The sequence below is a fragment of the Chelon labrosus genome, assembly GCF_963514085.1.
Source record: "Chelon labrosus genome assembly, chromosome: 7".
In the NCBI taxonomy this organism is placed as follows: domain Eukaryota; kingdom Metazoa; phylum Chordata; class Actinopteri; order Mugiliformes; family Mugilidae; genus Chelon; species Chelon labrosus.
In genome coordinates, this window is record NC_140343.1 from 5360737 (window position 1) to 5432825 (window position 72089).

At 38.3% G+C, this 72089-nt stretch overlaps 2 protein-coding genes across 2 annotated transcripts; both read left to right on the top strand.

Annotated features, from left to right (window-relative positions):
* Positions 1–19707: 19707 nt before the first annotated feature.
* LOC311491119 (complement factor H-related protein 1-like) lies at positions 19708–28294 on the top strand (the record flags this gene model as incomplete). The annotated part of the gene is made up of 9 exons (XM_084548982.1): positions 19708–19737; positions 20418–20631; positions 20924–21085; positions 21335–21529; positions 21620–21805; positions 24562–24741; positions 25018–25248; positions 26408–26587; positions 28079–28294. 9 exons carry the CDS (start codon positions 19708–19710, stop codon positions 28267–28269), a joined length of 1569 nt encoding a protein of 522 aa, XP_084405108.1. The 3' UTR covers positions 28270–28294.
* A 6470-nt stretch (positions 28295–34764) lies between these two features.
* Positions 34765–57380, top strand: LOC311491120 (complement factor H-like; the record flags this gene model as incomplete). Its single annotated transcript, XM_084548983.1, has 18 exons — positions 34765–34834; positions 34967–35149; positions 35344–35449; positions 35557–35633; positions 35767–36042; positions 36533–36715; positions 36848–37042; positions 38949–39119; positions 41749–41913; positions 42170–42364; positions 42455–42640; positions 43221–43352; positions 45831–45953; positions 51883–52080; positions 53309–53488; positions 54411–54590; positions 55705–55884; positions 57104–57380. 18 exons carry the CDS (start codon positions 34765–34767, stop codon positions 57292–57294), a joined length of 2991 nt encoding a protein of 996 aa, XP_084405109.1. The 3' UTR covers positions 57295–57380.
* Between the last annotated feature and the right edge of the window lie 14709 nt (positions 57381–72089).

A 72089-nucleotide genomic window follows, 5' to 3' on the forward strand; every position in this document is an offset into this window, starting at 1 on the left:
GTATGTTTACTCTGTCGCGTCATTAATTTCAAAGTGAGCTTGGATCACAGAACTGCGGCCTTTATATTTTATTTCAGACCTTTCTCAACGGACGATAATTCCTCAGTTACTGTCATAATCAATAACTCATTGCAGCTTGGTGTTTTATTCTCCAGTGTCATGGGGCCGACTGATTTGCCACTCATGAAAGACGGCTGAATTAAAAGAAACGTATGTAGTATTTAGAGGAAACCTTGATCGTTAGTTGAAACGCTTCCATAGTGGCACAATGTGGCGGGGAAAAGGAGGAGGAGCCAGATGCGAGACACAGTCGCGGGGTGGCTGGATGAACAGCACAAAGTCAATTTAATGAGGACTTACAAAAAGAGAACAATGAGAGTAATCCAACGGATAAAAACACAGGTCAAATCCAAAAGGTAAAGGTGAGGCACATGGAACCAGGAAGGCACACAACTTACACAGGATGACTGACAACAAACTGAAAAAGGACAAGGTCAGAGACAGGGTTTTATACATAGACACACAAGGGCTGATGGGGTAACGAGACAGAGGGGACACCAATGAGGGCAGAGCAAACAAGTCACAAGGGAAGTAAAACTGACAGGGGCAGCAATCTTTTCAAAGTAAAACAGTAATTTAAATTAAAAACTTAAACTCATAGGAAAATGACAAAAGCCCAACCTCAAAAAACAGAGGACAACCAAAATTCTGTATCATGACACGTACACCAATCAGGCATAACATTATGACCACCTTCCTAATATTGTGTAGGTCTCCCTTGTGCCTCCAAAACAGTTGTGACTCATCAGAGAATGGACATGGGCCTTCTGAGGGTGTCCTGTGGTGTCTGGAGACAGAATGTTGATCATCATCATCATTTGGGGCGCAGTAGAACATTTCTAACAGCAGCTGTCTCTAACGGACCTCTGCCTACCGCTGCATTATAACCACAAGCAGTGCTGTTTGTAGTCTGTGCATCATGACATTAAGACTTGTGGAAATGGGACAAATTTGGAACAAGACGTGAAGTTTGGCTCACTAAAAGCGTGCACATTAGTAATCATTTACTCACTGATCCACTAATCAGCCCTTGCCCATCTCCGAGACTCACACCAAGCTCACATTTTAAAAATCTCCAGTGATGAAGGTAAATAGGGTAAAGACATCTGTCACTGATGAGAGAATACAGCAACTTCAGCTGTTTTATAAACATCAATATGATCACACAGATAATTAACCACGTGGCGATACGTATTTAATGACAAAATCACACACAGTGTACTCAGATTCAATAATTGAACTTGTCAATTTTTGCTTAGAATTTATTTATTATTAGAATATTTATCATTTAGTCTTTTACGAGGACAGGATATTTTAAAAGGCTCTCATTACTAATACACAGACATGCCCCACGGTGCTTTTGTCTTTTCATGAGATCATTTGCATTAGTGGTTGTGCGTGTTTTCTTTTTCCTGAATGAACGAGGCAAAACTCTCCTAATGCAAGAGAACGCCTGCTTGGAGGTGGTCTGGACCTCATTAATACTGGAAGCACACAGTGCGTCCTGGCCACAGTATCTATCTTTCTAAAGGTTATTTAAGAGTCATGTCACATGCAGCAGTTCTCAGATGACACTGCAATTGTGGGGTGCATCAGGGAAGGACAGGTGCAGGAGTACAAGAATCTGGTCGCCAACTTTGTCTCATGGTGCGAAGCGAACCACCTTCTGATCAATACAGCTGAAACCAAGGAGATGGTAGTGGATTTCCGGAGGTCCAGGCTCCACCTGCAGCCTGTAACCATCAACAGGGAGTGTGTAGAGGTGGTTCAGACCTATAAGTACCTGAGTCTACAGCTGGATCACAAACTGGACTGGTCGGCTAACATAGACCCAGTATACAAAAAAGCTCACAGCCGTCTCTATTTCCTCAGGAGGCTAAGGAGGTAAAGCTGCTGGACATGTTCTACCAGACTATCGTTGCCAGTGCTTTCAGTGCTTTCTAATATTGCACATCATACAGACTGTGTCATTTGCTCAAAGGCACACGAGGCCGTTCTGTCCAGGAATTAGTCACAGCCGATTTATGCATGGAGCCCATGGACATCCAGAAGGTTTCCCCCAAACTTGCAGTGACATTAGCACATATTAAACCTGCAAGCTTTCTGTCCTGCTGCTCCAACCAACGGGCGGCCATTATTTTCCTCTCAGGTCCCGGAGTCATAGCTCTAATCATTTATGCAAAGAATGTCCTCCCTTGATTTTTTTAGACTCCACTACAGTCGGCGTAGCCAGCATGGGCCTTTGAAGGTTGATGCAGATAATGTTTAAATCAGTAAGTCCCGACTTCTGTCTGTCTAGGCAAGTCTCTGCATATTATTCTGATTGCATCAGCTCGCCACGCTGCATTGTTGAATTATTTCCGAAGACTGAGAATTGTGAGCTTTGCAGACTTTTTAGGCTCCCCCACTGCTGACAGAGCAGAAAGACAGATTTGGTTTCAGACTCTGGTTTGAACTGATATAGGATTTTGAAGACACCTTTCTAGTATTTTTTTTAGGCACTCATCTAATAAACACTTTGACCCTGTGAATATTGTTTCCTGCCTCCAGTTTAGGGACACCCTGAAGGCCGTGCTCAAACCAAGATGATATAAGTGTAGTTCACAGCTTCTCAGCTCTGTTCACGGTAACACTCCAGCTGTGGTGGAAAGTACAACCACTCAAGCACTGTGCATACTGTAAGCTTTCCTACTTTCATTTCAATCACATTTTATTTAAATAGCATCAGTAACAAACTGTCTCAATGCGCTTCACACAAGCCAGAGCAAGGAACCAAGGCAAACCAAGGCGAACCAAGGAGACGATGGCAAGAAAAACTCCCTTTTGCAGAACCATGGTCTTATGAAGTTCCCCATCTGCTCGAGGCAAGCCGGGTAGAGACAGAAAAAGAGAAGAGAGCAGCCGGAGGAACACGATGGAACATCTGTCACACATACATTTGACTACAGCATACATGTAGCATCTAATCGTGATGCAAGGGTACGCGATAAAGCTGATGCATGTCACATAAAAGATGGATAGAGTTATTAACTGTAGAAATGCTTAATGGGTATACAGAGTGCTCATAAAGTTACAGGGGCATTAAACTGTTATGAGGGGGGAAATTGTACCTTTTAAAGCTGGATGCAATTGAGCCCAGGGGTTCCATTACTTCATATGCACAATGTTGACGCAGTACAGCTATGACATGAATATTAAAACGTGTATGATTTATGTTTTATTGAGTTAAAGGGGAACTACTGTTTTTTTACAACCTGGACCTTATTTCTGGCATAAAATACGATAGTTTACTCACTCATATAACTTTTGAGTAATTTGTAGTCAGACGGGAGATATTTAGATCTGCGTATATCCATATAGTGGGAGTGACTGGGGCACCGAGATGCAGCCTCTAAATAACGCGATGCTGCGATGTGCACAACAGGATGAGCCGCCACTGAGACGTGAGTGGTAGAGGAAATGGACTTCGAACCAATCACAGTTGCTGCGCCCTGCATCGCTATGACGTGTATTTATATTTGTGGGGTGGTGCTGGTCAGGCTACGACGATCCACTAAAGCTCAACACCACTACATGCACTTCATTGCTGCAGTTACTTTGTAGATTAGTATTGTATTTTACACACTGTAAAAATCTTCATTTTACAAAGACATTTTTATTCTTACTGGTCCTAAAAGTCATATTTTCTACAGACATTAAACATGTTTTAATAAAGTTCAGTGGATTTTGTATTATTATCCTTTTTCCTCATTGTAAAGCAGCAGTCACACATGGAAACTCTAAGAAACTGTTAAAATGGGCTTCGCGTTGACCGGCTTATAAAAATGCTACTTAAATTAGCCTTGACGATTAATGTGCATTTTTGGTGTCGTCTAATCTGCAGTTTAAGTGGACTTAAATGCAGACCCTGTCTTTTTAATTAAGTATTCCTGCACGTTGGTATGGTATATCCAAAAAGCGTTTAAAAAAAAGTGCAAGTTTGAGGTTTAAATAGGAAACTCTGTGGGTAACCCATCAGAAACTTGCTTGACTTGTTTCTGTCAACGACCAGAAACTGGAGCAGCTAATTTCCATTAACGGTTAGATACATACCTGTCGTTGAGGGGGGGGACTGTTTGTCCCTGTCCTAAGCAAGTTTCTGATGGGTTACCCACAGAGTTTCCTATTTAAACCTCAAACTTCCCACCAGTCCCCTAGAACTGAAGAAGCTACTCGGATGAAACGTCTTCTCAAAAAACTCAAAAGTCCAGGTGCCTTTTTTTTTTTAAAACGCTTTTTGGATGAGTAAAGGCCTCAGTATTATATTCTTCCACCACATGTTCAGCAGCTGCGGTGTAAAGAGGATAATCGAATAGAACGTTTCACTCATTGCATCGCAGTTTTAAAGACTGGCGGCTCTAGTCGAGGAGTGCACATAATATTAAAAATGGAAAGCCCTGTCTGGCCAATAAAAGAGCAATCAATATCATAACCCTGCCTCAATTATACTGACACAGAGTGAACCCTGCAAACTGGTAACTGCTGGTTTGCACACTAAGGAGGCTGGCTGCCTGACAGGTCTGCGGCGTGCAATGCATGAATAAACAAATGAAATGGACTTCTGTCCGTCTTTTGATTTATAATTTGTGCCTTTGAGGATTCATCTATCCAGTGTGTACATAAACGCATTGATTCATTATCTTATGAGTGATCCCACACATCCTCTATCGTTATTGAAATCTGCCCCATCGCCTCGTTCTGAAGTTACGTCTGATTAGTCTGCTTTGTCTGCGGCTACAGGTTTTCCATAAATAATGTTGCCAGTGCATTGATGGGTCACGCTTGAAACAAAAGGGGGCTGAACTCTGCGGCGACCTCCTGTTTCATCACTCTGAATCATTCATTATTCCTTTGTGAGCAAAGAGCTGCAGGAGGATCAGCGGCGGGGGAAATAAAAGACATAGGATTGGAGTCGGTCAGCCGTGTGTTTTAACAGGGCCTCTTTTCTTGACAGTCCGCCGTAAGAAACATCAGGATCAAAGCAGGAGACGCACTGGAACATAAATGAGTATCGACTCTGCAGAAAGCCCACGGCAGCTGAGACTAAGCTTATCGCGACAATCCGTCATTTTCACACACCAGCCTTTTTACAAAAAAAAAAAAAACACCCAGTTCATTAACCTTTGAAATAATTGTTACTGCTTACTGTATATCATTAGCATTAAGCAGAAATCCTCTGGGAGGGCTTGGTTGTTTGTTTGCTGTGGGCTCAAACAGTCGTGCTCATCCTGTTGAATAAACAGGCTCGGATTATCCTATCCCAACACGCTAACTGCTCCAGCAACAGATCCACTTAGAAACCATCGTCATAAGGAGCATTAAATTATTTGATCTAGATGAAGAAGTGAAGAGGAGCAGAATTATTTATGGGACAAGTCTTATGAGCTAAGCTATATCAGGTCATTCTTGACACGCAAACATCGTGTATATAAAATATTTTACAGATACTACATTATACACCGATCAGCCGCAACATTATGACCACTAACAGGAGAAGTAAATAACACTGACCATTTTGTGACAATTCAGTGTTCTGCTGGGAAACCTTTGGGCCTGGCATTCATTGGTGTGGATGTTACTTAGACATGTAGCACCCACCTAGACCAGACCAGGCACCCCCACCCCATATCAATGACACTCCTTGATGGCAGCAGCCATCCCCAGCAGGATGCAGCCTGACACAGACACACACACAAAAACGCTTTAGGAACATGAAGAACAGCACAAGGTGTTGACCTGCCTGGCCTCCAAATTCACTAGATCCCAAACTGATCAAGTATCTGTGGGATGATCCACAGAGGCCCCTCCATCTCAAAGGCCCCCCCACTAACAACACTGTGTTACCTGACACCACAGGACACCCTCAGAAGGCCCATGTCCATTCTCTGATGAGTCACATCATCTGTTTTGGAGGCACAAGGGAGACCTACACTATATTAGGAAGGTGGTCATAATGTTATAACTGATCGGTATATGACGGTATAACTTAAATTCAGTAACAAGACACACCTGTTAATTAAATTTCCAACGCTTACCAATAAAAGGTGTGTCTTAACCCTCTCCCTCTTTGTTCTTTCTTCCTCTTCCAAATTTCATTACAGGAACCAGGGGAGACAATCATCCCTTCCCTTTGACACCTTTCACCCATCCCCCTCCACCAATAAACTTCCTTGCATTCATTGAGGAGTGCGCTTTGTTAGTGAATATAATGTATATTAAGTTTGCACACAGACACTCACTGAAAAGATGCACAAATCTTGCAGCACATCTGTGTCCAGAGTTGACCGCACACGCTGCAAAAGATCAGCCAGAGATAGCCTAAATACTTTGAATTTTAGTACTCAGTCTTTCCTTCAGCCCCAGATCATAGCACTGTCCCCACAGGCTTGTACAGTAGGCACTAGGCATGATGGGTACATCACTTCATTTGCCTCTCTTCTTACCCTGATGCCCCCATCACTCTGGAACAGGGTAAATCTGGACTCATCAGACCACATGAACTTCTTCCATAGCTCCAGAGTCCAATCTTTATGCTCCCTAGCAAACTGAAGCCTTTATTTCCAGTTAGCCTCACTGATTAGTGGTTTTCTTAAGGTTACACAGCTGTTTAGTCCCAATCCCTTGAGTTCTCTTCACATGGATAATATTGCATCTATTGTGTTTTTATACAAGCCTCAAATATTCAGTACATTCCTATGATGTCTTTAGGTCATAGCTGAGATACCACATTGCTCAGCATCATCCACTTATCTTCTGTTTGCCCACCTCCCAGCATCTAGTTGCAGCACGACTTATGGGCACAGTGTGTGATTTGCCGGTTGCCATGATGGTGGGTTTAGGGCCACCAAAATCTTCATGATGGTCACAGTAGCACAGAGACGCCACAAGATGGTGGTGTTCTCCCGGCAATTGACACCCAGCTTCTAACATCTAATGGCTCCCAGATTCAACATTTTGGAAAAATAAATAAATAAATAAATAACCAACACACTGACTGAGTCTGGTTTTTGAGTCATGACACTGATAAGCAAGCTACTACCAGACTTATCGGGGTAAAGCAAAGATCAAACAAATAATTTCCTCCAGTAAAAGAGAAAAAAAAAATTCTTGTCTCCTGCACAAATCTGAACGCAATCAAAGATGCTTTTTTACAGCATTTGTTCTTGCTTACATTAAAATATAGAAAGAAAACTGTTCAGGGGACTGTTCAAGATGGCGGAGCCCTGAGCCGTCACACCTGAATAACTGCACCACTGTGAAATTCAGATGCTGATTCTGAAACATTTTCACTAGAACATACCTTTGCTTCGCTCCTCGTTAATAGTGTAGGGCTGCAAGCATCCTTAGCTTAGCTTTGCTTGTTAACTTCAGGCTAAACATTAGCTTTCTACCTTTGAAGAACATTTCTGTAGTCCAATATTTTGGACATACTAAATATATTTGGATGAATGGGATAATACTGCATTTGTTGTGTTGCGAATAGACAAACCGGAAATATGCATTCCTGTAATGTCTTATAAGTTCATTCAGTTATCAGCGAAGATTGTGGTGCGGTGGAGGCCGCAAAAATCCTCTAGCCGGCTCTGAATACATGCGCAAAGAAAAGGTCAGAAAGCAGGCTTTGCTCTCCCTTCATGTCGTATGTCATATTCCCATTAATGCGCTTCCAAAACCAAAAAGGCTGAGCATGACACTTCAGGTCAGTAATAAGGTTAATGGAAATCAGCTGGGGTACATTCATTTGTATTTCCAAACCATGCTTTAATCACAGATAACCTGTAATTTAACATTTTAAATTAAAAATAATAATAATAATAATAATAATAATAAAAAGAATTGCATATGTTTCCCTGTCAGTAACATCTGTATGGATCTATTCTGTCCTCTAGTGGTGACATTAGTGATGGCAACAAGACCAGCGTTACCTCCAAGAAACACTGTTCATCAAGAGGCAAATAATGGTTTGGATTATCTTCGTAGTGAAACAGTGGCGTTGTGGAGTTGCTTTACGCACTGAAATGCATTCAGTGCATTCATTTTTATGGTCTGGGGAGAAAACATGGCCACATGACTTTTGTAAACCATACACTGTATAATGTAGGTGGATATTTTTAGCCGGTACAGCGGTGCATCTCTACAGTAAGTGCCTCCATACATCAAGCACAGTGAATCCCTATGGGAGGTCCATAGGGATTTGGAGCCTCTACCTATCAGCTGTGCTCAGAGAATAGGAATGACCCACAAATTATCAATCGATTTATTCTTTTTTTATTGTAAAGAAAAAACCCCTTCCTAAAGATTGTAGCTTGTAAGTTAGATAAATGCATGGACTGCTGTGACTGTGTTAACAAAAGAATTCTAATTAAAATATACATGATGGTGAAAATGTAAATATTTAATGACTGAAGTAGGGAAGCAAATTTCCTCCCCTTTGGGTGTAGACAGCAATATTTGAATTTGGAAAAAAATATTAATATTAGTAGTCAAGGTAGGATGGAGACAAATAAGTATCTATTTATTTATCTCTTGAAGAGAGCGTTATGATGAAGCTTAACTCGACTGTGTGTTTTTGGATATAACCTCATGAGGTTGCTGCTGATCAACTTCACAAACAGCTGTGTCATTTTGAAAGGGCATCGGTGTGTGGTAAGAATAGTTTAAATATTACATATTGACCAGTGTTTTTGGGAAAGCGTTTCGATTGATTCGTCTGCCCCAAGGGACAAATGGCAGCATGTCATGGGCAACTGTTGCACAAAATAGAATAAATAATAATAATTTATTAAATTTAAAAAAAAACTAAAGAAAAAAAAAACAGTATTAGGTGTACAATCACGAACCAAAATATTGTACCACACATTGCACACAAAATATTATATCTGCAACTGTGACTACAGCTGGCTGAACCAACTGCCAAAGCCAGTGTTAACTTGCTAATATTTTACGTTTAGACGAGTAAACGAGGTACAGTAAAATCAATAATGACCAATATAGCTGACTTGACACCTGATAAAATGTGGTCATATATACTAAGCTTGAAATATTTTATAATTCACAAAAATAAGTTATAAATACATTTACAAAGGAAGACTTTGAAGTGGTACAGTCCAATTTTGTAGTTTGAAACTAGCTAGCAGAGCCCTTAACACTTATTGAGTTGCACCAGTTATTACTACGTTATTATGACTACTGTATTTTAAAACAGTTGTACAACACTGACTAATTCTTAAATCGAGATTAGTTGTATTTACACAGTAACTGCCAAGTGCAACTATCGTGTTGCTAAACTAACTGAACCAACTGACAGAGCTAATGTTAGCTTGCTAATGCTTTGCCTGGGCTGTTCAGAGGAATGGACATCTCGGACATGGATTGAAAAGGAGACGACTGCTACACAACAGCTCTTTGTGACTAACTATTTCTATATTAAATTAATATTATACTGAGATTTAATAATACCCAGTGCTCGCTAAGTGCAGCTAACTGAACCAACTGACAGGGCTAATGTTAGCATGCTAATATCTTCCCTGTTGACACGAATAAAAGAGGCACGCTAATGTGAAAACTGTTTACTAAAACTGAGGAGACACTTGGAAAAAACGGTGTTAAATAATGTAAACTTGGAATTTTTCACAAAAAAAAGAGTCATAAACACATTTACAAAGAAGTAGGTAGAAGCCAATTGTGTACTTGAACTAGCAGAATGTTTGAATACATTTGGTGAGTTTCAACGACCGTTAGTAAGTTATTGTGATTACACTGTATTACTAGTGTATTTTAAAACAGTCCCACAACACAGAGTAGTTCTTAAATCGAGATTAGTTATATTTACACAGTAATTGCCACGAGAAACTATTGTGTTGCTAAGCTAACTGAACCAACTGATAAAGCTAATATTAGCTTGCTGATGTTAGCGTGCTAATATAAAAAACTGCATCAGCACAGTGTAAATAGTTTCCTATATTAAATCAACATTATGATGAGATTTATACCCAGTACTCATCGAGATCAGCTAACTAAACCAACTGACAAAGCTGATGTTAGCTTGCTAATATCTTCTCTGTTGTGACGTGTAAAAGAACTGACCAGATAAATAATGTGTTGTACAATAATCTTGGAATATTTCACAAAACTGGTCATAAATACATTGACAGAGGAAGATGTTAAGCAATACAATCGAATGTTGTAGTTTGGAACTAGATGGTAGTAGCAGAACTTTACACTTAAGGAGTTGCATCAGCTGTTAGTAAGTTCTTTTGACCAAGGAGTCACAGCTCTTACAATCTAAAAACAGTCAGTTCAGCAGCATACCAAAATATGGCTTTAGTGAATTCCTGCTAATTGAATATCATGATTAATAATTGAATATGTTCCCCAGATGTTCTGAGGGAGGAGTTTGTGCAATGTGTTGTTGTCACACAGACACACAGTAAATGTTCAAAAGAGATATTATGAAGAACATAAAGCGGTATTGAGAAATTAAGGCAAATCCTGGTTACTCAACAGCTCTTGATTTAATTGTTTACCAACTGAAGTCAGATGCTGTATTATTTATTTACTAACCTTTCTGGCTGCTGTTTCTGCGCTTACGAGAACATCCAACATAAATGTGAGTGTGTAATTCAAACAGTTACATTTTAACAACCAAAGATAAAAAAGAATTGGACATTTTTAGAGTAATGGTCCCCTTTTCCCATTTTACAGTTCAAAGTTAGATCACATTTGAACAGTAAAAATGCTTTACTTCTTTTTTATTTCATATTTACTCAACATTACGGGACCCTGGACTTACTTGCTGAAATTTAAAGCATTTTGTTTGCCCTATTGATTCCTGCAAATGATTACCAGGAAAGTAAAAGAACATTTTAAATGCATCGTACTGCATTCAAAATATTCTGGAAAATAACTGTAATTTTATTTAAATGATTTTCCTAATTTATTAAGCTTATTAAGCAGTATGCCAAGGTATAAGTCTACGTGAACTTTAGTGTCAGATAATGATGTTATTGTTTTTGCTGTGGGTTGATTTACCAACCTATGATGATGATTAAGTCGATTAGTTAAGACTAACAAGTCTTTCGTTCATTACAGAGATCATATGCAGCAATGACCGAGACCCACTTTTGAATTACTGGGGTGTAAGTTATTGGAGTCAAAATAAAGTGGGTGACACTGCATATTATAGTTGTAAATCAGGCTTTGAGAGCACGGATGGAGGTGATCAGGCCACATGCACCAGAGATGGATGGACACCAAAACCACTTTGTCAAGGTATTGTGAACTTAACCTTGTGTTGTATTTATTTGCTGATGTCATGTCTTTAATGGGGGAAGGAGCCATTTTGTATTGGTCGTCTTTTACCCCAATGGCTTCTTCCCACCAAAATATCCCAGGAACTATGAGACGCAAAATCAGAGGATACAGAATCACTTCAGGATACAGTTAATCCATCCTGTTCCACAATGCAGTCTTTTCTTCTGTAACCACTTATTCCTGTTAAGGGTTCCACAATGCAGTGCTTTAGACAAAATAATAATGCAATTAAATCACAAATTATCACACTGACATATACTTTATCACATTGATCAACAAGGCAACTTTATGTTCACTTCCATAAGCACGTCCCTCACCCCACAACATAATTACAGAAATAACTGGAAATGACAGGAACTTCTCCAGAGATCCAGTAATATTGTTTAAAACTGAAAAGGTTTTACAGAACTAGGTCCTTCATTAATTGTCTATTAGTGTCCATCAGTCCTCGTCCTGTCACACCAGTCACAAATGAACTATGAGGGCAGATTTTGCATTTCCAAACATCTAAGTGGTTGAATGAAGACAGAAAGGGAAGCCACAAGATAAAGGATAAATATACTCTGACATACTCTTGATACTCTTTTTCTTAATGTCCATACAATTTGGAATACAGGACTGATAGGTGTAATTGCCTTTACACAGAGGTGTTGCCACTATTATTGTAAGGCATAATATGGAGAAACAAGTTGAAAACTGTAGAAATGTTTTACTTGACTGAAAAATCTGAATCTGGTGTTGGATAACAAAATGCTTTTAGTGCTGGAAATATATTTAATCTAACCTGTAAGGAACACAGCTGGAGTGGATCTAATCAATGTCCAGATAAGAAAATATATTAAACAATACAGTAAAAAAGATGAATACAGTTCTTTCAAACTCTTTGATTTATAATTTGCTATACGTACACTATTACAAAATGAGAGATATTGTTATTAAGGGTGCCCAACCCAGTTAGGCTTGATAACACATTTAAGAAGTGGTAAAACTAAAATAATTTCCTGACAAAACTGAAGTCTTCCTAATTTGTCTGAGGTTATCATTATTAACCGGACAGAGAGTTCTGGGGGGCGGCCGGGAAGACATGAAAGAGAGTTCTGGGCGGCAGCTGGGAGGCTAGGCAGACAGGACAGAGAGTTCTGGAGGGCAGCCAGGAACAGGAACCGGCACGAGAACAGGAGCCGGAGTGGAGGCAACCCTCTGAGCCGGAGCGGAGGCGGACCTCGGGGCCGGTATGGGAGCAGGACATGAACCGACCCCCGGGGCCGGAACAGGAGCACGAGCAGGAATTTTACAAATTCAAGTGTTAGCGCAGTTTCTCAGGATGAAGAGGACTGAATGGCCACAAGCAGACGTAGCTCTTAATTCTCGTCCTGATTAGCTCACTGCCACGTGTAAATGTAAAGTTTGTACAGTTTGTCCTAGCTCCCTGAAAAGTCATCTTAATGCTGACCGGATTACTTTTAATAAACATAATGAGAACATTTTTATATAGCAACATGTTTACATGAACCTAAATATCTGCTTTTGGCAACTAAAGGAGTAATGCATGTTTTATAGGTCTGGACGCTTTAAGGTCTTTGTTTAAAACAGAAAACTCTGCTGTGACCTGAAGACACTCATCTCTGGTTTAAACAAAGAGTCATTTTACAGTCTTCTCTGCTACCTGGACCTTGTGCTTCCCTCTTAATCCAAAAACTAATCCTATCAGTGTGTGGAAGTATTTAAGATCTATGCAACAGATGACACAGGGGAAGTTTCAAAGGAAGCCTCATTTCATTGGACTCTGGTACAATGTCTGCTTTTGGACTAGCAACCTTTAACTGCTGTTACCATCACAGTGTGGGCCAAGAGAAGACTTTAGGGAAAAAGACAGAGGGAGAGAGAAATCTCCCAACATCAAGGCAAACCTTAGGTTATAATGTCTTTAAGTTGGCATGTCCACATGTAACAGCTGCATCAAGGGTGTAGTACAAAAGTAGTGGAGGAAGAGTTTAACAGTTAGACAAGAGCACAGGTGCCTATAATCTGCTGCACCAACAATATTAAAACTACCCCGACAAATGAATTTATGTGGCTAGATCAAAAATGTTTAACTTATATGTTAAGATTTTTTTAAAATGTAGCCAGCTGAGCAGCACATTTATATACCAGTTATAGAAAAAAGGCAGAGATAGATGTAGATATAAATGTAGACTTTAAAAAGTCTTGCATTGGCATTTAGTTTTAAGATCACAACACATGACTGCAACAGTACATCACAAGTAAACATGTACTCATGGTGATAATGTGGTAACTGCAGCAGAATAACTCCTAAACCTTAACTCTCTTTGTCATTTCCCACTTTCTCGTAGATCCTTCACATTGTGGAAGACCACCCACTCTGCAAGATGGAGACACCATGGGGACGACTCGTGAACAGTACAACCAGAACGACAGGGTTGAATACGTTTGTCAAAGTTTCTACACTATGGAAGGTGGGCCTTACAAAACCTGCATCAATGGTCAATGGACTGGAGACATTAGATGCCTCAGTAAGTTACAGTTCTTTTTCATATTGTACTCTGAGGACCCTGCAGAGGTCAAACTCATTTTTCTTCCCAATTTTAATTTGTACTTCAGAAGTGTGATTAATATGATCTAAATATATTAAACCCGGTCATTCGATACAATGAATGTAAGAATACTTATTACTTATATTATAATAATGTAAATGATCTAGAAGATTTTTAGATTTAAGAATTCAAACGAAGCGCAGTAGAAGAGTCATAAGGGATATTAAAGCCATTAGGGCTAAAAGATTGAGGAGCAGACATGTTGATAATTTGGGAATCCTTGCAGAGAAGGCCGTTGTTGTTATTCCAGAGGATGGGAGCGTAAAAAAAGATCTTCAGCTTAAAACCTGTTAAAATCCAAGCTGTTGTTTCCTGCCTAATGAATTATAGGAAGACGATAAGCACTGGATTTATTTTAGGTTATTGTTGTGAACTGAAAAAAACAAACAAACTATGATTTAACTATCTTCTTAATAATTGTAAATGCTAAGGTCAGCAAACTGTATACACAGATACAAATGGACCTAGAATTGAACCTTCGAAAACACCTCAGTTTAAACTGGCAGAGTGAAATTAAAAGCTCACTATTAACAGTTTATGATAAAAAGCTGATTAATTGTTGCACTATACGTCTAAAATAAATAACCAGCTATCTAAAACTATAAACTATAGGTTACGCAGAATAAAGTATCTGTATTTTAAAGTCACACATACGTTCTTTATTAACCTGAAAGTGAATAAAATTAAAGTAAGGCCATGTATCCTTAATGTTTCACAGTTTGCTCTGTATCGTAACCGAATATATCTCTGATTATATCTAGACAGACCTGTTTTGTGAAACACAAGATATATATTTTTAACTAAGATAATTATACAGAGAGTACGCTGTATATTTGTGTATTTTGATGACATGAGTAAAGTACTATTTGTGTTAAGCTTATATAGCAGTAGGACCCAAAAGAGGCAGGAGTTGGAAACAAAGCTAATTTAATGAAAACTTATGAAACAAGAACAAAAGGTGCTGCTGGGATGGCAGGATAATCTAAACACACACATCCAATAAAACAGATAAGTTCCAAAACCAAGAGGAGAACTGAAGAACACGAGAACACAAGGAAGCATGAGTGTAAAACAAACAGGGAAACATCACAAAAGAAAATCCAACGACAACTTGACAAGTAACATCACAGATGACTTGACAGAGGACAAAGGGAAGGGCAGGGTTATATATGCACTCACACCACAAGGCTTGATGGAATAATGAGAGACAGGTGAGACCAATGAGGGGACGAGCACACAGACAAAAGACACAAGACAAGACAGGTGAGTGAAGTCACAGAGGCTGGAACAGACAGACAGGAAGTAAAAGTTCAATTTAACAAAATAAAACAGGGAACACCAGAAAAACCAAACAAGGTTACACAAAACATTCAAATTCAACACCATGACAATCTGTCTCTTGTCTCTTGCAGAACCCTGCACTGTGGATAAAGAAGTCATGACCCAGCGTAATATTAGATTCAGATATACAGATCAAGATAAAATATATGTAAGTCACAATGATGACATAGAGTTTGTGTGTACCAGGGGAAGACCTGTTGGTGGAGTGGGAATGCGTCAGAGGTGTCTTCATGGTGTTATTGAGCTGCCCACTTGCGAGTAAAAGTTTTTTTTTTGTTCACGGAATAGAGTGTGCATATACATGTTGCCTCTTCGTTCTGTGTAATTGTAATAAAAGCACATATATTCACTCTGTTCAGTCTGTTTTATGCCTGTTTGAATAAAGTCTTTAATTTTGTACATCACATGACACTGGACAAAGGATATAAACATTAATGTAAGTACTCAAACTTAAAAATGACATTGTTTTGTGATTTCAGATGTTGTAGTTTCTTAAACTCCTCTTAATTTATGGTGACCCTGTTTAGTTCTAGCAAAAGTGACTCTTTACCAGCATGAAAACAAAAGGTGTCCTGAAATGCAGAACTGTAAATATATCTACTCAACGTCCAGCATATTTATATATTTGCTTTCCGGTGCCTGGTGATATTCTATATTTCTGTGATTGTCTTGTGTGTCAGAGAGCATCAGTCTGATGATGCTGGACCACTCAGGACCCTGAGATGCTTGATGATGATGTTTCTTTGTGGGAACTGTGATGTGTGGTACTGACTTCACCAGAGAGCTGTACTCACAGAATAAAGCTGGCATATCCAGGGTCCACCTCTAACCCATTTGTTACTTGAGATGCAAAATCTTTCTAAACAGGTTAGATGTTAGATGGTATTGTTCGTAAGTGTTACTCAAGCAGAAGTAAATAGTGCATTTGTTGAGAGCTATTTTCAGTTATGGAAGTGAAGTCATTGATTCTCTAATGATTGTTCATGACAGCAGGATGGTGTATGTGAGACTGATCCTCTATAAACTACACCCAGATGGATTTTAATACTTTTCAGACTTCAGTGGAGCTCTGTGACAGTCAGTGAAAGAAATACACTGATCAGGCATAACATTATGATATTGTGTAGGTGACTCATCAGAGAATGGACATGGGTCTTCTGAGGGTGTCCTGAGGTGTCTGGCAGCAGCATGTTGTCAGTGGGAGGCCTTTGGGTCCTATGAGTTGTTGGGAGGGGCCTCTGTGGATCATCCCACAGACACTTGATCAGTTTGGGATCTAGTGAATTCTGAGGCCAGGTCAACACCTTGTGCTGTTGTTCATATTAATATGCCTGTGAACATCAGGGAAGAAAAAAATCCATTGATGGAATAACCTGGTCATTCAGTATATTCAGGTAGTCAGCTGACCTCATTCTTTGGACACATCATGTTGCTGAACCTAGACCTGAGCAACTGCAGCAACCCCAGATAATAGCACTGCCCCCACAGGCTTGTACAGTCGACACTAGGCATGATGGGTGCATCACTTCATCTGCCTCTCTTCTTACCATGATGCCCCCATCACTCTGGAACAGGGTAAATCTGGACTCATCAGACCACATGACCTTCTTCCATTGCTCCAGAGTCCAATCTTTATGCTCCCTAGCAAACTGAAGCCTTTTTTTCCAGTTAGCCTCACTGATTAGTGGTTTTCTTAAGGCTACACAGCTGTTCAGTCCCAATCCCTTGAGTTCCCTTCACATTGTACGTGTAAAAATCCTCTTACTTTCACTATTAAACATAGCCCTGAGTTCTACTGTTGTTTTTCTTCAATTTGATTTCACCAAACTACATTTGAACAGTTAAAATGCTTTACTTCTTTTTTATTTCATATTTACTCAAGATGACAGGACCCTGGACTTACTTGCTGAAATTTAAAGCATTTTGTTTGCCCTATTGATTCCTGCAAATGATTACCAGGAAAGTAAAAGAAAGCAAACAAACATTTTAAAGGCATCGTACTGCATTCAAAATATTCTGGAAAATAATGATACATTTTATTTAAATGCTTTTCCTAATTTATCAAGCTTATTAAGCAGTATGCATCTTAGTCATACTGTATACTGTGCTAATATTATCAAGACACGGTGGTGTTTGTAGATTTTCTGAAGGATCTTGTGTGTCATGTAAGGCGCTGTGTGTGGTCACTTCTGTTGCCAGTAAGCCTCAGATTATATTTGGAGGCTGGAACATACTTGTGTAAATCATTGAGCAACGTCCCCCCCACCCTGTAAAATGCACATCTCATTCCATGTATAATAGCATTTCAGTCTTCAGTTTGTGCTCTTTGCTTTGGTGATCGAGGGTAATGAAGAGAAAATGCATACAATAATCAACGGCTGTGTCCTGTTTTTGTGGTTGCAAACGCTGACCTTTGTGAAAAGCCAAGGTAAGATCCAGTCATTTTTATGTTGTTGTTGTTGTTTTTTTATCTTAAAATGGAATTAATTGCTCCATGTTTTGCTGTTGAGATAAACACACAAAATGATTTAAATTTGTATATGTTTGTTGCTGTCCCACAGATTGTACACTTGAACAGTTTTTAAACAGCGACTTGTATGATTCCAATTTTGACACAACTGGTTTGCCAAGTTCCATATTTACTATTTTATTTTATTTGTTATTTATTTTATTCATGCATACTGTGTGCAACTACACCAAGGCAAATTCCTTGTATTTACAAACATACTTGGCAGTAAAGTCTTGATTCTGAAGACATAACTCTGTGACTAGTGAAAACTGATGATGGATGTCTAGATGTCATGGTACTGAAGTCTGCCTTGTTAGAACAAACTAACAGATAATATCCTTTATTTTCCAACAACTGCAGCTGTAAGATGTGAACTGAACCTGCCACCACTCGAAGGAACACGATATGAACCACCTTTCAGAAGTGCTTTTTCACCTGGTGACAGAGTAAGAGTTATTTGTGGAGAGAATTACTGGATTTTGAACGAACAGAAAACCTCAACAGAGATTCTTTGCCAAGAGGATGGAAGCTGGAATCATGGACCAGTATGCCAAGGTATAAGTCTACATGAACTTTAGTGTCAGATAATGATGTTATTGTTTTTGCTGTGGGTTGATTTACCAACCTATGATGATGATCATCTCAATTACTTAAGACTGACAAGGCTTTCTTTCGTTACAGAGATCATATGCAGCAATGACCGAGACCCACTTTTGGGTTACTGGAGTTCTTGGGGTCAAAAAAAAGTGGGCAGCACTGCAGTTTATAGGTGTAAATCAGGCTACAAGAGCACAAATGGAGGTGATCGGGCCACATGCACCAGAGATGGATGGACACCAAAACCACTTTGTCAAGGTATTGTGAACTTAACCTTGTGTTGTATTTATTTACTGATGTCATGTCTTTAATGGGGGAAGGAGCCATTTTGTATTGGTCGTCTTTTACCCCAATGGCTTCTTCCCAACAAAATATCCCAGGAACTATGAGACGCAAAATCAGAGGTGAGACTAAATCAGTAACTGAAACTTCAGTCACTTCAGGATACAGTTAATCCATCCTGTTCCCCAATGCAGTACTTTAGACAAAATAATAATACAATTAAATTAGAAATTATCACACTGTCATATACTCCATGACACTGATCAAGTCAACTTCATGTTCACCTCCATTAACACTTACCTCACCCCACAACATAATTACAGAAATAACTGGAAATGACAGGAACTTCTCCAGAGATCCAGTAATATTGTTTAAAACTGAAAAAATTTTACAGAGCTAGGTCCTTCATTAATTGTCTATTAGTGTCCATCAGTCCTCGTCCTGTCACACCAGTCACAAATGAACTATAAGGGCAGATTTTGCATTTCCAAACATCTAAGTGGTTGAATGAAGACAGAAAGGGAAGCCACAAGATAAAGGATAAATATACTCTGACATACTCTTGATACTCTTTTTCTTAATGTCCATACAATTTGGAATACAGGACTGATAGGTGTAATTGCCTTTACATGGAGGTGTTGCCACTATTATTGTAAGGCATAATATGGAGAAACAAGTTGAAAACTATAGAAATGTTTTACTTGACTGAAAAATCTGAATCTGATGTATCAGCTGCATGTGAAGAAATACAGTTTCCACTTTCAGATAAATGTAAAGAATAACTGCTTCGGATATCATTATTATTTTATTTTTCAGAGATCACATGCATGAGAAAGGATTACCAAAATGCAGTTATTGCTGGAAATATTCAGTCAGTATACAAGTATGAGGATCGGGTCAGGTATAACTGCAAGTATAATCAGGACTATTATACTCTAACCTGTACGGAACATGGCTGGAGGGGATCTGTTCAATGTCCAGGTAAGAAAATACATTAAACAGTACAGTAAAAAAAGATGAATACAGTTCTTACTATTTTTTAATTTATAATTTGTCATACGTACACTATTACAAAATGAAAGATATTGTTATTAAGGGTGCCCAAACCAGTTAGGCTTGATAACACATTTAAGAAATGGTAAAACTAAATTTCCTGATTTTCCTAATTTGTCTTAGGTTATTATTACTATTATTATTATTATTAGTTTCTCACTATTATTATCTTAGTTTCAGTAAAACCGGGGCTAATTAAAGCCAAACAAACAACAAACATAACGTTAACATTTAACGCCTGGGGGTTCCTCCGGAGGAGCTGGCCGAAGTGGCTGGGGAGAGGGCTGTCTGGGCTTCCCTGCTGAAGCTGCTGAAGCTGCTGTCCCCGCGACCCAAACCCGGATAAGTGGGAGAAGACGAAGATGAAGATTAAAAATTTTATATTTTATAATAATATCAAAATTATAATTCAAATTAGAGGATGCTTACCTTATATAAGGAATGCTTGTTCCACGACACAGAAGGCCAATGACTAAAAAACAATTCTGGAGTAAAACTAGAAAAAGTAAGCGTAACAAATAAATCTATTATTTATTTTAGTTTGACTTTTGGAAGAATCTTCTTATCTGATGATACAAATCTAATCTAAAAAAGCTGAAGCAAGTTAGCCATGTGTCTGTTTTATTTACTGTCTCATTATTATATTTTTTCTAGACAAAGGGTGTCAAAGACCTGACATTGAAAATGCAGTCATTATCTACAATGACAGGAGTGATGGTTATAGACATGGTGAACGTGTTGAATACAGATGCAGTCACGGTGCTGAAGAAACATTTATTACCTGTCAACAAGGTGAATGGACTGGGATTAAGAGCTGTTCAGGTAAGAACATACAATAATAACAAATAATCTGATGGCTCATTAGGATGGTGTGAGTGTGGTGAAATTTAGATTGTGTAATATCAATACCTATCTGCTAGGAACCATTGAATACCAGATTACATGACACAATCTATTTATTAGTTCTGAAGATATTTCAGTCTGGACCAAAGGTGTGGGCTGACACACTGGTATCTCTGGGGCGCACTACAAGCATGGCTGAAATATCTTTGTTACTGTCATTTGAATGATGCTTTTTGAGTTTAACCTCTTTCTGCTTTTATTTGTAACACAGCATGTGTAAAACCTGTCGTTGAGCATGGATTTGTGGTTCATCCGAATTACACAGTGCCAACAGCGTACTACTCCTGTAATGAGGGTTATAAGCTTTTTACCAAAGGCTGGTGGGCTGAAACCAAATGTAATGAAGGTGTATGGTCTGACCTAACATGCATTGGTAATAATCTTTATTATCTTTCTGCAACATATTTTACCCGTGCAATATTATTCTGGCCACAGGTGGAAGATTAAAAGTACTTTTTTGACAAAAACACGTTATTAGTTATAAGTTCATCCACTGGATTCAAGCAGTGCCTCTCCTTCTCTGTATCTTATATTGAGCATCATTTTGAATGGATAAATGTGTATTTAATGCAGACCTTTTGCTCACAGTGAACAAACTTAATTGTAATTGTATCCACTCTAGAGCAAAGCCAATGTGGAAAAGGTCCTGTGATTCCTAATGGGAAGGCAACACAACGCACACTAGAGACCAGACAAGGACGTGTCCAAACTTTACAGATCACTTGTGATGATGGATACTCGGCTTCACTCCGTCAGATAAACTGTCGCGAAGGACAATGGAATGTAGATGGATTATCCCTGGCAATGATCTGTACATGTGAGTTATTTGTAGTATTATTTAGTAAGATGTACAGTATTTCTAAAAACAATAATCCTTTAATACTGTACATACTGCCATCTCTTGCAGCTGATGCTGATCTCTGTGGTCCCCCTCCTAAAGTTAAGAATGCTGTTGTTACGACTTCATATCAGAAGGAATATTTGTCTTACTCTGAAGTAACTTATCGGTGCCGTGATAAGTATACGACCGTGGTAGAAGACACAATTACATGCAAACGTGGGAAATGGGAGGAGAAGAACATTCAGTGTATCCGTATGTACATTAAAAAATAAAGGGAAAAAAAATGATATAAAAACAGTGATATTCAGACAAAGATTGGAGAAAAATGTTGTTGAGTTTTATGCACTTTAAACACGAAACATGGTATATGGATATGTTATTATTAGTTTAAAGACCGTTTATACACAATTTCATTACATCCAAGAAGCAACCTGGCAGGCCACTTGAGGCTGGCTCCAAAAGTGAGTCTGCAGAAATAAACACACTGACAGCCTCTTACAAAAAAAACAAACTCTGGTCTTTAAAGTCAGTTTCCTCAGTCAGGACAACCACACAAGTCACAACTTGTCTCGGTTTAAAGCATAAAACGTCTACAAGGAGACGCAAACTCAGTCATACTGAACTTAGGACTTAGGAAGTAAACCTCAGTTTTTGGTATCAAAGACCAGCATGTAATACTCCTACCATCTATCACAATTACCACCCTGTGGCTTCTGTGTGACACATGTACTATATGTAGTTCCATTGCAAGAAACACAGCAATTAACTGTGACACCAAGGCAAAATAAATTAGGACTACACATGTTAATACAAAAAAAAATTGGTTTGACAAGACTGTCTTTTGTTCTTTCAGCATTCTGTGGCAAGCTTAAAGATGAGAAGAAGACAATGAGATTCAGAGCAGATAAAAAAATGTATATGACTGGAGAAGTCATTGAGTACCAGTGTGTCGTACCTGAGCCAATAGCTGAAGGCACTGCAACATGTGAGAATGGCACATGGATTAAAACAGTAGAATGTAAAGGTAAGGAGAACCTGTTAGAGAATAGAATGTTTTTCAGATTTGAAATTGCTTCAACTTTGTTGCCTTGCAAATGCAAAAAAGCTGTTCTCTCAGTACAATCAGCATTAGAATTTTACACTGTGAAAACTTTGTAGTGTACTTCCAACACTGTTGACTGGTTGTGGTGACCAACAGAAACTGTGTATTCTTCAGTGGTAGCAATATATTGTTGGCTTTAATTTGGTGTGTGTTGTTTTTTAGTTTTTTGGTTTTTTTTTTTTACTGTAAATTGTCTTGACCATTCCTGTGAGGTCAGAGTTATATTTCTTTTCATCTACCTAAAAGGTCAGGGTATGTTCTTTTCTCCAAGTAGTTCCCTTTGTAGCATTGTATGGATCATTTTTGATGCAATTCCTTGTAAAGGGAAAAGATATTTATAAGGAGTGATTTTAATTTTTAAATTTGTGGTAATTCCTTTGGTCGTCTCACAGATGACACGCTAAAGATCATGTGTTCATATTCACAATTTTTTGACTTACTGGTATATGTAGCTGTAAAGGAGAGCTGCCCAAATTCCCTCTTTCCTGTGTTGTTTGTTTGGTAGCATGTTCAGAATACACATTCAAAAATCTGAGTACCAAGAGGCAGGTGTTCTACATTTAATTTGTGAAACAGGTTATGTATCAGGTCCAACCATCAAATATACAGTATGTGTTCAGACTGCTGTCAGTCTGTGAGCGGTGCTGCTGTTGAAAGTTTAATGATTTTCTTCTCTAGTTTGTTGTTGCTTGTGTGACTGCAATTAGTTTTAAAATTATATTGATTTGATCCCATTATTGATTCTTAGCTATGAAAAAGATAGATAGATCGATAGATTGAGTGTCCAGTAGCTTCATCACATAGAAACAGATATGAAAGATATTAAAGTTATCATATATATGTATATATATATATACATATATATTTAGTGGTATTGATGAATAACCTTTTTTTTTTTTTTTTCACTTCAGTAAAACCATGTCCACGTCCTAGTGATACTCCTCATGGCCAGCATACAATTATTAAGGGTGAAGACTACGTTTTTGGAACAGTCATGAAATACTCTTGCAATGCAGGGTATTTGGAAATAGGCTTTTGGAAACTTCTCTTATCAGTGATGTTGCAGTACTATGTAGTCTTATAGTATTTTTCTTTGCAGGTATCGAATGGTGAGTCAGGATTCCACTCAGATTTGTACGTTAAGAGGCTGGAACGGTAGTGTGCCAATATGTGAAAGTAAGTCTCTGCATCAGAAGGATAGTTTTGTTCAATGTTCAGTCTATTACTATCAACATTTTATCACGACTCAGTGGCCGCAGAACACAAGAGCACGACTCTGTGGTAAGCAACAAAACCAGGTTCATTTGAAACTGAGCTAGCAGGAAATAAAGCAAGACTTACAACGCAAGACCTGACAGCTGAGATGCTTGAAAAACTGATAAGACGAACTGGCAAAGCCAAACACCAAGCACAAGACTTAAACACACAAGAGAAGGGCAACAACACAGGTGCAAACAATCAGGGCGGGGCTGCTGCAATCAGTCCAAGGGAAAACATGTGGGCAGGAAGTCAAGACAAGAGGAGAGGGTAAGTACAACAAAATAAAACAGGAAGACAAAATACAAGAAAACATGGCCTCCATCAAGGACGAGACTTGATTTAAAGTTCAGTGCTGAAAGTACTTTTTGTTTGTTATTGCACAAATTATGTTTAATGATAGGATCCATTAAAGAACTGCTACTTGCATATAAATATTGTTGAACCGAAATACATCCAAATAAATGAATCCACTCAGCCTTTACAAAGTTTACTGACTTTCAAGTTCAGGGGGAAAACTTTGTTCACCAGTGCCTTTGACCGACCCTTAAATACCAGCCATGCTTGGTATTAACTTCAATTTCAAGTTTGTTTATTTTTTTGCTGACATTTTAATGTTTTTATTGTCTTTATTGTTTATGTTTTTCAGGAGTCACATGTCAAGTTGGTGCAATAGACCCTGGTCTTATTGCACCGTCAGGAAATGAAATAGTGAGAGCTGGTGAGAAGTTACAGTTCCGCTGCAGAAATGACTACGACCTGGAAGGGGATTCAGAACTTCAGTGTTTAGGAACTGGGGAGTGGAGTGGCCCCTTTCCAACCTGCTCTAGTATGTTCACTCCTTTAAATTTATTTGGTGTACCATTTTCATTTACATATTTAATTCAACATTAATGATTCACAGAACTCATTCATTACTTAGTATAAACAAATTAGTTTAGACACAGTCTAGATACTAATCAATTTCTATCCAAATTGTGAAAACAGAATAATGCTTAAGTGGAACATCTGTGTTAATGAAACTTTTAAAACTAATCTCCAACTACTTACTATGACCTGCACATGGATTGACATCACATTTGGGTACATCAGATTTAAAATGATACACTTTATACAGTGAACTTTTTAATAAAACAGATTCTCTTCCTCATAACAGAGAAATGCCAAGTCCCCTCTGTGCCATCCAACGTAATATTCACCCCACAACTACAAAGACTAAGTAAAGGAGAAACGTTAACGTTTTCTTGCCAACAGCGAGGACACAGGATCCAAGGGAGTAGAACTGTTGAATGTTTGGAAAATGGACTGTGGAGTGGTCAAGTTCCAACATGTGGAGGTAAGTCACAGTCTTTTCCTGCCCTTTAATATCTTATCATTGAAAATGATGGGAAAAAATTATCCATGAGTTTTCAGGTCAGATGTCAGGTGTTTGCCACACTGCACTGCAAACTCAGAGAACTTGATTTCCTGTGTTTACCTTGAATTTTACAAGGTGCTGAAACTTGTGTCAGTTCAGTTTCTCAGGATGAAGAGGACTGAATGGCCACAAGTAGACGTAGCTCTTGATTCTTGAAAAGCTCCCTAGCTTCCTGAAAAGTTATCTTAATGCTGACCAGGTTACTTTTAATAAACATAATGAGAACATTTTTATATAGCAACATGTTTACATGAACCTAAATATCTGCTTTTGGCAACTAAAGGAGTAATGCATGTTTTATGGGACTGGACGCTTGAAGGTCTTTGTTTAAAACAGAAAACTCTGCTGTGACCTGAAGACACTCATCTCTGGTTTAAACAAAGAGTAATTTTACAGTCTTCTCTGCTACCTGGACCTTGTGCTTCCCTCTTAATCCAAAAACTAATCCTATCAGTGTGTGGAAGTATTTAAGATCTATGCAACAGATGACACAGGGGAAGTTTCAAAGGAAGCCTCATTTCATTGGACTCTGGTACAATGTCTGTTTTTGGACGAGCAACCTTTAACTGCTGTTACCATCACAGTGTGGGCCAAGAGAAGACTTTAGGGAGAAAGACAGAGGGAGAGAGAAATCTCCCAACATCAAGGCAAACCTTAGGTTATAATGTCTTTAAGTTGGCATGTCCACATGTAACAGCTTCATTGTGGGTGTAGTACAAAAGTAGTGGAGGAAGAGTTTAACAGTTAGACAAGAGCACAGGTGCCGATAATCTGCTGCACCAACAATATTAAAACTACCCCGACAAATGAATTTATGTGGCTAGATCAAAAATGTTTAACTTATATGTTAAGATTTTTTTAAAATGTAGCCAGGTGAGCAGCACATTTATATACCAGTTATAGAAAAAGGCAGAGATAGATGTAGATATAAATGTAGACTTTAAAAAGTCTTGCATTGGCATTCAGTTTTAAGATCACAACACATGACTGCAACAGTACGTCACAAGTAAACATGCAGCAGAACAGCAGAATAACTCCTAAACCTGAACTCTCTTTGTCATTTCCCACTTTCTCGTAGATCCTTCACATTGTGGAAGACCACCCACTCTGGAAGATGGAGACACCATGGGGACGACTCGTGAACAGTACAACCAGAACGACAGGGTTGAATACGTTTGTCAAAATTACTACACTATGGAAGGTGGGCCTTACAAAACCTGCATCAATGGTCAATGGACTGGAGACATTAGATGCCTCAGTAAGTTACAGTTCTTTTTCATATTGTACTCTGAGGACCCTGCAGAGGTCAAACTCATTTTTCTTCCCAATTTTAATTTGTACTTCAGAAGTGTGATTAATATGATCTAAATATATTAAACCCGGTCATTCGATACAATGAATGTAAGAATACTTATTACTTATATTATAATAATGTAAATGATCTAGAAGATTTTTAGATTTAAGAATTCAAACGAAGCGCAGTAGAAGAGTTATAAGGGATATTAAAGCCATTAGGGCTAAAAGATTGAGGAGCAGACATGTTGATAATTTGGGAATCCTTGCAGAGAAGGCCGTTGTTGTTATTCCAGAGGATGGGAGCGTAAAAAAAATCTTCAGCTTAAAACCTGTTAAAATCCAAGCTGTTGTTTCCTGCCTAATGAATTATAGGAAGACGATAAGCACTGGATTTATTTTAGGTTATTGTTGTGAACTGAAAAAAACAAACAAACTATGATTTAACTATCTTCGTAATAATTGTAAATGCCAAGGTCAGCAAACTGTATACACAGATATAAATGGACCTAGAATTGAACCTTCGAAAACACCTCAGTTTAAACTGGCAGAGTGAAATTAAAAGCTCACTGTTAACAGTTTATGATAAAAAGCTGAATAATTGTTGCACTATACGTCTAAAATAAATAACCATCTATCTAAAACTATAAACTATAGGTTACACAGAATAAAGTATCTGTATTTTAAAGTCATGTACGTTCTTTATTAACCTGAAAGTGAATAAAATTAAAGTAAGGCCATGTATCCTTAATGTTTCACAGTTTGCTCTGTATCGTAACCGAATATATCTCTGATTATATCTAGACAGACCTGTTTTTTGAAACACAAGATATATATTTTTTAACTAAGATGATTACATAGAGAGTACGCTGTATATTTGTGTATTTTGATGACATGAGTAAAATACTATTTGTGTTAAGCTTATATAGCAGTAGGACCCAAAAGAGGCAGGAGTTGGAAACAAAGCTAATTTAATGAAAACTTATGAAACGAGAACAAAAGGTGCTGCTGGGATGGCAGGATAATCTAAACACACACATTCAATAAAACAGATAAGTTCCAAAACCAAGAGGAGAACTGAAGAACACGAGAACACAAGGAAGCATGAGTGTAAAACAAACAGGGAAACGTCACAGAAGAAAATCCAACGGCAACTTGACAGGTAACATCACAGATGACTTGACAGAGGACAAAGGGAAGGGCAGGATTATATATGCACTCACACCACAAGGGTTGATGGAATAATGAGAGACAGGTGAGACCAATGAGGGGACGAGCACACAGACAAAAGACACAAGACAAGACAGGTGAGTGAAGTCACAGAGGCTGGAACAGACAGACAGGAAGTAAAAGTTCAATTTAACAAAATAAAACAGGGAACACCAGAAAAACCAAACAAGGTTACACAAAACATTCAAATTCAACACCATGACAATCTGTCTGTTGTCTCTTGCAGAACCCTGCACTGTGGATAAAGAAGTCATGACTGGACGTAATATTAGATTCAGATATTCATATCAAGATAAACTGTATTCACCCCACAATGATGACATAGAGTTTGTGTGTACCAGGGGAAGACCTGTTGGTGTAGTGGGAATGCGTCAGAGCTGTCTTCATGGTGTTATTGAGCTGCCCACTTGCGAGTAAAGTTTTTTTTTGTTAGCTGAATGTCATAGACATGAGTGTGCATATACATGTTTAACAAGAGTGAAGAATTAGACCGGCTTTGTACTTTGGTGCTGTGTAATTGTAATAAAAGCACATATATTCACTCTGTTCAGTCTGTTTTATGCAGGTTTGAATAAAGTGTTAAAGTTAATTTTCTACGTAAGTGACTCCTTACCAGCATAAAAACAAAAGGTGTCCTGTAATGCAGAACTGTAAATATATCTACTCAACGTCCAGCATATTTATATATTTGCTTTCCAGTGCCTGGTGATATTCTATATTTCTGTGATTGTCTTGTGTCAGGACCCTGAGATGCTTGATGATGATGATGTTTCTTTGTGGGAACTGTGATGTGTGGTACTGACTTCACCAGAGAGCTGTACTCACAGAATAAAGCTGGCATATCCAGGGTCCACCTCTAACCCATTTGTTACTTGAGATGCAAAATCTTTCTAAACAGGTTAGATGTTAGATGGTATTGTTAGTAAGTGTTACTCAAGCAGAAGTAAATAGTGCATTTGTTGAGAGCTATTTTCAGTTATGGAAGTGAAGTCATTGATTCTCTAATGATTGTTCATGACAGCAGGATGGTGTATGTGAGACTGATCCTCTATAAACTACACCCAGATGGATTTTAATACTTTTCAGACTTCAGTGGAGCTCTGTGACAGTCAGTGAAAGAAATACACTGATCAGGCATAACATTATGACCACCTTACTCATATTGTGTAGGTGACTCATCAGAGAATGGACATGGGACCTGAGCAACTGCAGCAACCCCAGATCATAGCACTGCCCCCACAGGGTGGGTGCATCACTTCATCTGCCTCTCTTCTTACCCTGATGCCCCCATCACTCTGGAACAGGGTAAATCTGGACTCATCAGACCACATGACCTTCTTCCACTGCTCCAGAGTCCAATCTTTATGCTCCCTAGCAAACTGAAGCCTTTTTTTCCAGTTAGCCTCACTGATTAGTGGTTTTCTTAAGGCTACACAGCTGTTTAATAATAATAATAATAATAATACATTTTATTTAAAAGCGCTTTTCAAGATACTCAAAGACACTTTACATAAAAAGGACATCAAATTAGCAAAACAATGTAAAATATAACATCAAAAACACAATAAACTGAGCTAAACATTAAAAGCAATTTTAAAAAGGTGTGTTTTTGTCAGAGATTTGAAGGTAGGAAGGTCGGTACAGTCGCGGATGTGTTTGGGGAGAGAGTTCCAGAGGGAGGGGGCAGCTGCAGAGAAGGCTCTGTCGCCCCAGGTTCGATGCTTGGTCTTGAGTGGTGGAGTAAGGAGGTTTGCGTCAGATGAACGGAGGCTGCGGGATGGATTGTGGCGATGGAGCAGGTCAGTGAGATAGGAAGGGGCCTGGTTATGGAGGGCTTTGTGTGTGAGGAGGAGGATTTTGAACTGAATACGCTGTGGAACTGGGAGCCAGTGGAGTTTCTGGAGGACAGGAGTGATGTGATCACGGGAGCGGGTGTGGGTGAGCAGACGTGCAGCAGAATTTTGGATGTACTGAAGTTTATTTAAAGTTTTGGATGGTGTGCCATAGAGGATGCTGTATTTAGTCCCAATCCCTTGAGTTCCCTTCACATTGTACGTGTGGAAATCCTCTTACTTTCACTTATTGGATAATATTGCATCTATTGTGTTTTTATACGGGCCTCTAATATTTACTTTAGGTCATAACTGAGATACCACATTGCTCAGCATCATCCACTTATGTTCTGTTTGCCTCCTCCCAGCATCTAGTTGCAGCACGACTTATGAGCAGAGAGTGTGATTTGCCGGTTGCCGTTACGGTTGGTTTAGAGACGCCACAAGATGGTGGTGTTTTCCAGGCAACTGACACTCAGCTTCTCACGTCTAATGGCTCCCAGATTTAACATTGTGGTAAAAAAAATAACCAAAACACTGACTGACCCTCTGGTTTTTGAGTCGTGACACTGATAAGCAAGCTACTACCTGCCTTATCGGGGTAAAGCAAAAATCAAGCGAATGATTTCCTCCAATAAAAGAGAAGGAACATTCTTGTCTCCTGCACAAATCGGTATGCAATCAAGATGCTTTATTACAGCAATTTCCTCCCCTTTGGGTGTGTACACAGCAAGATTTGAATTTGGAAAAAGTAAGTATCTATCTATTAATCTCTTGAAGCGAGCGTTATGATGAATCTTAACTCGATTTTGTGTTTTTGGATATAACCTCATGAGCAGACCTGGGCATGACACGGCCCTTTGGCTGACTCTGACCGGCCCGCCTAAAGCTTGTCATTTGTTTTCGACAGAACTTTTTTTTTTTTTTTTTTTTTGCGTGGTGTCCTAAGTTAGCATGCTAATGCCGTGTTAAACACACTGTTATTTGGCTATCGGACACTTTCAGTGTTTAGCCCGTTGTCTGCTAACTGGTCTGCTAACTGGTTACAAAGACATAGTGACGTTGCTAACCGGTACATTGTTACTTTGTGTCAGAATCTCCGTTAACATATTTTGGTATTATTGGTCCACCGTATGAACTTCAGAGCGCCGCGCTGCCGTACCGATACGCTGAGCGGTTGCCAAGGCAACCATGAGACGTTGACAAGTTTGTCAATAAAGGTGGGAGGAGGAGCTGATTGACGTTCCTGCTTGACGCACGCAAAATAAATGCGGGTCAGTTCTGATTCTGATACATCCAGAGGTGGACAGAGTACACACCTTCACTACTTGAGTAAAAGTACAGATACTCCTTGTCAAATATTACTCCAATACAAGTAAAAGTAGCTAAGTCAAAATATTACTTAAGTAAAGTACTAAAGTATGTGCTTAAAAAAATACTTAAGTAAAAGTATTTAAAAAGTATCTCAGGAAATACAGGAAAGGAAAGTAGCTTTATTATCATTATACAATCCACTGATGCGATTCAGCTACAGATATGTTTATAGCTCAAAAATAAACAAATAAAGGCAAGAAGCCTCAGAACACAGACTCAGCTGCATTCATCAACAAATGCAATTTCTACATATTGTAGTTACATTTGAACACATCATGAAGTATATTTACCAATACCTAAACATTTATTGTAACATTCAGTTTTGTAACATTGATGGATAAACAACTTGTTGGCTAGTTTACTTACACTTATATCATGTATCACAGACAAAAATGAGCCGGATAACCCACATACTCAAAAACTGTACTTAAGTAGGCCTACAGTACTCAAGTAAATTTACTTCGTTACTGTCCACCACTGGATACATCGAAAATATTATCTTGCGGGCCTTATGGACCTTGAGTTTGACATGTATGGCTTAGGATCGATTGAGTCGAATGAATGATCATTTATTTAATAAACAGTAGTATTAGCCAATATAAATATTATATATGGTCATTTAAAAAAACAAATCATACTAATAGATTAACAGTTAATAAATAAATACATTTTGTTTATATTTTAAAAGTTCATTGGTACAGATTTCATTAAAGATTTAATTAACTGCACGTTAGGCTGCTGCTGATCAACTTCACAAACAGCTGTGTCATTTTGAAAGGCCATCGGTGTGTGGTAAGAATAGTTTAAATATTACATATTGACCAGTGTTTTTGGGAAAGAGTTTCGATTGATTCGTCTGCCCCAAGGGACAAATGGAATATGCCATGGGCAACTGTTGCACAAAATGGAATAAATAATAATAATTAAATAATAATAATAATAATAATAATAAAACAAAAATATTATTCCACACATTGCACACAAAATAGTATAGCTGCAACTGTGAGTACAGCGGGCTGAACCAACGGTCAAAGCTAATGTTAACTTGCTAATATTTTACATTTAGACGAGGAAAACGGGGTACAATAAAATCAATAATGACCAATATAGCTGACCTGACACTTGATAAAATGTGGTCATATATAATAAGCTTAAAATATTTTATAATTCACAAAAATAAGTTTTAATAAGTGCAACTATCGTGTTGCTAAACTAACTGAACCAACTGACAGTGCTAATGTTAGCTTGCTAATGCTTTGCCTGTTCAGAGGAATGGACATCTCGGACATGGATTGAAAAGGAGACGACTGCACCAGCTCTTTGTGAGTAACTATTTCTATATTAAATCAATATTATACTGAGATGTATACCCAGTGCTCGCTAAGTGCAGCTAACTGAACCAACTGACAGGGCTAATGTTAGCATGCTAATATCTTCCCTGTTGACACGAATAAAAGAGGCACGCTAATGTGGAAAATTGGTTTACTGAAACTGAGGAGACGCTTGAAAAAATGGTGTTAAATAATGTAAACTTGGAATATTTAACACACACAAAAAAAAAGAGTCAAACACATTTACAAAGGAGGTGGTACAAGCCAATTTTGTACTTGAACTAGCTGCAGAATGTTTGAATACGTTTAGTGAGTTGCAACAACCGTTAGTAAGTTATTGTGATTACACTGTATTACTAGTGTATTTTATGTATTTTTAAACAGTCCCACTACACAGAATAGTTCTTAAATCGAGATTACTTATATTTACACAGTAATTGCCATGAGCAACTATTGTGTTGCTAAACTAAATGAACCAACTGATAAAGCTAATGTTAGCTTGCTAATGCTTTGCCTGTTCAGAGGAATGGACATCTCGGACATGGATTGAAAAGGAGACGATTGCACCAGCTCTTTGTGAGTAACTATTTCTATATTAAATCAATATTATACTGAGATGTATACCAAGTGCTCGCTAAGTGCAGCTAACTGAACCAACTGACAGGGCTAATGTTAGCATGCTAATATCTTCCCTGTTGACACAAATAAAAGAGGCACGCTAATGTGGAAAATTGGTTTACTGAAACTGAGGAGACGCTTGAAAAAATGGTGTTAAATAATGTAAACTTGGAATATTTTACAGAAAAGAGTCATAAACACATTTACAAAGGGGGCAGTACAAGCCAATTTTGTACTTGAACTAGCTGCAGAATGTTTGAATACATTTATTGAGTTTCAACAGGCGTTAGGGTGTATTACACTGTATTACTAGTGTATTTTATGTATTTTTAAACAGTCTCACAACACAGAACAGTTCTTAAATCGAGATTACTTATATTTATACAGGAATTGCCATGAGCAACTATTGTGTTGCTAAACTAAATGAACCAACTGATAAAGCTAATGTTAGCTTGCTAATGCTTCGCCTGTTCAGAAGCATGGACATCTCGGACATGGATTGAAAAGGTGACGACTGCATCAGCACAGTGTAAATAATTTCCTATATTAAATCAATATTATGATGAGATTTATACCCAGTACTCATTGAGATCAGCTAACTAAACCAACTGACAAAGCTGATGTTTTAATTTGCTAATATCTTCTCTGTTGTGACGTGTAAAAGAACACGTGACAAATAATGTGTTGTACAATAAACTTGGAATATTTCAGGAAAACTGATCATGAATATATTGACAAAGGAAGATGTTGAGCAATATAATCAAATTTTGTAGTTTGGAACTAGATGGTAGTAGCAGAACTTTACACTTTAGGAGTTGCATCAGCTGTTAGTAAGTTCTTTTGACCAAGGAGTCACAGCTCTTACAATCTAAAAACAGTCAGTTCAGCAGCATACCAAAATGTGGCTTTAGTGAATTCCTGCTAATTGAATATCGTGATTGTTACTTGTCAAGTCTGTGTCAGATGTTCTGAGGAAGGAGTTTGTGCAATGTGTTGTTGTCACACAGACACATATGTAAATGTTCAAAAGACATATTATGAAGAACATGAAGTGGTATTGAGAAATTAAGCCAAATCCTGGTTACTCAACATCTCTTGATTTAATTGTTTACCAGCTGAAGTCAGATGCTGTATTATTTGTTTACTAACCTTTCTGTTACATTTTAACAATCAAAGATAAAAAAAAAAATTGGACATTTTTAGAGTAATGGTCATCCCCTTTTCCCAGTTTACAGTTCAAAGTTAGATCACATTTGAACAGTAAAAATGCTTTACTTCTTTTTTATTTCTTATTTACTCAAGATGAGAGGACCCTGGACTTACTTGCTGAAATTTAAAGCATTTTGTTTGCTCTATTGATTCCTGCAAATGATTACCAGGAAAGTAAAAGAAAACAAATAAACCTTTTAAAGGCATCGTACTGCATTCAAAATATTCTGGAAAATAATTATTTTTATTTTAATGCTTTTCCTAATTTATTAAGCTTATTAAGCAGTATGCATCTTAGTCATACTGTATACTGTGCTAATATTATCAAGACACGGTGGTGTTTGTAGATTTTCTGAAGGATCTTGTGTGTCATGTAAGGCGCTGTGTTGCCAGTAAGCCTCAGATTATATTTGGAGGCTGGAACATACTTGCGTAAATCATTGAGCAACCTCCCCCCCCGTAAAATGCACATCTCATTCCATGTATAATAGCATTTCAGTCTTCAGTTTGTGCTCTTTGGTTTGGTGATTGAGGGTAATGAAGAGAAAATGCATACAATAATCAACGGCTGTGTCCTGTTTTTGTGGTTGCAAACGCTGACCTTTGTGAAAAGCCAAGGTAAGATCCAGTCATTTTAATGTTTTTTTTTTTTTTTTTTTTTCATCTTAAAATTGAATGAATTGCTCCACGTTTTGCTGTTGAGATAAAAACACAAAATAATGTAAATTTGTGTTTGTTGCTGTCCCACAGATTGTACACTTGAACAGTTTTTAAACAGCCGCTTGTATGATTCCAATTTTGACACAACTGGTCTGCAGGCCAGCTACCCTGGTGGAAAACAATTAAGAGTGGGCTGCAATGTTGGCTACAGTGGCTTTTTCAAGCTGATCTGTGTCGAAGGAAAATGGCAGTCCAGAGGCAATAAATGTCAACGTAAGTTACTTTCTTTTACTGCTTATAAAAGTTTACTCTGCTACTGCGTGATAAACATTAATGAACATGTTAATTATGCCATTCTGTATAAATGTATGTTTTTCTAAATGACCAGTGATCTTATTGAATGTCCAGCAGATGATGATGCATTCACTGTTATATATTATTTACTCTCATTCTCTCTTGTTCATAAGCAAAATCATGTGGTCACCCTGGCGACGCAGAGTTTGCAGATTTTCATCTCGATAAGGGAGACGATTTTGTGTTTGGATCACAAGTTGTATACACCTGCCACCAAGGGTATGAAAATAGTTTTACTAATAAATTCTTTGTCATATATACGTTATGTGTGTATTCATAGTAAATTTGGCTTCACTTATTTATGGTTTACGTTAAACTTGTTTCAGTTATCAAATGGTCAGTCGGACAAACGTCCGCCGTTGCATGGCTGAAGGCTGGGATGGCAAGATTCCAGTCTGTGAAGGCAAGCGTTGAAATGAATGATCTCATTTCTTCAGTACCTGACACAAAATGGGAATGTTACCCTGTGTTTGCTTCTTTCCAATTTCCTGTAAATACCTCTTCCAATTAATTTTTCATCGTGATTTTTCTTCCAGCCCAACTGTGTCCAGTGATTCACGTGAACGATAATGTTCAAGTGTTTGGGGATACCGAAGAAGCAACCTATGGCAAAGTAGTGCGATTTAGCTGCAAGTCCAGCACTGAAATCCTCGATGGGCCAACAGAGATTTTTTGTAATGAAAATAGCGAATGGAATGAAGAACCTCCTATATGCAAAGGTACTGTACTGCTGTTTACTTTCAACAGAAACTGTTTACTTACTGGTAACAGAAAGTACAGTCAGGGCTTCCTTTCAGAAAAGTCTTCACTCAGCAACTAATCAGGAACAAAACAGCAACTATCTTAACTGGTGGCCACGTTGTAACACCATAACAACCAGTAGAAATCAGTTAGAGACCACCTAATTAAGACTGATAACAAACAATATGTACTAGATTATATCAAATGTTAACTTCCAAAAACTGACTCAAAACCCCAAATGTCCAGAGTAAACCAAATGTCTTGTGTGTCTTTTTTTTGTATTTGAGCTACAGCTCTGATTTATGTACTGCTCTAAACATGCAGTAGCTCTTACTCTAAACAAAACTACAAATGGTTTTGCTAAATATCAGGTTTTTTATTGAGAGTAAGATGAAAAGATTAATGTCATATTTGTTCATTCAGAATGACTGCAGATGGAAATTTTGACGTGATCCAACTTTGTGCTGTCAGTCATTAATAACTTACGACTATTGAATATTTTGGAATACACCCATAGTTTTACTCACTTATATTTATGATTGTGTGTTTATTCTTTAACAGAGATAACGTGTGACAAACCTACTATTGAAAATGGTGTTGTGCTGGGAGGTATCGAAGTGTACAGAGAACATGAAGTCCTGAATTATAAGTGTAATCCTAAATATAAGCGTGCTGAAGAAAGACCTTCAAAATGCACAAAAGTAGGATCAAGAGCAGAGTGGAGCCCCACGCCTTTGTGTGAATGTGAGTATGAGTAATCCAGTTAACTCTATGACTAGTGAAAACTGATGATGCATGTCTAGATGTCATGGTACTGAAGTCTGCCTTGTTAGAACAAACTAACAGATAACATCCTTTATTTTTCAACAACTGCAGCTGCAAGATGTGAACTGAACCTGCCACCACTCGAAGGAACACGATATGAACCACCTTTCAGAAGTGCTTTTTCACCTGGTGACAGAGTAAGAGTTATTTGTGGAGAGAATTACTGGATTTTGGACAAACAGACAACCTCAACAGAGATTCTTTGCCGGGATGATGGAAGCTGGAATCATAGACCAGTATGCCAAGGTATAAGTCTACATGAACTTTAGTGTTAGATAATGATGTTATTATTTTTGCTGTGGGTTGATTTACCAACCTATGATGATGATTATCTCAATTAGTTAAGACTGACAAGTCTTTCTTTCATTACAGCGATCACATGCAGCAATGACCGAGACCCACTTTTGGATTACTGGCGTGTAAATTCTTGGGCTCAAGCAAAAGTGCGTGACACCGCAGTTTTTAGGTGTAAGTCAGGCTACAAGAGCACGAATGGAGGTGATCGGGCCACATGCACCAGAGATGGATGGACACCAAAACCACTTTGTCAAGGTATTGTGAACTTAACCTTGTGTTGTATTTATTTACTGATGTCATGTCTTTAATGGGGGAAGGAGCCGTTTTGTATTGGTCGTCTTTTCCCCCGATGGCTTCTTCCCACCAAAATATCCCAGGAACTATGAGACGAAAAAATCAGGGGTGAGACTAAATAAGAGGTGAGACTAAACTTCAGGATGCAGTTAATCCATCCTGTTCCCCAATGCAGTACTTTAGACAAAATAATAATACAAATAAATCACAAATGATCACACATACTTCATGACATTGATCAATAAGTCAACTTCATGTTCACCTCCATAAACACTTCCCTCACCCCACAACATAATTACAGAAATAACTGGAAATGACAGGAACTTCTCCAGAGATCCAGTAATATTGTTTAAAACTGAAAAAATTTTACAGAGCTAGGTCCTTCATTAATTGTCTATTAGTGTCCATCAGTCCTCGTCCTGTCACACCAGTCACAAATGAACTATAAGGGCAGATTTTGCATTTCCAAACATCTAAGTGGTTGAATGAAGACAGAAAGGGAAGCCACAAGATAAAGGATAAATATACTCTGACATACTCTTGATACTCTTTTACTTAATGTCCATACAATTTGGAATACAGGACTGATAGGTGTAATTGCCTTTACATTGAGGTGTTGTCACTATTATTGTAAGGCATAATATGGAGAAACAAGTTGAAAACTATAGAAATGTTTTACTTGACTGAAAAATCTGAATCTGATGTATCAGCTGCATGTGAAGAAATACAGTTTCCACTTTCTGATAAATGTACAGAATAACTGCTTTGGATATCATTTTTATTTTATTTTTCAGAGATCACATGCCCGAGAAAGGATTACCAAAATGCAGTTATTGCTGGAAATATTCAGTCAGTATACAAGTACAATGATCGGGTCAGGTATGACTGCAAGGATAATCGGGACTATTATACTCTAACCTGTAAGGAACATGGCTGGAGGGGATCTGTTCAATGTCCAGGTAAGAAAATACATTAAACAGAACAGTAAAAAAAGATGAATACAGTTCTTACTAACTCTTTTTAATTTATAATTTGTCATACGTACACTATTATCAAATCAAAGACATTGTTATTAAGGGTGCCCAAACCAGTTAGGCTTGATAACACATTTAAGAAGTGGTAAAACTAAAATAATTTCCTGACAAAACTGAAGTCTTCCTAATTTGTCTTAGGTTATTATTATTATTATTATTATTATTATTATTATTATTATTAGTTTCTAGTTATTATTAGCTTAGTTTCAGTAAAACCGAGGCTAATTAAAGCCAAACAACAAACATAATGTTAACATTTAACATTTTAATTAAAATTTTAATTATAATTCAAATTAGAGGCTGCTTAACTTATATAAGGAATGCTAGTTCCACAACACAAAAGGCCAATGATTTAAAAAATTCTGGAGTAAAACTAGAAAAAGTAAGCGTAGCAAATAAATCTATTATTTTAGTTTGACTTTTGGAAGAATTTTCTTATCTGATGACACAAATCTAATGTAAAAAAGCTGAAGCAAGTTAGCCATGTGTCTGTTTTAATCACTGTCTCATTATTATATTTTTTCTAGACATAGGGTGTCAAAGACCTGACATTAAAAATGCAGTCATTACCTACGATGACAGGAGGGACAATTATAGACATGATGAACGTGTTGAATACAGATGCAGTCTCGGTGCTAAAGAAACTTTTATTGTTACCTGTCAACAAGGTGAATGGACTGGGATTAAGAGCTGTTCAGGTAAGAACATACAATAATAACAAACAATCTGATGGCTCATTAGGATGGTGTGAGTGTGGTGAAATTTAGATTGTGTAATATCAATACCTATCTGCTAGGAACCATTGAATCAGGGGTCGCGTTAACCGAATATTTTCCGTCACTGACCGTTTTTTTAAAAATATGACGGAAAAATCTGAAGGCCGTCCGTCATTTTGACAGATTGCAATTCACCCCCCTGACCACTTGGCGGCGAGTGACCTTATTAATTGGCCCTTGTCTCTCAATGAAGTTTGCGTTCCAAACATCTCGGAACTTTTGTTGGTGCACGATTTCCTGGTACACTGATTACACTGATGCACACGTCAGAGCTCGGCTAACCCAGAGCCATAGAGAGAGAGAGAGTTGCGACACTCTTTGATGTCTCCGCTATGGCTGTCACGTGGTTCATGTAAACCCAATTAGTTCCTAAACATACGCTGGCTGTCATGTTCTTCTATGGGACAGACAGCAGCGATTGCATTATTGAACGGTAAATATAAAATAAAACACACACCCAAGTACTTTTTCAGCTGTTATTACATTATTGCATTTTTGTTAATGTCAGTTTTGCATTTGGAGAGGCATGGTGACAACGAAAAACTTATATTACTTAGATAAGTTTTAGGCTACATTTTTGGAGGGAAAAGCTTAGTGTTCATGTTCGCATGGGTAGTAGTACTGGCTTTAGAGGCTCTAACTTAACTTTTCCATATCATTCATCTGATGGTAGACGTCTCATGATATTCATTTGAGCACAACTGGGCTGTATTAGGCTATTGATTCCCGTGATTTTGGTTATAAATTCCGATTCAGCTATTAGCCTACCTCCGTGATAACGCAAAGAGGTCTGCCATGGCGGTCCGTTCAGAATTCGCCTAGAAGCTAGCTCACTTCTTCTGATGAGTGGCCACCCCCAGGACCACAACGTGAAACATGATCATGTTAAGACTAAGAATGTATATTTTAAGATTAAGCCATGCACATATTATCAAAACTACAACAGAATAAAAATGAATTTACGCTTTTATGTTTGGGTCTATAGGTAAGTGCAGAGCGAAGATTTTTCTCTATGGCTCTTGGTTAGTGTACAGAGTAGGCAGTACAACAAATTAAGTACAGCCAACACGTCACATAATGAAAAGTAAGTATATCCCAAAATTCAATTAAATAAAGGTTGCTATAAAGGTGGTAGTGATTCATTACCGAACTACCTTCACAGCAGGGGAAGTCGCGCTGGCTAATTAGCTAGCAGGCAATGCTAGAAAATTGGTTGAAACAACCAAGATAAAATATAAATAATTACGCTGTGCATATACAAATGAAGACCAGTATAAGCATCGCAAAGGGCCTCTGATACAATATAGACAGTTGACAATTCAAAAGAGGTCGATATTTCAGCAACTTACCTCTAGAACAACTCGATGTGCAGCAATGTAAGTGAATGAGGTCCAACGCCCAAATGACAGTGTTAGGAACTAATCCGATTTTCAAATCCTGGAAGTAGGCGGTTAAAAGCGCCGCCATTTTTTACAACGGAGGTCTATGGGAGTGTCGCAACTCTCTCTCTCTATGGCTCTGGGCTAACCGTAGACCAGGGATTCCCAAAGTGTGGTGAGCGCACCCCTGGAGGTGCGTGAACTGCCTCTTGGGGGTGGGCGAGATGCAAAATGCAATGGCGGAGAAGAAATTATCTTCTACGCACCGTATATGCGCAACTAACTGAGCCAGCTGCGCTGCACTTGAAAATCATCAGATGGATCCTCATTTTTATATCTGTTCCTGAGCCTATGCTCTTTGTTATTTATGTTGTGGGTCGTGTGTAACTTTATTACAATTAAAATTACTGTCATTTTAATTTTATTTCCATAACCGGTGTGTAATGATGACGGGGTTGTGTTAGCTCCACGGTCATTTAAAGTTGCTGCAATTTTTGTTTAATCGGCTGAAAATATTATATATTTTTTTGTTTTGTTTTTTAAAGTGTGGGGGATTGGGGGTGCGTCAGTGCGGTTGGAGGGGGTACGCAGCCAAAAAAAATAAGTTTGGGAACTGCTGCCATAGACCATATACAATATATATGTATATGTGTCTATGTAGCTAAAGGCTACCAAAATGGAATTTGCATACCACCGAAGCACTTCAACCCTACGGTACCGTCCAAGAGCTGTTTACGCTAACAGTCCCGTTCCGAGTACGGACAAGACGTGTGGGCAGACGAAACTTTTTTTTTTTGGTTACCATTTAAAGTAAATACTGTTCTGAAAAAAGTACTTAAAGTGAATGAAACGTTAATGAAAAGGAAATGCTATTGAATATGTCTTTATTATCATTTTAAAAAATTAAAAATTAAAGTGACGGAATTTTTATGACCTTGTCAGTCAAAATGACCGACAACGAAAAAGTCTAGCGCAACCTCTGCATTGAATACCAAATTACATTGCACAATCTATTTATTAGTTTTGAAGATATTTCAGTCTGGACCAAAGGTGTGGGCTGACACACTGGTATCTCTGGAGCACACTACAAGCATGGCTAAAAAAATTTTGTTACTGTCATTTGAATGATGCTTTTTGAGTTTAACCTCTTTCTGCTTTTATTTGTAACACAGCATGTGTAAAACCTGTCGTTGAGCATGGATTTGTGGTTCATCCGAATTACACAGTGCCAACAGCATACTACTCCTGTAATGAGGGTTATAAGCTTTTTACCAAAGGCTGGTGGGCTGAAACCAAATGTAATGAAGGTGTATGGTCTGACCTTGACACATGCATTGGTAATAATCTTTTATTATCTTTTTGCAGTATATTTTACCTGTGCAATATTATTCTGGCCACAGGTGGAAGATTAAAAATACTTTTTTTCATTCTGTGACAAAAACACATTAGTTATAAGTTCATCCACTGGATTCAAGCAGTGCCTCTCCTTCTCTGTATCTTATATTGAGCATCATTTTGAATGGATAAATGTGTATTTAATGCAAATGTTTTGCTCACAGTGAACAAACTTAATTGTAATTGTATCCACTCTAGAGCAAAGCCAATGTGGAAAAGGTCCTGTGATTCCTAATGGGAAGGCAACACAACGCACACTAGAGACCAGACAAGGACGTGTCCAAACTTTACAGATCACTTGTGATCCTGGATACTCAGCTTCACTCCGTCCGATAAACTGTCGCGAAGGACAATGGAATATAGATGGATTATCCCTCGAAACGATCTGTACATGTGAGTTATTTGTAGTATTATTTAGTAAGATGTACAGTATTTCTACAAACAATAATCCTTTAATACTGTACACATTGTCATCTCTTGCAGCTGATGCTGATCTCTGTGGTCCCCCTCCTAAAGTTGAGAATGCTGCTGTTACGACTTCATATCAGAAGGAATATTTGTCTGACTCCAAAGTAACTTATCAGTGCCGTGATAAGTATACGACCGTGGCAGAAGACACAATTACATGCAAACGTGGAATATGGGAGGAGAAGAACATTGAGTGTGTCCGTACGTACATTGAAAAAGAAAGAAAAAACATTTCATAGTGATATTCAGACAAAGATTGAAGAAAAATGTTGAGTTTTATGCACTTTAAACACAAAACATGGTATATGGATAAGTTATTATTACTTTAAAGACCGTTTATACACAATTTCATTACATCCAAGAAGCAACCTGGCAGGCCACTTGAGGCTGGCTCCAAAAGTGAGTCTGCAGAAATAAACACACTGACAGCCTCTTACAGAAAAACAAACTGTGGTCTTTAAAGTCAGTTTCCTCAGTCAGGACAACCACACAAGGGGTGAATTTATCTTGGTTTAAAGCATAAAATATCTACAAGGTGACACAAACTTTGACTAGTCATAATGAACTTAGGACTCAGTTTTTGGTATCAAAGACCAGCATGTAATACTCCTACCATCTATCATAATTACCACCCTGTGGCTTCTGTGTGGCACATGTACTATATGTAATTCAATTTAAAGAAACACAGCAATTAAATGTGACACCAAGAGGCAAAATAAATTAGGACTACGGAAATTAATATAAAAAAAATGGTTTGACAAGACTGTCCTTTTTCTTTCAGCAATCTGTGACGAGCTTAAAGATGAGAAGAAGGCAATGAATTTCACAGCAAATAAACCATTGTATATAACTGGAGATGTCATTGAGTACCAGTGTGTCATACCTGAGCCAATAGCTGAGGGCATTGCTAGATGTGAGAGTGGCACATGGATAAAAACAGTAGAATGTGAAGGTAAGGAGAATAGAATGTTTTTCAGCTTTAATGTTTGCTTTAATGTGGTGTGTGTTGTTTTTTTTTGTTTTTTTTGTTTTTTTTTTTACTGAAAATTGTCTTGACCATTCCTGTGAGGTCAGAGTTATATTTCTTTTCATCTGCCTAAAAGATCGGGGTATGTTCTTTTTTTCCAAGTAGTTCCCTTTGTAGCATTGTATGGATTATTTTTGATGCAGTGCCTTGTAAACGGTAAAGATATTTATGAGAAAAGTGATGTTCATTTTTAAATTTGTGGTAATTCCTTTGGTCGACTCACAGATGACACACGAAACTTCATGTGTTCACATTCACATTTTTTGACTTGCTGGCATTTGTAGTTGTGAAGAAGAGCTCGATAAATTCCTCTACTTTCCTGAAAACTTTGTTCACCAGTGCCTTTGACCAACCCTTAAATACCAGTCACGCTCGGTATTAAGTCCAATTTCAAGTTTGTTTGGGTTTTTTTTGCTGACATTTTAATGTTTTAATTGTCTTTATTTTTTATGTTTTTTGACCATGGTGACATAGACTCATAAAGTGAGCACTGTCTTCTTTATGTTTTTTTCAGTCCCATGTCAAGTTGGTGCGCTAGACCCTGGTCTTATTGCACCGTCAGCAAATGAAATAGTGAGAGCTGGTGAGAAGTTACAGTTCCGCTGCAGAAATGACTACGACCTGGAAGGGGATTCAGAACTTCAGTGTTTAGGAACTAGGGAGTGGAGTGGCCCCTTTCCAACCTGCTCTCGTATGTTCACTCCTTTAAATTTATTTGGTGTACCATTTTCATTTGCATATTTAATTCAATATTAATGAGTCACAGAACTCACTTGGTATAAACAAATTAGTTTAGACACAATCTAGATACGAATCAATTTCTGTTCAAATTGTGAAAATAGAATAATGCTTAAGAGGAACATCTGTGTTAATGAAACTTTTAAAACTAATCTCCAATTACTTACTATGACCTGCACATGGACTGACATCACATTTAGGAACATCACATTTAAAATGCCTCAGTTTATACAGTGAACTTTTTAATAAAATAGATTCTCTTCTTCAAAACAGAGAAATGCCAAGTCCCCTCTGTGCCATCCAACGTAATATTCACCCCACGAGTACAAACTCTAAGTAAAGGAGAAACGTTAACGTTTTCTTGCCAACAGCGAGGACACAGGATCCAAGGGAGTAGAACTGTTGAATGTTCGGAAAAAGGACTGTGGAGTGGTCAAGTTCCAACATGTGGAGGTAAGTCACAGTCTTTTCCTGCCCTTTAATATCTTATCATTGAAAATTATGGGAAAAGATTATCCATGAGTTTTCAGGTCAGATGTCAGGTGTTTGCCACACTGCACTGCAAACTCAGAGAACTTGACTTACTGTGTTAACCTTGAAATTTACAAGGTGCTGAAACTTGTGTCAACTCAGTTTCTCAGGATGAAGAGGACTGAATGGCCACAAGTAGATGTGGCTCTTAATTCTTGAAAAGATGCAGGTGGTTTCATGTAGATGCCATTTCACCCTGGTATTACCTGGAAGTGGCTTGAGGCACGTCCTGATTGGCTCACTGCCACGTGTAAATGTAAAGTTTGTCCTAGCTCCCTGAAAAGTCATCTTAATGCTGACCAGATTACTTTTAATAAACATAATGAGAACATTTTTATATAGCAACATGTTTACATGAACCTAAATATCTGCTTTTGGCAACTAAAGGAGTAACGCATGTTTTATGGGACTGGACGCTTTAAGGTCTTTGTTCAAACCAGAAAACTCTGCTGTGACCTGAAGACACTCATCTCTGGTTTAAACAAAGAGAAAAGTCTTAAGATTTTACAGTCTTCACTGCTACCTGGACCTTGTGCTTCCCTCTTAATCCAAAAACTAATCCAATCAGTGTGTGGAAGTATTTAAGATCTATGCAACAGATGACACAGGGGAAGTTTAAAAGGAAGCCTCATTTCATTGGACCCTGGTACAATGTCTGTTTTTGGACTAGCAACCTTTAACTGCTGTTACCATCACAGTGTGGCCAAGAGAAGACTTTAGGGGAAAAGACAGAGGGAAAGAGAAATCTCCCAACATCAAGGCAAACCTTAGGTTATAATGTCTTTAAGTTGGCATGTCCACATGTAACAGCTTCATTGAGGGTGTAGTATAATGTAGTATGTTAAGATTTTTTTTTTTGAAAGTGTAGCCAGGTGAGCAGCACATTTATATACCAGTTATAGAAAAAGGCAGAGATAGATGTAGATATAAATGTAGACTTTAAAAAGTCTTGCATTGGCATTTAGTTTTAAGATCACAACACATGACTGCAACAGTACATCACAAGGAAACATGTACTCATGGTGATAATGTGATAACTGCAGCAGAATAACTCCTAAACCTTAACTCTCTTTGTCATTTCCCACTTTCTCATAGATCCTTCATATTGTGGAAGACCACCCACTCTGGAAGATGGAGACACCGTGGGGACGGCTCGTGAACAGTACAACCAGAACGACAGGGTTGAATACAGTTGTCAAAATTACTACACTATGGAAGGTGGGCCTTACAAAACCTGCATCAATGGTCAATGGACTGGAGACATTAGATGCCTCAGTAAGTTACAGTTCTCTTTGTATTTTTCATATTGTACTTCAGCTAATTTTTCTTCCCAATTTTAATTTGTATTTCAGAAGTGTGATTAATATGATCTAAATATATTAAACCCAGTCATTGGATGCAATGAATGTAAGAATAACTTAATTATATTATAATAATGTAAATGATCTATAAAGAGTTTTTAGATTTAAGAATTCAAACAGTGCTGTAGAAGAGTTATAAGTAATATTAAAGCCATGAGGTCTAAAAGATTGTCAAGCAGACATGTTGATCATTTGGGAATCCTTGCAGAGAAGGCCGTTGTTGTTATTCCAGAGGATGGGAGCGTAAAAAAAGATCTTCCCAGAGAATCTAAGCTCCTGTACTTCATTCATTTCATGATAGGGCCAGCCAATTAATATGTTTAAAAGTGATTAGTAAAATTAAATTAAGTCTAATTTAGAGAACCAGACAATTGACTGATGCCAGAAGCGGAGTAATGAAATGTCTCAGCTTAAAAGCTGTTAAAATCCAAGCTGCTGTTTCCTGTCTAATGAGTTATAGGAAGAAGATAAGCACTGGATTTATTTTAGGTTATTGATTTGAACTGGAAATAAAACTATGATTTAACTATCTTCTTAAGAATTGTAAATGCCAAGGGCAGCAAACTGTATACACAGATACAAATGGACCTAGAACTGAACCTTGGAAAACACCTCAGTTTAAACTGGCAGAGTGAAAAAAGTTCAGTATTAAAAGTTTATGATAAAAAATTATCAGTTATTAGCTACAAACTATAGGTTACACAGAATAAAGTATCTGTATTTTAAAGTCAAGTACGTTCTTTATTAACCTGAAAGTGAATAAAATTAAAGTAAGGCCATGTATCCTTAATGTTTCACAGTTTGCTCTGTATCGTAACCGAATATATCTCTGATTATATCTAGACAGACCTGTTTTTTGAAACACAAGATATATATTTTTAACTAAGATAATTATATAGAGAGTACGCTGTATATTTGTGTATTTTGATGACATGAGTAAAGTACTATTTGTGTTAAGCTTATATAGCAGTAGGACCCAAAAGAGGCAGGAGTTGGAAACAAAGCTAATTTAATGAAAACTTATGAAACGAGAGCAAAAGGTGCTGCTGGGATGGCAGGATAATCTAAACACACACATCCAATAAAACAGATAAGTTCCAAAACCAAGAGGAGAACTGAAGAACACGAGAACACAAGGAAGCATGAGTGTAAAACAAACAGGGAAACATCACAGAAGAAAAACCAACGACAACTTGCCAGATGACTTGACAGAGGACAAAGGGAAGGGCAGGGTTATATATGCACTCACACCACAAGGCTTGATGGAATAATGAGAGACAGGTGAGACCAATGAGGGGACGAGCACACAGACAAAAGACACAAGACAAGACAGGTGAGTGAAGTCACAGAGGCTGGAACAGACAGACAGGAAGTAAAAGTTCAATTCAACAAAATAAAACAGGGAACACCACAAAAACCAAACAAGGTTACACAAAACATTCAAATTCAACACCATGACAATCTGTCTCTTGTCTCTTGCAGAACCCTGCACTGTGGATAAAGAAGCCATGACCCAGCGTAATATTAGATTCAGATATACAGATCAATATAAACTGTATTCAGCCCACAATGATATGATTGAGTTCGTGTGTACCAAGGGAAGACCTGTTGATGGAGTGAGAATGCGTCAGAGCTGTCTTCATGGTGTTATTGAGCTGCCCACTTGCGAGTAAAGTTTTTTTTTGTCAGCTGAATGTCATAGACATGAGTGTGCATATACATGTTTAATAAGAGTGAAGAATTAGACCAGCTTTGTACTTTGGTGCTGTGTAATTGTAATAAAAGCACATATATTCACTCTGTTCAGTCTGTTTTATGCCTGTTTGAATAAAGTGTTAAAGTTCATTTTCTACGTCACATAACACTGGACAAAGGATATAAACATTAATGTAAGTACTCAAAGTTAAAACTGACATTGTTTTGGGATTTCAGATGTTGTAGTTTCTTAAACTGCTCTTAATTTATGGTGACCCTGCTTAGTTCTAGCAAAAGTGACTCCTTACCAGCATAAAAACAAAAGGTGTCCTGAAATGCAGAACTGTAAATATATCTACTCAACGTCCAGCATATTTATATGTTTGCTTTCCAGTGCCTGGTGATATTCTATATTTCTGTGATTGTCTTGTGTGTCAGAGAGCATCAGTCTGATGATGCTGGACCACTCAGGACCCTGAGATGCTTGATGATGATGTTTCTTTTTTTGTCATTTACTTTTTATTGTTTTTTGATTTTACATGTAAACAAACAAACAGCCAAACCATCAACATGAAGACCTATAGACGAGTACAAAAGTATCAAGGGGAAAGTAAAAGCGTACATAAGGGGACTGGTAAACACCTCCAGTCGAGAAAGTGAGAAAAAAAAGTTAATACATAAAAGTATTCTGACAGTCCAGTCTGAGATTACCTGAAATTCGGTCTTATGGTAGAGACATATGTAATCGATTTTTGCCAATTATCAATAAATACCTCTTTTTGTGTTCTTAAATTAAAAGTAATTCTTTCCATTACAAAGATGCTGTACACAGTATCAATCCATTCATCTATACTAGGTGCCTCCCTTTTCAGCCATTTCTTCGTTATTGATTTCTTACAAGCCACCAGTAATATTCTCAGCAAGTATTATCTTTGTTCCTCCACTCCAGTTCCTCTAGATCCACCAAATATAACAAATTGAAACAAAAAGTTATTCTTGTTGAAAACACAGTCTCTAGAAATTGATGTACGCGCAATCAAAATGGGGTCACAACAGGGCAACATCAGAATATATGATAGTGATTCGCCTCTTTGCTTCCACAACATCTCCAACATTCTGTCTGATTGGAGTATGATCTCTTTTGATATGGAGTGCAGAAATAGTGGATGACATTTTTCCATGTATATTCTCTCCAGAGTGGAGAATTTGTTGTTTTCCATTGTTGTTTAAAAATTTCCTTCCAGTTCTCCTGAGAAATTATGATGTTGCCTTCAGTTTCCCATCTTGATTTTACATTAGATGTATTTTCTTTGTTAAGAGATTGAAGACTTGTGTATAATTTTGAAATTATCTTCTTATAAAGGTTCATCTTTATATGCTTTTACAAATACCTGTAGAATATCATTTTCAGGTTCATAATTTTTTATAATTTTTTTCCTGACATAGTCTCTTAATTGTAGATACCTGTAGAGGTCCTGATGATGATGTTTCTTTGTGGGAACTGTGATGTGTGGTAATGACTTTACCAGAGAGCTGTACTCACAGAATAAAGCTGGCATATCCAGGGTTGTATGGGTTGAGAGGAGGGGTCTCTGTGGATCATCCCACAGATACTTGATCAGTTTGGGATCTAGTGAATTTGGAGGCCAGGTCAACACCTTGTGCTGTTCTTCATGTTTTTTTTTTTAGTTGTTCCTAAAGTGTTTTTGTGTGTGTGCCTGTGTCAGGCTGCATCCTGCTGGGGATGGCTGCTGCCATCAAGGAGTGTCATTGCTATGGGGTGGGGGTGTCTGGTCTGGTCTAGGTGGGTGCTACATGTCTAAGTAACATCCACATGAATGAATGCCAGGTTTAAAAGTTTCCCAGCAGAACACTGATATTGTCACAAGATGGTCAATGTTATTTACGTAAACATGGACCTTTTCTGAAACTACATCTTCCAAGGTTTGACATAAACTACGAGCTGTCTCTGTCATCACATATATACATTTACAAACATGTGCTGACCTCCAGGACTGGAAGCTTGGTGTACGTCCACCCACCTTGTCCTCCAACACAAAAACACGTTTGCGATCTCGGAATCCATCAAGACAGGGCTTATATTAGTATACAAAGAGTTAATGCTTTTAAACTAGAACAAACCCCTTTACAGCCCTTTATGAACCGAAGCGATAGTAAACAATACATCAACTGAACGTGAATGCGCAAAGGTTGCAAGTTGAATAAGTGACATAACACGCAGTCCAACTGGGCACACGGTGAGGACTCGAGCTGGGAACAACACACTCGTCAACGAAAAACAAAAACTTTTGCCAAAAGGCCATGAAGCTGTCTTTAACCTTTCTGCTCCTCCAGTTGTGGGGGTGTGTGGACGTTTCTTTGTCACTGACTGGTAAGACTCCACTTTTATGATTTAGGTTTGACTGTAGACTGGCAATGGTTTTACATGTTTGTGGTATTTTGAAACACATTCATTGAGCTTCTGAATTATATAAAGTCATTTTACAACATCAAACAGAAGGTAAAGAATGACATGTTTTTAATATTAATCAGCTCAATAGTGTTAGGGCACAGCTGGTTTATGTAATCCATGCCAGCAGAGAACATTTTATGTGGAACCTTATGAGTTCGAATGTGCTGCAATGTTCTTAGTTTTTAAGTAGCTTTAAAGATTAATGTCTGACATACAGTAAATTCTATCTACCAGTTAAATATCTAAAATAGTTTGGCTGACAAATCATCAGGTGCTGTGCTAGAAGGTGTAAAGTATCCAGAAATGCTGCACCTCCAATTTTAATATATGTAATTTTGTTTGTAATGAATTTAGCTCATAGGTGTTTTGTGTGCAGCTACCACTCATTCATTATTTTACATAAGTGAGAGTTTTTATATATTTTTTTCATTATTTTTTTAGCGTGTTCAGTGCTCCCAGAAGTTCGTCACGCTCATGTGTCAGAAGAGACCAAAAAAGCTGAATACCAGGAAGGAGACGTAATCGATTTCCCTTGTGAACTCGGTTACAAGTCAGATCAAATCTCGAAGTATGTATGCACAAGAGCAGGCTGGCAGGTGGCCCTTCAAGGAGTGTGCTACTGTGAGTTAAGTGGCTCTATGAATGATGGATTGTTGCGGTTGTGATTTCAGTGTAGACACATTAAAATAGGCTCAACGATAAAAACTGAGCCACCATTGACACTGTATGAATCATAGTGATCGACCTCTACCCTTGTAGGTCGTCAAGTCATCCTAGATGGAAAACAAACAACTAGTATATAATCTCTTTGGATCTAATAACGCTGGTTTAAACTTCTCATTCTCTTACTTCTTTATTATCCTACATTGTAGTGTATTTTACTATATATGTTGGGTGACCATGTGTGTAATTTCCACTTCTGTTCCCATGTTTCAATGTATGTTAGCATGCTCAGTGCTCCCAGATGTTCCACACGGCTATGTAACAGCAGAGACCAGAAAAGCTGACTATCAAGCAGGAGACATGATCGATTTCTCTTGTGACGCTGGTTATACATCAGGCTGGACCATCAAATACGTTTGCTCCATTCAGGGCTGGCTGCCGATCCGTGCGGGATCGTGCTACTGTGAGTCCACCATCAATCTACAACTTTGGATTTTCAACTTGCTTTCGACCACTGTTTGGTTAGGTTGTGAAAAACATTGTGGTTTAAACACGTACTACAAGGCAAACTTCTCCAACATGCTTACGAGTCCCATATTTACACAACCACAGGAGGGCAAATAGCTGCGAAAACCGACCTTTTTATGTCAGTGTTATGTCTTACACACGAACAAAGATTCCTTAAAACTGGAGAAGAATCACTACGTTTAAGTTGCAGTCACTTTCATGTCAGATCAGTTTATGAATGCGTATGTTCATTCACGGTTTTTTGCCCTGAAGTAAATTTACAAATGTATTCACGCAATGCACATGTGTACAGTGAACTTATAACTGGAATGAACTGCACCTGTTGAGTTTTTTTACTGTTTGCGTCAGCGTATATGTTCAACCTCTGGCGTTCGCTGATGAAACTTGTTGCCCCGTTAAGCTTTTTCTTTCTTATTCTTATTTTTAGTTTCAGCTTCGGGCTGCGACCCCTATCCTACCAATGAAAATGTCACAGTGAAAGGTTTACCAGGAAATGATGGTCCCATACCTCCTGATCACATCCTCACATTCAGCTGTGATGACCCTGGGAAACATCTGGAGGGAAGCTCAGTGCTGATATGTGGTAAAGATGGACAGTGGAATAATCCGTTCCCCTCTTGCAAAGGTAAAGAACAACATGTTAGCTATGTTCTGGTCTCCACCAACTCCTAACCAACACATATCGCTTCTAAATCTTCCACAGTGTTTACCAGCTAGTCTCTGATTTAAGAGCTTTTACGTGACAATCCATCCTGCCAGGCTTGAAGCTATGCACTTGTGGCTTATCCCCAGAATCGTGGACAAATCGGTGTCCTGCCAAGTTCCGTGATATTTGTAGGGGGGGGCGTTACAACCACTACATGTTTATATCTCACAAACCACCACAGTAAACTGCTTGAAATTTGACAGTAATAATCTGTTATAATCTGTTTTACAAGCCCACCAAGTTTCATGCAATACGGTCTATAGGGGGTGCTACTGGTGACGTGTAAATATTTATGTCCCATCTCCTACTCAGTTGGCAGACCCAGCTTTCCCCTGGTCACACTTGACCTCCTGTCAGGTCTTTTCCCACCTGCTTGGCTTATGACTCCCTCTAGTTTCATCATCATCTAGTTTTTGTTTATTTTTTATTGGATAACTTTGTTTTATACTTTACAGAGAACACTTGTAAAGCTGGTGTGATGCACCCTCAGCTCTATGTGGCTGGGTTACCCCCAACAAATGAAGAAATGAAAACTGGACACAAATTGCGCTTTCTATGCAGCTGTGATTATGAAGTGGATGGGTCTAAAGAAATTGAGTGTTTGCAAACTGGGCTGTGGAATTCCCCCTTCCCAACTTGCTCTGGTGAGTTCACTTGTACAGGAGTGCAGTTCCCTATGCAATGCATTTCGTTTCACTGAATGACAACAAAAACGATTTAATTCAGACCAAAATGTTTCAACATATCAGCTAAAGTAGAATGCGGTCTGTATACGTGTATCTGTACATGCAGTTGCATATTTGCCCATCCAGCTGATACAGAGCCATATCAGCATTCAGTTGGAGTCGTGTTTCTGGCCACCTGGCAAATTAAATCCAATATTCACTCCTAAGATAAATGACTGGCTCTTTAGCTCACCAACTAGATGGTGAGAAACAAAGTTACAAAAACAAACACCATGAGATATACAACCCTGAGTTTTTTTTTTAAAAAAAGTGAACAATGACCTAAAGATGCTGTTATAAAATTTGTAAAATCTATATTAAAAGAATATTAAAAGCATTTTGGGCTTTTCCCTTAAACATCCACATGTATTTGATTTGAGAATCGATTTTTTTTAATTGTCTTTATTTTTTATGTTTTTCAGGAGTCAAATGTCAAGTTGGTGCAATAGACCCTGGTCTTATTGCACCATCAGCAAATGAAAAAGTGAGAGCTGGTGAGAAGTTACAGTTCCGCTGCAGAAATGACTACGACCTGGAAGGGGATGGAGAAGTTGAGTGTTTAGGAACTGGGCAGTGGAGTGGCCCCTTTCCAACCTGCTCTAGTATGTTCTCTTCTTTAAATTTATTTGGTGTGCCATTTTCATTTGTATATTTAATTCAATATTAATGATTCACAGAACTCATTCATTACTTAGTATAAGATTGAAGATTGAAGACTGAAGATTTCTTTATTGTCAATTTCTCAATACGTTCACAACATATAGAAAAATCGAAAACACGTTTCTCTCTCTCACACATAATAAAAGAAAACCGAAATAGACGAAAAGTGAATGAAGTTGGCAGTGAAACAGTTACAAAGTAAACATTCTCTCTCTATATATATATACAGTATATAAATATAGTGAATAAATAGAAAATTCTATGTACAACAGCTTGGATTTTCCCAGTAAATGTGCAAAGGTGCAGATTACTGTCAGGTTAGAGTCCTTGAGTCTTTTTATGTCACTAACGGGGTGAGGTAGAGTCCCTGTGTGATCGGTGGGTTATAGCCCGGGGGGCAGGGGGCATGAGGCTGGGGGGGAGAGATGGGCAGAGTTCAGCACCCTGACAGCGTGGTGGACGAAGCTGTTCAACAGTCTGGTGGAGCGGGCCCGGAGGCTCCGGTAACTTTTCCCCGATGGCAGGAGACTGAAGAGGGGATGTAGGGGGTAGGAAGGGTCACTGGCAATGCTGATGGCTCTACGAGTTAGGCGGGTGTGGAAAATGTCTGTGAGGGAGGGCAAACTAGACAAATTAGTTTAGACAAAATCTAGATACTGATCAATTTCTTTTCAAATTGTGAAAATAGAATAATGCTTAACTGAAACATCTGTGTTAATGAAACTTAAAAAACTTAAAACTAATCTCCAACTACTTACTATGACCTGCACATGGACTGACATCACATTTAGGTACATCAGATTTAAAATGATACACTTTATACAGTGAACTTTTTAATAAAACAGATTCTCTTCTTCAAAACAGAGAAATGCCAAGTCCCCTCTGTGCCATCCAACGTAATATTCACCCCACGAGTACAAAGACTAAGTAAAGGAGAAACGTTAACGTTTTCTTGCCAACAGCAAGGACACAGGATCCAAGGGAGTAGAACTGTTGAATGTTCGGAAAATGGACAGTGGAGTGGTCAAGTTCCAACATGTGGAGGTAAGTCACAGTCTTTTCCTGCCCTTTAATATCTTATCATTGAAAATGATGGGAAAAAATTATCCATGAGTTTTCAGGTCAGATGTCAGGTGTTTGCCACACTGCACTGCAAACTCAGAGAACTTGACTTACTTTGAATTTTACAAGGTGCTGAAACGTGTGTCAGTTCAGTTTCTCAGGATGAAGAGGACTGAATGGCCACAAGTAGACGTAGCTCTTAATTCTTGAAAAGATGCAGGTGGTTTCATGTAGATGACATTTAACTCTGGTATTACGTGGAAGTGGCTTGAGGCACGTCCTGATTGGCTCACTGCCACGTGTAAATGTAAAGTTTGTACAGTTTGTCCTAGCTCCCTGAAAAGTCATCTTAATGCTGACCAGGTTACTTTTAATAAACATAATGAGAACATTTTTTATATAGCAACATGTTTACATGAACCTAAATATCTGCTTTTGGTAACTAAAGCAGTAATGCATGTTTTATGGGACTGGACGCTTGAAGGTCTTTGTTTAAAACAGAAAACTCTGCTGTGACCTGAAGACACTCATCTCTGGTTTAAACAAAGAGAAAAGTCTTAAGATTTTACAGTCTTCACTGCTACCTGGACCTTGTGCTTCCCTCTTAATCCAAAAACTAATCCAATCAGTGTGTGGAAGTATTTAAGATCTAGGTTAAAATGTTTTTAAGTTGGCATGTCCACATGTAACAGCTTCATTGAGGGTGTAGTATAAAAGTAGTGGAGGAAGAGTTTAACAGTTAGAGAAGAGCACAGGTGCCTATAATCTGCTGCACCAGCAATATTAAAACTACCCCACCAAATACATTTACTTCGCTAGATCAAAAATTTAGGATTTGTATGTTAAGATTTTTTTTTTTTTTTTTGTAGCCAGGTGAGCAGCACATTTATATACCAGTTATAGAAAAAGGCAGAGATAGACGTAGATATAAATGTAGACTTTAAAAAGTCTTGCATTGGCATTTAGTTTTAAGATCACAACACATGACTGCAACAGTACATCACAAGTAAACATGTACTCATGGTGATAATGTGGTAACTGCAGCAGAATAACTCCTAAACCTTAACTCTCTTTGTCATTTCCCACTTTCTCATAGATCCTTCATATTGTGGAAGACCACCCACTCTGGAAGATGGAGACACCATGGGGACGACTCGTGAACAGTACAACCAGAACGACAGGGTTGAATATAGTTGTCAAAATTACTACACTATGGAAGGTGGGCCTTACAAAACCTGCATCAATGGTCAATGGACTGGAGACATTAGATGCCTCAGTAAGTTACAGTTCTCTTTTTATTTTTCATATTGTGCTTCCTAATTTGAATTTGTACATTAATGTCATTCATATGATCAAAAGCAGCAGACATATTGATCATTTGGGAATCCTTCCAGAGAAGGCCGTTGTTATTCCAGAGGATGGGAGCATAAAAAAAGATCTTCCCAGATGATCTAAGCTCCTGTACTTTATTCATTTTATGACAGGGCCAGCCAATTAATACATTTAAAAGTGATTAGTAAAGCTTTGAAATTACATCTAATTTAGAGAACCAGCCACTTGACTGATGCCAGAAGCTGAGTAATGAAATGTCTCAGCTTAAAACCTGTTAAAATCCAAGCTGCTGTTTCCTGTCTAATGAGTTATAGGAAGACGATAAGCACTGGATTTATTTTAGGTTATTGTTGTGAACTGAAAAAAATAAACAAACTATGATTGAACTATCTTCTTAAGAATTGTAAATGCCAAGGGCAGCAAACTGTATACACAGATATAAATGGACCTAGAATTGAACCTTGGAAAACACCTCAGTTTAAACTGGCAGAGTGAAATTAAAAGCTCACTGTTAACAGTTTATGATAAAAAGCTGATTAATTGTTGCACTATACGTCTAAAATAAATAACCAGCTATCTAAAACTATAAACTATAGGTTACACAGAATAAAGTATCTGTATTTTAAAGTCACACGAACGTTCTTTATTAACCTGAAAGTGAATAAAATTAAAGTAAGGCCATGTATCCTTAATGTTTCACAGTTTGCTCTGTATCGTAACCGAATATATCTCTGATTATATCTGGACAGACCTGTTTTTTGAAACACAAGATATATATTTTTTAACTAAGATGATTACATAGAGAGTACGCTGTATATTTGTGTATTTTGATGACATGAGTAAAGTACTATTTGTGTTAAGCTTATATAGCAGTAGGACCCAAAAGAGGCAGGAGTTGGAAACAAAGCTAATTTAATGAAAACTTAAGAAACAAGAACAAAAGGCAATGCTGGGATGGCAGGATAATCTAATCACACAAATTCAATAAAACAGATAAGTTCCAAAACCAAGAGGAGAACTGAAGAACACGAGAACACAAGGAAGCATGAGTGTAAAACAAACAGGGAAACAAAATCCAACGACAACTTGACAGAAAAACCAAACAAGGTTACACAAAACATTCAAATTCAACACCATGACAATCTGTCTGTTGTCTCTTGCAGAACCCTGCATTGTGGATAAAGAAGCTATGACCCGACGTAACATTAGATACAGATATACAGATCAATATAAACTGTATTCAGCCCACAATGATATGATTGAGTTCGTGTGTACCAGGGGAAGACCTGTTGGTGGAGTGGGAATGCGTCAGAGGTGTCTTCATGGTGTTGTTGAGCTGCCCATTTGTGGGTAAAAGTTTTTTTTTTGTCAGCTGAATGTCACAGACATGAGTGTGCATGTACATGGTAAACCAGAGTGAGTTTGTACTTTGGGGCTGTGTAATTGTAATAAAAGCACATATATTCACTCTGTTCAGTCTGTTTTATGCCTGTTTGAATAAAGTGTTAAAGTTCATTTTCTACGTCACATAACACTGGACAAAGGATATAAACATTAATGTAAGTACTCAAAGTTAAAACTGACATTGTTTTGGGATTTCAGATGTTGTAGTTTCTTAAACTGCTCTTAAATTATGGTGACCCTGTTTAGTTCTAGCAAAAGTGACTCCTTACCAGCATAAAAACAACAGGTGTCCTGAAATGCAGAACTGTAAATATATCTACTCAACGTCCAGCATATTTATATGTTTGCTTTCCAGTGCCTGGTGATATTATATATTTCTGTGATTGTCTTGTGTGTCAGAGAGCATCAGTCTGATGATGCTGGACCACTCAGGACCCTGAGATGCTTGATGATGATGTTTCTTTTTTTGTCATTTACTTTTTATTGGTTTTTGATTTTACATGTAAACAAACAAACAGCCAAACAATCAACATGAAGTCTGTTTTATGCCAGTCTTTAATTTTCTACGTCACATGACACTGGACAAAGGATATAAACAAACAGACTCAAACTATTTTAAAGTTGGAGTTAGACTTAGACTTTATTGATCCACAGGGGAATTTGCTTGGTCACAGTAGCTCAGTTGCACATAAAAAACACTCTTGATAACCACTAGTAAAAAGAAAAATAGGTGAAGATAGCAAAAACTAAAAATAATTTAAAAAAGGAAAGAAAAATGTACAAACAAAATGTACCACAGAACGTCACAGGAGGTCATTCCTGCCTGTGGCCATCAAACTTTATAACTCCTCCCGCTGAGTGTTAGTCACTCACCTTTAACACTTCAGATGCTGTTCATTTATTTGCAACCTCTTACCTCTGTATTTTGTGAATACTTTGTGAATACTTGTGCAATATTGTTCTTTTACTTTAAATGCATCTTACTTATTTTTATATATTTTTGTACAACTTTTATTTTATTTTTATTCTATTCTATTCTATTGTATTTGCTCTGTTAACTAGCAACTGTCACTTTATGGGAGCAACAGCAACAAAACAATTTCCTTGAAGGATTAATAAAGTATTCTGATTCTGATTCTGATTCTGAAAAAGAAAATACAAGTAAAAATCTAATAAAATAAAACAAAACAGTAGAAGCAAAAAGTGTACAACTTTATCATATGAACAAATACTTTTAATACTTGTCAGACTACAATGGAGCTCTGTGACAGTCAGTAAAAGAAATACACTGATCAGGCATAACATTATGACCACCTCCCTAATATTGTGTAGGTCTCCCTTGTGCCTCCAAAACAGTTGTGACTCATCAGAGAATGGACATGGGCCTTCTGAGGGTGTCCTGTGGTGTCTGGTAACAGAATGTAGTTAGTGGGGGGTCTTTGAGGGGAGGGGCCTCTGTGGATCATCCCACAGATACTTGATCAGTTTGGGATCTAGTGAATTTGGAGGCCAGGTCAACACCTTGTGCTGTTCTTCATGTTTTTTTTAGTTGTTCCTAAAGTGTTTTTGTGTGTGTGGAGTTGGTGACTAGGGTGGTGGTTCCCATTTCCAAGAAAATGGTACTAGAAGATGTGCTCCAGTTATTGGGGAGTCACACTACTCTAAGTTTATTTAAGGGTGCTGAATAAGAGACTCTGATTGATTGCCATCATAAAAGGGAATAATGGGAGTTTTGTAGTCCGCTCTATGTGTGGACTGAGGTAAGGAAAACTAAGGGAGGTACCGGGGGCAGTTATGGGCCATTGGAGGAGTTTCTACAAGTCCATACCTTTTTCCTTGTATAACAAAAGTGAGTCTTTATTTTCGGCACTAATTCAGTCATGTTTCAGATGTTGACTACTTGTCTCCGGCCCTGTTTATGACTATAAACTGGATCTCAAGTTGCTGAGGAGGTGTCTATGATGGCAACCTCAGAATCATGTGTCTGCTTTTTTCCAGACAATGGTGTGGCTTTGTTGGCTTTATCAGAGCGTGACCTTCTGCGTGAGCTAGGATGGTTTGTAGTCAGTGAGAAGTCGCCGGGATGAGGGTCAGCGTCTTCCAAGTATCAGGCCGTGGTGCTCTGACTGGGTTCCTCTTTTCCGTTACCTCCTGAAAAAATGATAAGGATGCACAATAAATGAACCCCACTGTAATGAACTTGAGTAGTTGGCAGAGGGAAACCTTGTGGGTGGTTTGTTGATGTAATGACGCTGTCCTCTTGCCGGTAAAAGCTTCGGTTAACTGGAAGTGACACGAGCTGGCTTGAAAAACTAGAAATGATTAACAGGAGAAAACGGTAAACAAGTGGTGTATTCATTGTGTGATCGTGTTGTATGAGCGCAAATAATGCACAATACATCTTTGAGTAATGTGCGTGTGTGTGTCCTTTACATTTCAGATGCAAATTTATGCACAGGACTCTATCACCATATAACTTCAATGTGGAGTACGGGACAGATCAATGTAATTGCTTTTAAAATGGGGTGTGGCAGATATTAATAAATGGCAGCTCTCTGTGTTCAATCAGTAACGTTTTCATCTAACTGTTTCACTGACAGAATTGTTCAGCGGACTTTGTGTTGTAGTACCAACACTGTCTATGACCTGTTGATTGTATTGATCAAACTGGACAGAAACTGTAATCTTCTGCAAATACTCACAGTCCTGTCAGATAGCCAGCTGCAATTGATTGCTTACTTTATTTAACTGTTCGTTCATATGATCTGTGTTCTTTCATTGGAAAAAGGAAGAAAGAAATCCCCCACAACCAAGGCACACCTTAGGGTACAAGGTCTTTAAGCTGGCATGCCCTCATGTAACTGCTTGCTTTCTAGAGGGTGTAGTACAAAAGTGGAGAAGGAAGACAGTTTAGCGGTTAGGCAGCTGCACCAACAATATTAAACCACACTGCCAAACAAATTTACTTGGCTGGAATCACCAAGGAGCTCGTCATCAACTTCAGGAGATCCCAGGTTGAGGACTTGGGTCGTCATCGGTGGTGAGAGAGTGGAGAGGGTGACCAACCTCAGGTTCCTGGGAGCAGACATCTCCAACGACCTCACATGGACAACACACATCACTGCACAGGTGAAAAAGACACAGCAGCGGTTGTTTATCCTGAGGACACTGAAAACTACACATAACAAAATGCATTAACACTGTAACATCATAAAGAGTCTTTGCATGTTGTTTCATTGCCCGCATTAACTCTGACTGCCACAAGAGAACTTTCTACCGCTGCCTCTCAACGCCTTAGCCAACCCCACACTCTAATATTTCGTTGGACCACCTTTAGCTTTGATTACAGCACACATTCGCTGTGGCATAGTTTTGATAATCTTCTCCAATGTCACCAGATTTATTTCCATCCAGTGTTGCATTCATTTTTCACCAAGATCTTGTATTGATGATGGGAGAGTCTGACCACTGAATTTCGGTGCAGTGGCTCAGAGTACAGCCTCTCTTCTTACCCTGATGCCCCCATCACTCAGGAACAGGGTAAATCTGGACTCATCAGACCACATGACCTTCTTCCATTGCTCCAGAGTCCAATCTTTATGCTCCCTAGCAAACTGAAGCCTTTTTTTCCAGTTAGCCTCACTGATTAGTGGTTTTCTTAAGGCTACACAGCTGTTCATTTCTTCCTAGAAGACGATGGTTCCCCACTGTCCTTCCAGTTTTTAATAATGCGTTGGACAGTTCTTAACCCTATTTTAGTAGTTTCTGAAATCTCCTTAAATGTTTTCTCTGCTTGATGCATGCCAATGATTATTTGACCCTTCTCAAACAGACGATCATCTTTTCTACAACCACGGGACATGGTTGTTTAAGAAATGAGAAGCCATTTTTTGTTAGCTGGATGTCATAAACATAAACATACTTAATCTCAGTGTCTGAAAAGAGAGACGTTGTATAGAGCTAGGTCAAATAAATTAAAGTACATATATTCACTCTGTCTGTTTTCTGTCTGTTTGTAATGGCGCTGACCTCTTGCCAGTAACTGGAAGTGACATGAGCTGGCTGGGCAAACAATAAATGATTAACAGGAGAAAAGGGTAAACAAGTGGTGTTGAAACTGTGTGATCATGTCATATGAGCACACAGTGTAGAATAGTCTTAACACCTTCGATACTGTGACACCAACAATTTATCACATTTAACTATTTTCACAAATTAATATTTCTCATTTCACCACAACTTTTTGAATGTTAGATAGTTTAGGCTCTGAACTAATGGCTTCTATATGTAGGACAATAACAGTTTCACCTCCACCAAAGAGTTTACTTAAAGGCAGGTCAGCATGGCCTGTGGAGTCCCTCAAGGATCAACACTAGAACCCCTTTTGTTCAGCCAGTGTTGTATCTCAGAACAATTATTGTTATGAAAGAAGAAACCCAACCCAATTCCCCATCTATTAGAACAGTGGATAAGGAAAGAAATCTGGGAGTTGTTTTAGACTAAGCTCTATTTCATATCATATTTAATTAGGTGGGAACACAGAAATCCAGGAATGAGTACTCTGAGACGACCTAAGTGGAAAAGGTTTCCATATAGACCTGTTGATGTACTTCAGCTGTTTATGAATAATGCGTCACCACTTCTTTACATTGGCCAAACTAACACTAGTTTCCTAACTAAAATTAAACTTATCAGAAAAATGGACCACCCTTGGAATAATTTCATTTAACGCGTACTTTAGTGTTTTAGTTTGGCCCAAGTCCCATCCACTAACATGGAGGAGGTGGAGCTTATGACCTATACTGCAGCCAGCTTCCAGGGGGAGCTCTACATAATTTGGCTTCACTTTTGAGGAACAGTTCTGACGTCCATCTTTATTTACAGTCTACGGTACTAACAAACAAATGTCAGCGTTGTCGTGACTGTTGGTCATATTGCGTTTCTGCCTGCTCTTGATCTAGTTTCGTTTCCCGTTTTCCCAAAAAGACCCTGCAGCTGATGTGTTCGGGCCGTCCATCTCTTCGTTTTGCACAACGCTTGGTTTGTAAATAATTTTAGTTAATCTGAAATCCAGTCCTGCCAAAGTAGGGGTGAGAAGCCAGCTTTATTTTCATTAGGATGTTTCTGGTAACGGATCTGATAGAAGGTGTCCTGTATTTTATTTTATTTTTGTTTGCCAAGTAAGTAAGAAGTTGTGTCGATTAATTGTTTTGTTTCTTGTTTTTGGCATGCTCGCCCTAAAGTTTTACTTTGTGTGGAGAATAAAGAATATTCTGGACTGCAATTTCACTGTGACACTGGTTCTGGGAAGTCCAGTCTTTTTATGCTACTTACTGATTTCCTTCAGGCCAGTTTGTAACAAGTGTGCTAAACTGATGCACTAAGGCAAAGACAGAAATAGAAACTTGTGTGTGAGGTGAAGGGAGGGTATTTTGGAGAGATGCCAAAAATCCAGAGACCGTTTCGTTTGCAAATGTGTGCAGGCTCGCTCAATGGCAGCCTGCACAGAGGACAAGGGGTTACAGAAAATGAATGAATGAGTGCAGGCAAAAAGACAATCCTTCAGCAACAGATCGGTGAGAATTTCCCTAAACAACAGCAAATAGCCATCATGGGAATGTTTCACCTTCTCTGGCTTTTCATCCTGTGGGTGAACGTGAAGAATTCTTCGCAGCAGAATGGTAAGAAAGACAAACTGACAATTTCTGTTAACAATAATGACACTGATTTCACAAAATACTTATCCCAGTGAGCCATTTCAACAATCTTTTAAAATGCAGACGCTCTGTATTTTAAGCCTTTTCTGAAACCTTTATCTCACTAGTGAAGTGACATGTTAGATACAAAAGGAAGATTTATTTTTAAATATTAAGCAATACAATCATTGAATGTGCTTTATAAAATTGGTACTAGGTTTTTGACATACATCACATATCATATCGGATTTTTGATGGAACTTTATGTGTAAAAACTCAAAATGAATTTCAACACCATTGGCTTAACACAAAAGCAGTGTTGTTTTTCCTTTACTGATGAAGTGAAGTAAGAGCTGATATAAAGGATCGCATTCATTCAGTATCTGACACAGTGATTACGGTGATACAAGTACAGATTTAAACGTACAGTGGCTCAAACTGAAGACAAAACAATGGTTGTGATCACTTTTAAAAAACAATCAAATTGAAGATTATCAACATAAAATCCTAAGACTTCAAAGCTGGTTTTATTTACTGTCAAGTTTTCAGTGTATACTGATGAGGAAGGGGTATTTAGTTGGTTGCAATCACCACCGTCACCACTAGATGTCTCCAAATCCTACAAACAGGTCCTTTAATATGCTGTACATTTGCCTTTTTATGAATACATTTTGAATTTATTCCTCAATTTAGAACTAATATGTACAGCACCTGTGATTTAAAAATGGCTTTGAGCCTGGAGGTAGAAATTACACCAAGTCCCGAATCATGAGTGCAATCCTTTTATATATTGGCACTGAAGAAAGACCTTCAAACTGCACAAAATGCAGATTAATAGTAGGACTTTGTCTTGGTGTTTGGTGCAACAAGCATATAAGAACAGTAAAAAATATACAAACGGTACAAAGAATTTATAAAAAGTCTGTTAAAAGGTTTGTGTCTTTTGTTACAATAAGTGCAGCAGTAAACCTAAACCTGTACCTGCTCTCTTTCATTTCCCACTTTCTTATAGCTCCTTCACATTGTGGGAGACCACCACTAGTGGCAGATGGAGACACAATAAACTACTCAAGAACGGTACAACCAGAATGACAGGGTTGAATACACTCAAAGTTACTACACTATGGAGGGTGGGCCTTACAAAACCTGCATCAACGGTGAATGGACTGGAGACATTAGATGCCTCAGTAAGTTACTGTTCCTTTTATATTGTTCATACTGCACTCTGACAACCAAACACAAAACATACCAGTGTCACATCATACAACTGTGTCAAGTCTGTTTTTCCACAAATGAGGAGGCAGATAAATCTCATCTCCTTCCTCAGCAACTTTAACTCTAAAAGAAAAAAAAATGTCATTAGTTATACATGTAGCATTATGACATAAATAAATGTTTATCTCTTTTCTCCTGCAGAACCCTGCGTTGTGACTGAGGAAGAAATGAACCAACGCAACATTAGATTCAAATATGCAAAACAAAACAAGCTGTACGCAACGCATCAGGATGTCATCTCGTTTACATGTACCAATGGAAGAAGACCTGTTGGCACAGTGGGAATGCGTCCGAGGTGTCTCGATGGTGTGATTGAGCTGCCCACTTGTGAGTGAATGCTGTCGGTCAACAGTGTGTGATGAAGATGAGCTGGCTGGACAAATGATTAACCAAAGTCAATAAATGGATCAACCAGTGATGAATCGGTTTTCTGTGTCTATTTCAGTGTTTGGCTTTTTTTAATAAAATATGCACAGTCTGCCAGTCGGTTGTCTTTCTCCACAATCAGACTACTCCTTGGTCAGTGCTTGGGTGTTAAACATAAATATACGCTGATTAGCCACAACATTAAAACCACTGACAGGAGAAGTAAGTAACATTGATCATCTTATGACAGTGTCTGCTCTGCTGGGAAAGTTTTGGACCTTGCATTCATTGATGTGGATGTTACTTAGACATGTAGCACCCACCTACACTAGACCAGACCAGGCACCCCCACTGTCATCTGTCACACACAGATGAGGAGTTGTATTGACTGATGGCTCGAGGCAGGAAAGATTTCCTATAGTGTTCTTTGAGACAATGAAGTCTGAGCCTTCTGGACCAGGTGCTCCGTTGTCTGTCTATCGTGTGGTGGAGAGGGTGGTCAGGGTTATCCATGCTTGATAACAGTTTGATCAAAGTCCTCCTCTCCACCACTGATTCAAATGGTTCCTGTCTGCAGCCAGCCTTCCTCATCAGTTTGTTCAGTCGGTTGGCGTCACTGGCTTCAATGCTGTCCCCCCAGCAGACCACAGCAGAGAAAAGGGTGCTGGCCATGACAGACTGGTCATAATGTTATGCCTGATTGGTGTATGTATCGATGCACATATAAATGTTTAATGTATACATACATACATATACATGCATGTAAGGGAATCATGTCTAAGAAATCTAAGAAATCACTCTAGTACAGTCTGAGAAGTAACACTTTTAACGTATAAGTGAAAGGAAGTCCAGATTTTAACTAATTTATGTTGGGAACCAGAGACACACAATCAAATGTTTTTCTAGTTTGAAGGAAATATCCTTAATTCATTGCATGCGAGTGAGGATTTCCACTTTACCAACAGTCTTCCAACAAAGATGTAAAAGCAAATGTGTGCCTTTCAGAGAAAGATAAGACAACATAGCCGTGATAGCTTTAGGGGTAAGATTCAAACTGGATAATTTAGATAAAAGTTATTCGGTTTTAACAAAGCCAGAATATAAGAATATAGTCAGAGGGGCTTTGAACACAATAGGTAGCTGGACACGAGGAACTAGAAGGAATCGACAGAGGTGACAGAACAGAACAGAACAGAACAGAACAGAACAGAACAGAACAGAACAGAACAGAACAGACGACTTGACAGAGAACAAAGGGAAAGGTAGGACTATATATACACACACACCTGGGCAGAGGGGCTAATGGGACACAGGTGAAACTAATGAGAGCGGAGCACACAAGGAGAAACCAAACCAACAATCAAAGGGGGGAAACACAGATAGTAAAATGAGCCAAGGAAGAACTTTAAACCCAAACAGAGTCACACAAAAATTAAATATAAATTAAAAACCATTAGATTTGTCAAAAATAGAAGATTAATGTACCCTACAGAAAATCTCATCCAAAACCTCCTCTGGATGCACCCCCCTTAGATTGGCCAAAATAAAAAACTACTAGGTAATTTAATAAAAACCTTTAAATTGGTACAGAATAGACAACCAAAGACGTCACATCTCTGGGACATGTGATGTTTAGACAAGTGGTTTTATGAAATGACCTGTAATTTAATAAAACAAGGTTTTTTATTTATGTTGTTTGCATGAACCAAATGAAATAACCACCTGTTAATTTAATAAAACAGGTGGTTTTATTAAATTGACATATGAGACAGCCATAACATATTCTTACATTAAATTGGAAATCGGTGATTCATGATTAGTAGCTAATTCTTCACATTTTAAATACATAATGTTTATAAAAAATGAACTTTAGGTACCAGTGCTGCGATAGACTGGCGACCTGTCCAGGGTGTACCCCACCTCTTGCCCGATGACAGCTGGGATAGGCTCTAGCACCCCCCGTGACCCTTCACAGGACAAGCGGTTACAGAAGATGAATGAATGAACTTTAGGTTCCAAACTTTTTTGGCAGAGTGAGATTGCGTGGTTGTCTCGTTGGCGTAATAACGCTGCTCTCTGCCAGTAAAAGCTTTAGTTAACTGGAAGTGACATGAGCTGGCTGGACAAACAATAAATGATTAACAGAAAAACAAGTTTGTGCAGAACTTGTGAAATTATATTGTGTAAAGACATAATAGCTTTTATTTCTTTATTTTCTCGACGTGTGACTTTTGGAACTTTAGATCACATCTTTTTGTAGGATAAGTTGGGCTCTTAAGTACTTTTCTGTCCTGGTCCAGCTTCCATTTGTAGGACAGTAATCATTTCACCTCTACCAGCTATTTTACTTTCACGCATGTCAGCATGGCCTGTGGAGTCCCTCAAGGATCAATACTTGAACCCCTTTGTGTTCAGTATCTTCTGCCTTTCAACCAGATCTATCAACACAGATATCCACTGCAGCTTTTTATCTTTTGAAACATTAAGCCACACAAGAAATCTGTGAGTTGTTTCCAATCACACCAGAACCTTTGGAATAATTGATCGCACATTTTTTGTTGGCATATTGTTGGCTAGCCTCTGAACTATTGTTCTATTCGGGTCCAGCTTCTGTTCGCAGAAGAGTAATCATTTTACCTCTATCAGCAGTTTTACTGTCAGGCAGGTCAACATGGCCTGTGGAGTCCCTCAGGGAACAATACTTGAACCCCTTTGTGTTCAGTATCTTCTGCCTTTCAACCAGATCTATCAACACAGATACCCACTGCAGATTTTTATCTTTTGAAACATTAAGCCAGACAAGAAATCTGTGAGTTGTTTTGGGTTTCCGATCACACCACAACCTTTAGAATAACTGATCACACATTTTTTTGTTGGAATATTGTTGGTTAGCCTCTGAACTATTCGGAGGAGGGGTAGTAATCATTTTACCTCTATCAGCAATTTTACTGTCAGGCAGGTCAACGAGGCCTGTGGAGTCCCTCAGGGAACAGTACTTGAACCCCTTTCGTTCAGTTCATACTGTGCACATTAAACATGATACCTGATAAACATCTGCATGTGGGAAAATGGTAACATGCCAGGTTAACTCTATTTTGATCCTGTTTTCCTCCAAGTACAGTCCGATTGCCTTCGTTTCAGTTTGTTTTTATTTCTCAGTCATCCAGGACATGGTATATCCAAAAATACAAGCTGACAAAAAGGCAACTGGAATTGTAGAGTTTCTTGATGGCGTTTCATCCATGTAGCTTCTTCGGTTCTAAAAGACTGGTAGGGATTTGGGGTTAGTGGGTGTTGCACATCAGAAACTCACATGACTGGAGTCTGTTAACTCTATTTTGATCCTGTGTTCCTCCAAGTATAGTCCGATTGCTGTAGTTTCAGTCTGTTTTTATTTCAATTTCTATGCTACATTCAAACTACGAGCAACAGAATTAGCTTAAACTGCAGAGTGTGGCAAGCTACCTTGTCGCAGAGTGGCTATTTAAGTGTTCCTCTGATGGTCCATGACGTTTTAATGTCGCCAATCATGTAAAAATTAACATACGAAACAAACTGTAATTCAGCCAGGGTCAGTTTGTAGCTTCATATCATCACCATCCTATGAAAATGTCTTGTTGCCTGTTTCATGTTTGAATGTTGAAATTAAAATATAGTGAACTACTATTTTTTATTTTTTATTTTTGGTTGAAAACCTGTTACGACTTGGTTTTAGGCTAAAAGTTTGTGTTTGTCTACCTGTTGGTCCTCAAGGTGCTTTTCTGTCACAATTCACAAGAGCACACACACAATGGAAGGTCCTCTCAAAGATAGAAACGCAACTTAACTCATGTTGTGGGGTCAAATCAGTTGAACGATGTCACATTGTTTGTTGTGGCACTTAACCAACAGCTAGTCCTTAAATCCTTTAAGTTAACCTTTCAAGTTAGAGTGAAGACTTGGTTTATAGTTAGAATTAGTTGTCTCTGAAGCAACATAAACATACTCATGTTGTAGGGGACATAAATCTGTTGTACAAATCTGCGTTTGTATTAGATAAGGGGTTCTTTTGGGATTTTCCAAAGTTCTCAGGACCACTTTGTTTACATACGAGCGCATTTCCAAAATGTGGAAATATTTCTGTCGATATGATTATAAAGCAAATCCTTCAGCAACAGATCAGTGAGTGTTTCCTAAACCCAGCAAGTACCCTGGATTTTCATGATGAGAATCTTTCACCTTCTTTGGCTTTTCATCCTGTGGGTGAACGTGAAGAAATCTTTACAGCAGAATGGTGAGAAAATTATATAAACTCTTCATCTTATATAATATGATAGTGATTTTACAGAAACACTTGTGGTACTTGTACTACTTGCTCTACTAATGAGCCATTTAAACAAATATTCATACCCAAACTCGTATTATACTGACATCTTAGTATGAGTTTTACTGTAAAAAAGCCTCAGGAAGTATTGAATGTCATTAGTTTTAGTTTGCCAGGAGAAAATGATGTACAAGTAGCATTGTTCTTCTTTAACTGATAAAGCAGACTTTAATTCCATAGAAGAAGTTTACAGAGTTGTCGAAATAAAGGTCCTCTTCATCCTGTTTTCATTTCTTTATCGTTATTTTCTATCATCTTTTTCATTCCAGCCCAACAGTGTCCAGTGATTCATGTGGACAATAATGTTCAAGCGACTGGGGATCTTTCAGGAGCAACCCCTGGTAGCATAGTTCAATTTAGCTGTAAGTCCAGCCTGGAAAGACCGAATGGGCCAGCAGAGATTTACTGTTACGAATCTGGAGAGTGGAGCGGCGTACCTCCGAAATGCAAAGGTACAGTAGGATGTTGAAATCAGTGTAAGGGTCACTTTTTCAGATAAGGCTTCACCTGTTGACTGCTATCTCAACAAAACAACCACTAACCACCTAACGTCAAACTTCATGCGTCGATGGACGCATCGAAAGGGCTGCCATCAGAGAAATGTGTTGTTTAGAGTCTGTTATCACGTCTTTTGTAAAAGATAGTAGCAGCAAAATAACTTTACAGGAAAAATAATTAACAGTGATTAAGGCATTTATCAAGAATACCATAATCACTCAGTGTCACATAGAGTACTTTGTTGCCATGATTGGTGGTAGGTTGTTTTTTTCTTTATTGGTTGAAACGTGGCCCATAAGGAATTTTATTAAACTGAGTCAGCTAATAAACACATTAATTTCACCCTGCAATGAATCTGGCAAGGCCTTCACTTCATCAACATCAGCTTTGGCTGTGCTTTGTTCTTAGTGCTAATATTAGCACATTGTAAACAATCTACCTACTACACGAACACCTCCATTAGCATTTGGCTCAAAGTTTTAGCATCACAGCATTAGGCTATGGTAGCATGTATGAAACAAAACAATAGTAGAACTGTTAAGGCCCATCAAACAATCTTGATGGACTTGAAGATTGGAAGAATTTTTTTTAGAAAAATATAGCTTTCTTAGCTTAGCTTGGTGTAGCACAAGGTCTGACTTTTTTTCCTTCTAACAAAACCGAGACAAAACCTTCCCAGTCCTGATCTCAGCTGTTCCCAGAAACAAAATGGAAAGTAATTGTACAAAACAACCAAGTCCTACATATTAAATCTTCAGTGTGCAGGAGTTTTAGTGCTCTACTGACAGAAATCACATTTTATATTTCAGAATATTCACCTGAAAATTAGAAACCTGTTACGATTAGTTTAGAATGAGCCCTTTATGTCTACAGAGGGAGTCCAGTCACCTATGCTGTGCTACAGAACAGACAAACCAAACCAGCCCTTGACATTTTTTAGCAGTTGCAATCTAAAACTTCACCACTAGATGCCACTAAATCCTACACACTGGTCCTTTAAAATAAAACCTAACTCTCAGATCAGATTAATTAGTGGCCTTTTTGTGACCAAATCTCCATTGTGTTTATTCTCCAACAGAAATAAAATGTGCTGTGCCTCTGATTAAAAATGGTTTCACGCTGGGAGATATCCAAGAGTACAAACTGCAAATGACCCTGAATTATGGGTGTGATCCTCAATATACACAGCGCAATGAAAGACCCTCAACATGCACATCAGTCAGAACTTTTCGAGGACCAAGAGCAGAGTGGAGACCCACACCTGTGTGTGAGCGTGAGTATTAACTTAATCCACGTTTTATTGTCTACTGCTGAATTGCCGTGGTTCAATAGTCTGTCTTCTTACCACCAACATAATGTGCTTCATTTCCCAACAAATGCAGCAACAAAATGTAAACTGACAACGTCGCCACGCAAAGGAACACGATATGAACCATCTTTAAGTGTGTTTTCACCCGGTGACACAGTAAGAGTAACATGTGCAGAGAACTACTGGATTCTGAACACTCGGACAACCTCGGTAGAGACGACGTGCAAACCTGACGGACACTGGACCTATTACCCAGTTTGCCAAGGTATAAACCTACACAAGCACCAACTCATGTGGTTATTTGCTGTGTCGGCTTATAAATTGTGAGTCTTTCTGTCATTACAGAGTTTTTATGCAGCAGTCCAAGAGACGGACGTTTGGGTTTCTGGGGAAGCAGTTCTTTTGGGCCTAATAAATTGGGTGACACCGTCAGTTATTGGTGTTCATCAGGCTACAAGAGCACGAATGGCACCAGTCGAGCCACATGCACCAGAGACGGGTGGACGCCTAAACCGCTTTGTCAAGGTATGGTGAAGTTAACCTTTCTTATATTGCTGCTGCTAAAGCACTTTTTCTGACCAGACATTTCATGTGTTTGTTCTTCAACAGAGCTGACGTGCAAAGCACCTGTAATTGAAAATGGTTTTGTGCTTGGAGGTGTGAAAGAGTACAAAATAAATGAAGTCCTGAATTACGGGTGTGACCGTCATTATAATAACACTGGACCTTCGAAATGCACGAAGTATGGATATATAGCAGACTGGAGCATCCCGCCTTTGTGTGAACGTGAGTATAAAGAGTGTCTAAAGAGTGAATAAAGGTGTCATGGTGCTCTGATCTGTACTGTTGCAACAATAATTACATAATATACTTAATTTCCCAACAAATGCAGCAATACAGTGTCATCTGATGCAGCCGCCGCTTGAAGGGACACGATATGAACCATCTGTCAGAAGTGCGTTTTCACCTGGTGACACAGTAAGAGTTACGTGTGGAGAGAATTACTGGGTTTTGAACCATCAGACAACCTCTGCAGAGATCACTTGCAAAGATGACGGACACTGGACGCATTCACCAATATGCGAAGGTGGGAAAGCAACATGAACTTCAGTGTCAGATGATGAGATTATCGCTCTCTGGGTTGGTTTATCCGCCGATGATGGTGACTGTAATGTCGAACTCTCTCATTCCAGAGGTTATATGCAGCCATGTGACTGACCCACTTTTGGATAAATGGA